The 65,879-nt window shown below is 32.3% G+C and overlaps 3 protein-coding genes and 1 long non-coding RNA gene across 5 annotated transcripts; 2 read left to right on the top strand and 2 right to left on the bottom strand.

The window, feature by feature from the left end:
• On the bottom strand, positions 5,031-7,770 carry LOC109331708 (probable inactive receptor kinase At1g48480). 2 transcript variants are annotated; one of them, XR_002105836.1, is made up of 3 exons: positions 6,304-7,770; positions 5,098-5,777; positions 5,034-5,053 (listed from the first exon to the last, which is right to left on the bottom strand). XR_002105836.1 is itself a non-coding variant. In XM_019566380.1 (2 exons), the coding sequence occupies exons 1-2, from the start codon at positions 7,670-7,672 to the stop codon at positions 5,161-5,163; spliced, it is 1,986 nt and encodes a 661-aa protein (XP_019421925.1). In that variant the 5' UTR covers positions 7,673-7,770; the 3' UTR covers positions 5,031-5,160. The 2 variants fall into 2 exon arrangements, 1 of the variants encoding a protein (XP_019421925.1); XM_019566380.1 differs by having other exon boundaries at positions 5,031-5,777.
• Positions 23,669-25,352, top strand: LOC109331006. Its single transcript, XR_002105724.1, has 3 exons — positions 23,669-24,159; positions 25,116-25,194; positions 25,310-25,352. It is a non-coding gene; the product is annotated as an uncharacterized LOC109331006 (long non-coding RNA).
• On the top strand, positions 47,272-48,662 carry LOC109330862. Its single transcript, XM_019565134.1, has 3 exons — positions 47,272-47,748; positions 47,874-48,389; positions 48,510-48,662. The coding sequence occupies exons 1-3, from the start codon at positions 47,272-47,274 to the stop codon at positions 48,660-48,662; spliced, it is 1,146 nt and encodes a 381-aa protein (XP_019420679.1).
• On the bottom strand, positions 59,838-61,434 carry LOC109330733 (RING-H2 finger protein ATL11-like). The gene has a single exon (XM_019565015.1). It carries the CDS (start codon positions 61,169-61,171, stop codon positions 60,011-60,013), a length of 1,161 nt encoding a protein of 386 aa, XP_019420560.1. The 5' UTR covers positions 61,172-61,434; the 3' UTR covers positions 59,838-60,010.

Below are 65,879 nucleotides of genomic sequence, written 5' to 3'. Positions count from 1 at the left end.
CCATTTCTCTCAAGAAACTAAACCAACATTTCAATTGATCGTGTAATTAGCTATGTGACTCTTGGAGATAATGGGAGAGTCTAATTTAAAATTAAGACCAATAGTGTGAAACCGAACGGAACATTAAATTGGAAGAGGTTCTGTATTAGTTTTAATTGATTTAAACAGTTAAGCCGTCAGGTTGGATCAATGATTTCATATATAATTTATCATTTTTATCTATAAATATATAGTTATATATAAATATACAAAATTTTATATAATTATATTAAAATTACATCTTTCCGTCTTTTTTTGGAACCGGAGTAAAACAAAACATTAGAGTAATGTTCTATTTTTTCTAAAATTTTAAGTGAACCGTCTATTTCACTTTCCGGGTTATTGCGGTTCAACCGGGTTTAACATGGTTGGACTAGAATTTCTCCGGTCAAAAGTGGTCCAACCCCTCACTCGGTTAAGACTACAAAGCACAGATGTTTTCAAGTTTGATCGGTAGTCAAACCGATCGGACCATCTAGTTCGGTCCAGTTTTCACAATACTGATTAAGACAATACAAATGTATAACCAGATAAACGTAAAGTGACAGATTCAACCGATTTTTTATATTTGTCTTTAAACACAGTGTTAATATAAAAGCGTTGATATAGTGATGTAAAGATTTGTAGAGTTGGTGATTTTCTTTTTTAGGATAAGAGGGCTTTATAGGAATTTTTTATAACCAAAAGGTGGTTCTACTTGGATAAAAGTTAATATCTCTTTAGCTTATTAGCCTATTCATAAATTTATCTAACGTCTATTTGTGAGACTTGGAAACACTTTTTTTCAATTCCTTTTTCTCTATAATTCAACTTATAGTCCAATCCTAAAAGAGATTAGTCAAAAGAAAATAAATCAAATGAGTACATGATTATATTGAACTATTGACTTCATCAATCTACTCTTACAAGGTTAGATTATTCAAGCTCATCCCTCTATATTTGATTCTTCTAAAGCGAAAATACACCTTACAAAGGTGAATGTAAGATTATTATCATTAATAAAGAAGCTTAAGAGAACTATATTGTATTAGCTCTAAAAAGTGAAGGTTGCTCTATATTTCTTTCCATGGGGAACTTTTATGATGGTAATTAGTGAATGACTATTGCTGTAAAGAGTGTTTATTGTGCTTTTATAGCTCAAAATCTAGGCAGCATGCACTGATTACAGGAAGAACAAGAATTACTACTGCTTCAATTTAGACTAATTTCAAAGCAAACATTCATTTAAGTCACTGAGGTGTTTGGTTATTTTATATTCAAAACAGTTTACAATCCAAAGTTTTGTGGAATATTACTTCAACAAATGATTGTTTTAAGATATGAATAAAAAACTGTTTCCAAACTTCTTATATTATAAAAGGAAGTTTTATATAAATCATACAAAATGTATTATTCAAGGATTATTGATTAGTCCGGAGCTTTTGGGCCTTTTTATATATTTAAGGATTATTGATTGCCCAAAGTTTATTTTAATGAATATCTGGTTCTCACAAAATGTAAGGCATCAGTGTTATTAATCTCCCACTCATACCAATAAGTCACTAGTATAATGGTATAAAATTTTACTTTGATTTATAGGTAAGTAAAATATTAAATGTTCGATTCCTGATAGTGATATGTGTTGAAAGGGACAACTACATATTTCGAAAGACTGCATTGCAAATTATCATGTTATTTTTTAACTAAATTCATGCAATATACATTATCACTCGTGTGAATACAGGAGTCTCCTACCGGTTACAACAACAAAAAAGACTAGCATGACCTTGATGCTCACAAATTGAGTAGGATCCTCTCCAATAATTGAGAGACAGATAGTAAAAAAAACAAAACAAAAATATAATATGACATTTATACTATTTTATATACATTAAAATTACAATTTTATCATTAAAAATAAAAGGAAAAAAGAAACTTCTGTTTAGTAATGGAGAGGATTTTATTTCTACAAAATATGGCATGAATCCAAGTAATATACCGATTTTGGTCCCACCATAAGTTTACAATTATAACCATCACCACAAAAATGCATCCCACGTACTTATGATATGAAGTCATCATTTGTACACACCTAAGACAAATATGTTTTTAAATTCCTGCCACTGGCAAGTGTATCCATGATTGATGTTTGAATTTCAAATCAACATTAAGAAATGATAAGAAAGCATGTAACTAACTCTTGCTTAGTCACTCATCACCAAAATTAGCTTGCGGGGACCAATGTAGCTGGCATTTGAAGTTGTATGCTGCATTATTATCCTAATGATAAATTTTTTATTATTAAATTTGCTAAAAGTAGAGAAAGATTGACAATAATTATAAGCAAAATTATTAAAAATAAGATTATATATCAATAATTTGTGCAATCAATCTCACCTAATAGTATAATGCTTCCCAATTATTAAATTGTTTAATACATTAAGCTTTAGTTCAAATCAAATCAAATTTAATGTTTTAGCTTATTTAATACACGCTAAAGGATAACATCTTTTGCCCATATGGCATACCTTTTCAACCTATATTCCGAATTAAGATTCTCCTCAAGGATGTGAGGAGAAATAGAGATTTAAAAGTTTTGTAATTACTGAAATTAAAAATAATAAAAATTTAGACCCTTAAAGATATTTCAGTGCAAAATGTCAGCATTTTTACTTATAGGAATTAAACTTCTATCTAGAACTGAACCCTTGAATAATAGAATGCGAGAAGAATGAGAAATTTATTAGTTTTGTAATTATTTAAACTAGTGTGTACAGGTACTTCGTGCCTGCCGATGAATATTTCATGATATTATATATTCAATTTTTATATATTTCATTTTTTAGAATTAGAATGTATTTGTTGTGTTCGGTGTACTTTATATTATATTTTTTGTGCGTTTATGATAATGTTTAATTTAATGTGAAACATGTGGTTAATTAATGTGTTGGTGGTGGTTGCTTAGAATTATATGGTTTTTTTTGTAAAAATTAATTAATGTTAAGGGCAATACAGGAAGTGAAAATTACACCATGATGGAAGTTATTTCAAGTTTTGGCTTTATATATAGTATAGATATAGATGAAAATAATAAAAAATCTGAAACCCTTAAAAAAATTGATGACATTTGTCAGCATCTCTACCATTCTTAACCACTTTGAGAATTCTTCACCCATATATTGTATAATTGTTTCCGCGTTAGTCTAATGGTGTAAGACCCATAGGATCCCAGAGATCAAAGATTCAATTTTTGTAAGTGACATTTATTGGCAGGGGACAACCATGAACCCGAAATGGATTCATTTCTTACCAAAAAATGTAAGAGATACCCTTACACTCTATTTGGTTCAGAAAAGAAAATGAAAGGAAAGAAAAAAGAAGGAAAGAAAGTTTAAGGAAGGAAAAGAAGTAGAAATTGGGGTGAAAAATTAGTTGTTTGGTTTAAAAGAAAAAGAAAGGAAAGAAAGTGATAATCTTGTTTGGTTGTGCAAAAGGTGAAAGGAAAAGAAAATATATATTTGTGAAATTATACCCTCATATAAAAAATGTCACATTTAAATTATTATTGTTACTACTTTGTTTTCAGCATGTACAAAACGTAGGAGGTGCATACATTATTTGACTAAACTAACTCCAAGAAATATAAATATCAAACAAACAATTTTACAAACAAATCATTATGTAGAAAAAGATCTAAATATACTGATTTGTGTATGACGTGAGTAATAAAAATATCGATCAAAGAAAAAACACTTCAAAAAAAGAATAATACAAATATATCAATCAACAAATCATAAGTTTTCAAAAAATAATTAAAAATGAAAATGAGTTAAAAAACATTTCTGCAAAAAATGACTTTCACATTGGAATAAATAAAAAAGAATAAAAAAATAAAAAATTAAATGAGGTTGCATGAATTAGAACAATTAATAAATGAAATATCTATTTGGTTTAGAATTAGAAAAGTAAAAGAGTAAATTAGATTATAAAAATTATACTTGTCTTTTTTGTTCTACTAACAAACTTGTTTGACGAGAAAGTGAATTTGAGGAGAGAAAAAATAAATAAGAAAATGAGTTTAAGGAGAGAATAAGAGAAAAGTGAGAGTTTAGAGATAAAATAAGGGTATTGTGGTCATTTCAACAAAAATCTTCTTTTCCATGAGTTTTCCTCTCTTATTTGGGAAGAAAATATTTTAGCATGGGACCCACATATTTTTTTCTTTCCCTCCTCTTTTCCCATGTCAACCAAACAAGGAAAAAGTCACTTTTCCTCCCTTTTTCTTCCATCCCTTTTCATTCCTCCTATTTTTTCTAGAACCAAACATAACCATAGTATACAAAAAAAACATTATTTGCTTCTCTTTCTTTCTAACCTTTTCCTATTGACAATAAATAAATCATTAACATATCATGAGAAAGATGAATTAATCAAAGTTGGTTCTAAGTATGAATCATCCATGTGGGAATCACGTTCACAACAAACCTTTTTTTTTTTGCAACAATTAAAGAAATGCTGACTAGACATGTCAACCAACTAGCAATAGTGTCTATAACATCTCAATTTCAAGTTTTTCAACATCATCATAATAAGGTCTCAACAAAAGTAAAAGCCATGTTAAAGCAAAAGAAATAATTACATCAACCAGAACTCACCAACAATAAATGGAATAGATTCATCCCCACCTCTCAAGGTATTAATTGGGAAGAAAAAGTGGAGATTTGAGAAGAAAAGGAGGAAGAGATTCAATGTATGGTGCCATAGAAACTTCAGCCTCAACCTACATAATATAATATAGAAGTAAATACTTATTTTCATCCCTTACAATTTTTCAGTGTACCAGTTTGGTCCATAAAAAATTAAAAACCCAAAATGGTCACAGAAAGATCAAATATGGTCAAATTAGTCATTCTTATCATTTTTGTAACCTCTGACAGGGACTACTTTGACCCACATTCGCTATATTTGAGTCCTAGTTTGAATTTTTTATTTTTTCGAGGATTCACTCTATAATATAATAACCACATGAATTTAGCAAGTAAAATATGGGCAGTGACTCACTGATAAAGCAAATTCCACCAAGTAAGAAATGGTGGCTAAATCCTGAGCAAAGATACATTGTCATAATCACCATTTGTAATTCTATATATCATTGATGAGATCATGATGTTGGATTTGGTCCTGATCATCTTTCAAGCTAGAACGATGTAACTCTTCAATACTTTGTGTTACTTCGGACATTGAAGGGCGTTTATCGGGGTACGATGCTGTACAATCAACTGCAAGCTGCAACAACTGAACCATCTCCTCTTCAACATTCTGATACCTAAGGAGTTCAAGATCGAAAACCTCGGAAGTCCACTCTTCTCTAACAACAGATTGCACCCATCTAGGGAGGTCTACTCCTTCTTCGTTTAGGAGAGCATGAGTCGGTGCTTTCCCGGTTAGAAGCTCCAAGAGAAATACACCAAAACTGTACACGTCTGCTTTTTGAGATACTTTGCGAGGATCGGTTACCTCAGGCGCGCGGTAGCCGGCAATGCGATTGGGGGTAGAAGAGGGGCCAACCAGGTGTGCAAGGCCAAAATCCGATACTCTTGCTTCATATGATTTGGTTAAGAGGATATTAGATGATTTTATATTTCCGTGAGAAACATTAGGCCCTTGTGAATGTAGGTACTCAATGCCGCGTGCAGCTCCAAGTGCAATGCCTGATCTGAGTTCCCAATTCAATGGTGTCCTACCTGCTCCTTTGTTTCCTGTAATGAAAATCAGAAATGCCATTAGACAATTGTTCAAGCATCATGCTAATAAATGTTCCATGTTCAATACAGTTACAATAAGATCAACAGGGTTTACAAGTTATAAATAACAAGGGCCAGAGTACAAATTAAGAAATAATAGAACTCAAACCTGAGTTATTCATGGAAATATACTTATCGAAATACGCTTAAGCATAATAGCGGACTAACAATTCAGACAAATAGCTATTTTTGTGGATCCAATATGACCTAAAAAGCGCGGTGTTAAATCACATTTGACAATACCCATATGAGTGCATCTCAAATTCTAATTCCTAAAACAAGCTACACTTTCATCCTTCCTAAATGTCATATGCAATGTAATCAACATCCATGACATATTAATGATGCATTCCACATTTCAATTTTAGTAATAATTCATTCTTAAAGAACCGATAATGTCTGAATTCATAACCACAACATGAATCTTAAAAAAGACAGAACAAAAGCATTAGCAGGTAAAAAAGAAATTGAAAAAACTCACCATGCAAAAGTGCAGACAAGCTTCCCATTGACATGTAATCATACACAAGAAGCTTCTCATCCCTGCTAAAATAGTAAGCCCTGAGAGGAACCAAACTCTCATGATCCATTGCTCCAACCACTTCAATCTTCTCCTTAAACTCCTTCTCAGAAATGGTCACATCCTTCAACCTTTTCACAGCCACAACCGGACCAACCTCCAAAACTGCCTTATACGCCGTCCCAAAAGTCCCCTTCCCCAAAACTTCAGCAGAAGCTCTCAACAAATCCTCCAAATCAAACCCTCTTACCGAATTCCCAAAAAACACCAACTTTTTCGCTCCACCAGCATTAACAACCTCACCACCCTTGTTCCCATTCCCTGTCAACGCTGCAGCCGCCACTGCAGCCACGGAATACCCATTTCCATTACCATTCCCATTCCCATGACCACCATTCTCCACATCATTAACCTTATTCTCACCACCATTGACCTCCAATTCGCGATCCTTAACGGTTGCTACATCAACAGAACTTGTTTTCTTGCTGCTACTCTTCTTCCTACACAAAAGAATCAAAACAAACACAACCAACAAAAGACCCACCACAGATCCAATTACAATTCCTGCAATAGCACCACCCAATAACTTCTTCGTCTTCTTCTTCTTCCCCCCATTGATCTCAATTTCACCCGGAACACTTCCACTCCCATTTCCATCATCACCAGCACACAAACCAAGTGGTTTCCCACAAAGTGAGTTACCCAAAAACGAATCTTCACTAAAAGTTCCCAACTTTAAAGGCACAGACCCATTCAACAAATTATTAGAAACATTAAACTGTTCAAGATTAACAACGTTGCTCAAATCAGGTATAGAACCTTGAAGCTGGTTATTCTCAAGAAACAAAGTCCTCAACCGAGTCAAGTTATTAAACCCGGTCGAGAACTGACCCGAGAAGTTATTAAACCCCAAATTAACCCGAACCAAATCGGTTAAACTGAACAGAAAATCAGGGATTGAACCAGAGAAAAGGTTTCTCTGCAAGTAAAGGTTCCTTAGGTTGGTGCATGAAGCAAGATCCGAAGGAATGTGACCGGTAAGGGCATTGAAACGGAGACTGAGGGTACGGAGGTGGGTTAAGTTGGAGAATATTCCGGTGGGTAGTTGGCCGGAAAGTGAAACTCCGGGGAGGTGGAGCTCGACAACATGGTCGTGGTCGCATTGGACACCGGCCCAGTTGCATGGGCTTTGGTTGGTGGCGTTCCAGAAAAGGGTTCTGCCGCCGACGGAGGAGCGGAGGTGGAGTAAGGCGGCGCGTTCTGAAGAAAGATCTGGTTTTGCTGAAGGGAGGAGAAGGAGGAAGAGGAAAAGGGCGAAGGGATTGTGCATTTTTTGGTGACAAGTTAAGAAAGTTTGTGTTTCTGTTTGGAGTTTGGAGAGAGGTTTGGGGGGAAGTAATAGAGGAGAAGAAGGTTCATGGTTTCACAAACTTGTTATTTTTATTTTAGGATATGGAATAAACTTTAGGGTAAAAATAAATTATTTTTGTATAATTAGATATTGTTTCAGGGTAAACTGCTCTAATGAATAGAATCTATCACATTTGATCTTTGAAGATCAAGTAAAACTTTATATCACTTCATAAACTTTAAGTGTATAATAATTTGAGATATCTAAAAAGAGAGATTTTACATCCCAAAATAATAATATTATAATGTCTCTAGCTAAACATTTTTCTTCCCATAATATAAAAATATTATTTGTGTTTTTAAAATTATCTTTTTATTAAATAAAACTTTTTCATTTGAACGAGATAAGAAATTGGGACAAAAACAATACAAATAATCTATGTCCCTAAAATTCATCTTGATTGACCAATTAGTTTTTAAGTAGGACTAAAATATTTCAAGATTTTAGAAATGGTTAATGTTATACTTATTTCAATTTTTGTGAATTAAATTCTGTCATTTTTAATGAACAAGTTAATATGTATAAAATATTTAATGAATCTAAATATGGTTTTACTCTTTATTTTATTTTGTGAAATATGGTTCATAGTTGGAGACTTGTTGTATTTATACTTGAGTTATAAAGATGAATGAATTGAATATAATTGAATTCCAATTAGTAAATGCTTTTTGGAAAAATGGTCGGAAGACATTTATTTTTGTACATTAACGAGTAAAAGTATACAAAAGTACTTAAAATCAATAACTAAAAAGGTGTTTCATGCATTACGGAATAAAAGCATTAAAATAAAGTACTCTTCAACCAAATAACTTATTTCATTTAACTAATAAAATTATGACATGTATTATTTTATTTTAAAATACTTTTATAAAAAATAATTAAATATAATACATATTATAATTTTAGTAGGTAAAAGAGATAATGTATCTCCTCATATCAAAAGATTTTTTATTCTCTAAATAGGGTACCAAAAGAGTATTTAATTGTGTATGCAATAATGTGAAAACTGAAAAAAAGTTAATTGTTTTTGCTCTGTTATCCTTTCTTAGTTAATTTTAATGTTTCTTTTAAAAAGGTTAATACTAAGAGTAAAATTGTATATAATTGAGAAGTTTTTACTTATTCAACGTCCATATTTAATTGTTATTGACTCTTAAATATAAATAATATAAATAAATCTCTAAAGATATATATTTTGCATAAGTATTACATTGTACTTATATTATAATCTTAAATGGTAAATGATATATTTATTGTATATAAATCCTATATTTACCATCATTCTAATTATAATAAGTTTTTGTGTGTACATCAATGTTGAAATTTGTTAGGTGATAATAAGTTTTCAATAGATGGAAATGGGTTTCATCTCTTGATGCGTGGTATCTTATATGTTATATCCCTTATTATGATGCATATGAATTTGTCAAACCATTCAACCCAAACTGATTCAATGAATTTAATTTAGATCATTCTATATAATGCATGAGAATATTATACATTAACTAGCGAATTTATATTAAAATCTAATCCAGATTTACTCATTCCAATAGAAGTTAGGGCAAAACTTTTTACGCGGCTTTAAATCTTTTCATGATATCTAGAGATAGATCTATTAAATATTGTTGGTAGGAAAATTTTAAACGTAACAAACAATTGATGTCACTATATGGAGATAGAAGAAGGACCCAACAATATGAATGAAAATGTGTAGTTTAAAAAGCAAATGACGAGTGAGACCATAAAAAAGGAAACCTATCTAACTTATAATACAATCCAAAATTCACGTATATGGAAGAAACTAGCACCAAAACAAAATATACAGAGTAATGTATAGGTGTAAAAAATTTCTATACACTTTCTTGTGGGTTTCATTCTTTGATATAGTTAGTGTGTCCATAACTCCAAGACACATGCAGCAGCAATAAAAAATGTTACCTGTTTTCAATGCTATCCGGTTGGAAAGTTAGTTTTATCTCATTTTCTATATCCACACATAGATCAACATAATTGGCTATAAATTTGTGTTTGGTCATCCATGTGAGGACCAGCTTAATTAGTCCAGACATACTTTTTCAAGTTCTTATACTTCTAGTTACAAGAATTTCCAGTTCTCAAGACTTACAAATTATTCAACTTCTTCTATCAGCTTTTGTTTAAAAATATTATAATTAAGTTCCTGATTTTTGGATGTGGAGCTATGATAAATCTAACATATATTCTATCATTCTTGATTCTGTAATCAATCAAGCATAGCAGCCTCGCTCTCACCTCAACCTTCTTTGGGAATCTGTTGGGAACAAGCGAACAATCAAATAGTAAAGAGTATAGAGACAAGAGAATAACACAAGAGATTTGGTAACGAGATTCGGCCAATTGTGCCTACGTCTCCGGGAGCGTTGAGCGGCTACCACTATATATTATTAGAGAATAAGGATTAGTGTTTTACTATTCTTCTCCTTTTACATTAGGTTTACATAACATCAATATATATAGCCCTCTACCCAACCCCTTTACATCATCCCAAACCCATAATTTGTATTGTTGTTATCTAGAGATATGAGTCATTGCACAACAAAATCCAAAGCTCCCCGAAAGGTTATCGTTTTTGCATGGCAAGTCTTTTAAAACAGGATCCCCATTTTGGAAGCTTTACTTTGAAGGAACTTTACCTCATCACATGGTGATGGTCTTCTTTGTAGTCTTTGTAATGAACTGCCCGAGTTTTATTATCATCTCAATTTTACTTGAAGGTTCACCTACTTAGTGTGGCAAAGAATTTATAGTTGGCTGAATTTTATCATTGCTCATTTCTCTTCCTTCCAACTCTATTAACCACTTCCTCATGCATATGAGCTTGCCATACTACATGAAAAGTTGGAAGATTTGGAGCACTATTTAACTAGCAACAAGGTGGTCTATTGGTTAGCATGGAAGGACACAGTCTTCAACTCAAATAGGTCGATTATACAACACACTATGGATTCAATAAATACGAAATCTTGGCTTTGGGTCAACAAAAAGAGTCTTGTGCATGCTTTACCTTATTCTACTTGGACTTCTAATCCTTGCTATTGTCTACCCTGTTGGGGAAATGAAGAATGGAATGAGTGTGCAAGAAGAAAGAGTGAATGATTAACAGAGGAGAAGAATGAATCAATGTATATAGAAATTGTATTGATTGTTAGAGAGTAATCAACTACATAGAGAGTGCATACTATTTATAGAAACAAGTTAGTAACAGAAAAAACTAACTTGCTGTTTATAGTAGGAATTAACAAAATGCTTAATACTCCCCCTTAATTCATATCTATTACAAGCACACAACATTCAACAATTTTCTCAACTCTCTAAACCTCTCTGTTTTCAAAGACTTAGTCATTATGTCTGCAATTTGCAATTCAGTTTTGCAATGCTTCAAGCCAATCTTCCCTTTTTCAACTTGATCCCTTAGAAAGTGATACTTCCTTTCAATGTGTTTGCTTCTTCCGTGTGCCACTGGATTTTTAGCAAGGTTTATGGCAGACTTGTTGTCTACCCTCAGCTCTATTGCTCCTTCGAAACCAATGCTCCATTCATCAAGCAGTGAAATTAGCCACAAGGCTTGGCACGCCGCATGACATGTTGATATATACTCTGCTTCACACGTTGATAGAGCCACGACTTCTTGCCTTTTGGAGCACCATGAGATTGGTGAGTTACCAAGTAGGAAAACATATCCCATAGTGCTCTTCCTTTCCAACAAATCTCCACACCAATCTGAATTAGAGTATGTCAATATCTATAAATTACCCTTCTGAGATTGGTTAGAGAGCAATACTCCAAAACTGCTTGTACCTTTCAGATACCTTAGTATTCGTTTAGCTGCAATTAAGTGAGACTTTCTAGGATTGCTCATGAACCTGCTTATCAAGCCAACACTGTAAGTAATTTCTGGCCTGGTGTTGCATATAAATCTAAGGCAGCCAACCATTTGCCTGAATAGAGTGCCATATACTTCTGGTTCATGTTCCATCTTATCCAGTTTCAGATTTACTTCTGTAGGTGAGTCTGCAGAATTGCAATCTACCATGTGAAACTTGCTTAGTACATCTTGAATGTACTTGTTTTGGTGCATTAATACTCCATCATCCACTTGTTGAAATTGTATGCGAAGAAAGTATGACAACTTCCCCATATCAGTCATCTCGAATTCGGATTTCAGGCTCAGCTTGACATCTTCAATTCCTTCTAGATTGTTGCCAGTGATGAGTAAATCATCTACATACAAACAGATGAGTAGGATATCATGGTTTTTTATGGTTTTAACATATACACCATGTTCTACATCACATTTCTTGAAACCTGTTTTGTGAAAGAAGGTATCAATTCTTTTATTCCAAGCCCTTGGTGCTTGTCTCAAACCATACAGAGCTTTTCTCAGTTTGTACACCTTGTCTTCACTTCCTTCTATGACAAACCCTGGAGGCTGATGAACATAGACCCTTTCTTGTAGTGGACCATTGAGAAATGCAGATTTGACATCCAATTGCCACATTTCCCACTAGTTTTTGCTTGCTAGTGCTACAATTAGTCTATCTGTTTCTAATCTTGCAACTGGTGCGAAGACTTCTGAAAACTCAACCCCTTCTTTTTGCATAAAGCCCTTTGCTACCAACCTAGCTTTATATTTTGCAGTAGTGCCATCAGGGTTCACTTTTGTCTTGAAAACCCATCTTACAACAACAGGTTTCTTATCGGTTGGTGGCTGCAACAAAGTCCCAAGTCTGATTTTTGTTGATTGATTTGAGTTCTTCTAGCATAGCTTTTTTCCATACTTTGCTATTCACTGCCTCATCAACTGTGATTGGATCTGCATCAGCAAATAGAGTAGTGAATTGAGCTAATTCTCCTTCATCATTGATGGTGTCATCAGGTGAGATTAAGCAGTCTCTCAATCTGGCAGGTAGATGTCTAGCTCTTGTAGGTCTTCCTGTGTGTGATTCAATATCTGTTGTATCAATGTGAGCCTCATTTTCATTCTCAACTTGTGACTTACTAAGGTCATGTTCACTCAAGTCAAGGGAAATTGTTTGTATAGCAGATTCTCTCCCTTGATTTCCCTCCTTCCAGGAACTTGACTCAATGAAATACACATCCGTGCTGTACATCACCTGATTTGTCTTTGGATTAAACAGTTTGTAGGAGCCAATTGGATGATAGCCAACAAAAACCATGGCTTCACTCCTGTCATCTAGCTTTTTTCTTCTTTGTTCAGGTATGTGTTTGTAGCAGAGTGACCCAAAGATCTTGAAGTGTCTGATTGAAGGCTTCCTTCCAGTCCATAATTCTTCAGGAACTTTTGGTGCTATCCTCTTTGTTGGGCAGTTATTGAGAACATAGGCTGCAGTTGTTGCAGCTTCACCCCAGAGACCTTGTGGTAAGTCTCTACTCCTTAGCATGTTCCTTACCATATTAAGGATAGTTCTATTTCTTCTCTCAGCAATCCCATTGTGTTGAGGGGTGTATGGAGCAGTTATTTATGGATGATGCCATTTTCTCTACAGAAGTCCTCAAATTCTTTGGATGTGAATTCTCCCCCTCCATCTATCCTTAGAATTCTGAGTGATTTCTCAGCTTGTTTTTCAGCCATGCACTTAAAGAACTTGAAAGTGACAAATGCATCACGCTTTGCTTTGATCAGGTATAGCCAGATTTTCCTGCTGAATTCATCCACAAATGTGATGAAGTACTTATTCCCTCCTAGTGATGGAACCTCAAGTGGGCCACATACATCAGAGTATACTACATGAAGCAAGTTGGTGGCTCTTGATGCGGTATAATTGTTGAACACTGATCTTGGTTGTTTGCTGATCAAGCAATAGTCACACACCTTTTTTTGCATTTGAATAGAGGGTAGGCCCGAGACCATTTCCTTTGACTTCATTAGACTCAGGTCCTTGAAGTTGAGGTGACCAAGTCTCATATGCCACAACCAAGAGTCATTAGATAACAATTCAACATTAAGGCATTGAGATTCAATTGCATTGAGAGTTACCTGAAAGGTTTTGTTCTGAGTTAGGGGAACTTTCATGACTTTACTTGCACTAGAGTCAAGGACCTCTAGATATCCACTCTGCATTTTGACTGAGAAGCCTTTCTCAATTAATTGTCCCAAGCTTATGAGGTTGTTCTTCATGTTAGGCACAAAAAGCACATCAGTTAGCATTGCCTTTTTTCCATCATTCCTTCTTATTACCACATCTCCTGTACCTTCTGCCTGGATTAGCCTGTTATCAACAAACCTAACCTTACTTCTCTTGTTTGGATTGAAGTTGACAAGCCAATCTCTATGGCCTGTCACATGGTTTAACACCCTGAATCAATATACCAGAATTCCTCACTAGTGTCCTTCTGGTATGTGATCATCATTAGCAGGACATGACTTTCATCTTCTTTTACCATGTGTGCCTCACTGTGATGTCTTCCCTGTAGAGTAGCTTGGCTTAGTGCTTGACATTCATTCGAAAAATGTCCAACCTTATTGCAGTTGAAGCATTTGATCTTCTTTCTGTCTATCTTCCTCTTCCCCCTTCTCCAACTGTTATTTCCTCCTCTTCTAGTGAAATTTATGGACTGACCAGAATCAAGTCTTTCTTGATCTTTGCTTGAGTTTCTTTCCCTTTGGTCTCTACCTTGGTTTCTATTGCCACCCCTGCCATAATAGCTTCCCTTCTTGGAAGTTTGGGCCTGCAAAGCTTGTTCAATTGGTTTCTCTGATGCTCTTTCTATGAGCCTATGCTCATGAGCCTCGAGGGAGCCTTGGAGTTCCTCAACCTTTAAGTCTTCAATTTTCTTGGACTCTTCAATAGCTACTACAATATGATCAAAATTTGGAGTTAAGGTCCTTAGGATCTTCTCTACTATTGTTTGATCAGAGATCACTTCACCATAAGCTTTCATTGCATTGGTGTGACTAATGATCCTATTGAAGAATTGTGCCACTTTTTCACTAGGTTCCATTTGTATTAATTCATATTGTCTGCAATCTAACTTTCTTCAACTGTTTTGCCCCTTTATTGCACTTTTCCAGAATTCTCCAAGCTTCTTGAGAAGATTTTGCTGCAGCAATCTTCTCAAAATGTGCCTCATCAACGCATTGATGGAGTAAGCACATAGCCTTGCAATCCTTCCTTCTGTTTTCTTTGTAGCTAAGCCTTTGTTGCTCATTTGCTTCTGCAGTGAGATCAGAGTATCCATCTTTAACTATCTCTGCTATTTCTTGGAACCCGAGGATGGCTCTCATCTGAATGTTCCATCGATTCCAATTTTTTCCATCAAGAATTGGAAGGTTTGTTTGAAAGTTTGAAGTAGATCCCATTTGATGGTGTAGAAGAAAAGGAAAGAAGAAGATGTGGTGTTGATGAGATGAGACAGAGGAACGAAGAGAAGAGAGAAGAATGAGTGAGTCCCTTGGATCTTGTTAGTGATCTTGATACCATTTTGTTGGGGAAATGAAGAATGGAATGAGTGTGCAAGAAGAAAGAGTGAATGATTAACAGAGGAGAAGAATGAATCAATGTATATAGAACTTGTATTGATTGTTAGAGAGTAATCAACTACATAGAGAGTACATACTATTTATAGAAACAAGTTAGTAACAGAAAAAACTAACTTGTTGTTTATAGTAGGAATTAACAAAATGCTTAACATACCCCATGTATCTTGATATCCCTTGTATCTTGTATTCTCCCTTTTGAACATTCTGTAATCATTATTCAAGTTTAATAAAATTTTGCTTTTTTGCCAATGAAAAAAACTATGGTTGTTGATCTTCCGCTAGCATTAACTTCCTGATCACTTCAAATATTTGCAAGTTTTTTCTAAGGTAATATTGGCAAAATTTTAGTTTAGTAATTTGTAAATGTTTGTAATATTACTCTAAATTATATTGTCAACAAAACTTAACACAATTGATAATAGGTAATGGATCCCTATTACTATTAAAACTGAATTACTTTCAACAATTAGGAGATACAAAACCTATTTTGATAATCTCTGATTCTAATAGTTTAACCTTTGGCTATATATCCAGCTTATGATCACCTATCGTGCATTAAAAAAAAATACAAATTGACACTTTCATATTGCCTCTTATATTTAGGAAGAATATGATAGAAACGATTGGAGTTTTAAGTTATATGCTATAACCACAATTGTCTTGACAAATTTGCTAATTTTGAAAGTCTTCATAATATTATAATTATGCATGTTATAGAAGGTAGAAGCATAAAATTGTAGTTATCTATGGCTTACTTGACTTTGAAATGAATGGGTATAATTTGAGCCCAATGAAGAGAAACAGCGATTGTAATTTGTAAGTCCAGTTCCGCTTGTCATGCTCTTTTCCCAAATTATGACTTCTCCATTTGGCAAGCAAATATTCTTATTAAGTATTGACTAAAACATCACTCCAACCATATGGCCATACTATAGAGTTGATTGAATACATGTTGAAGTTTTAAGTAAGCACTAAAAGCTCAATCAACAATATTTATAAGTTGAAATATATGTATATATCAATATGTCAGATATCATAATTAATAATGATTATTCAACAACATTTTCTTGAATGACGTTGTTAAAAATGAGGCGGAAGAATATCAACAACATACATTAAAGCAAATAGTGACAATTTGGGTAAGTGGATACAACTTTAAGAGCACATTCTTGAAAAAGCAATGTTAAACATCACTAATGTTAGCACTGATTTGAATGAGTTTTGTTTACCAACGTAATTTATAGGGAGCACTTTTAATGTACATCTATTCCATGACATATGATTAAAGAAGTGCTGTTGAAGATGACATAGTAATAACGTTTTCTTAAATGTGTGATGTTGCTTGTATACAATATTTTACATATCAAAAAAATTAATGGTGGAGTGCTTTATACGTCTCTTCGTTTCTATGCAAATTCTTTGTTTTCATAGAAAAATTAATTGGTTGCAGATCTGCCAATGATGACGATAACGATTCTCTTTTCATTTGAATCTATATATGTTGTGGTTCCCTCCATGTTTTTAATACGTGTTGTTCTATTTCAGAAAGTGTGTTTTTATAGATTATTTTTTGCTAATTTATATAACTTTTTTGTACTTGATTTGTCTAATTAGTCATTGTCTCCTTTTATAATTAGTCATGGCATCCAAAGAGAAGAAGATATGAGAAAGAAAAAACAAAGAAATTGAAAAGAGAGCAATACAAGGTGCAAAGATAAGGTGAAGTTTTGTTAAAAATATAGAAAAAGAGATATTCTTAAAAAAGAATGTGTATGTCAATTTTGCAATAATCTTCAATCTCTATGTTTAATTTCTTACAACAAATATTAAAATATAATTTTGCAATAGGAAACTCTAATTTTTTATTTTTGTTTTTTCAGCAATTCTTAACGGCTACAGGAGATGATCTATATTATGTGGAATATCTTAATTTTATTATGCACCTAGGGGGTGATTTCTTCGACTGATTAGAGATACTTTGAAGAAATTATTTTGTTAATTTATTTTTTTTCTTTTTTCCTTTTTTAATTTACCATGAAGATTGTACTTTTGTAGTTTTCTAGAGACAAATAATGTATTTTGGCAACAACGAACTTTGGCACTTTGAATGAAACTTTACCTTTTTTATTTGTTCGAATGATGATCAGGGGCATTTTAATTTGAGAAATAAACAATTATTTTGGATGTTAATTTCTATTTTAGTGTTATTTATTTGGATGATTGTACTTTGTCAGTTCCATATTAATAAACACAATAAACAAATTAATAACACTTAATGTATTGAAGATACTATCAGACTCTAAAAATTAAAATGTTCATGTATTCTCACACATTCAACAATCTCAATACTCATTTACTCAAAAACGAAACTCATTTACTCTCAAAATTGACATTGAAAATCATTCAACTTCATCATCATTTAACGCCAGAAATCAACCTCGAAAATTGTTCTCTCATCCAACACGAAAATCACTCAACACCGAATTAAAGTGAGTTTTCCTTATAAATATTTGCCTTTTAATAACATTATATTTAGCTTGTATTGAGTTATAAATATTTTCCTTATAAATGAGCGAAAGTGATTTCATTCTTTTAGCTTGTATTGAGTTAGGGTTTCTGACCCCTTTCACGTTATTACATTATGAGTTAGGGAATCCTCAATTTTAATTACATAATAATGTATTTGCTCTACTTGGTGAGCTTATCTCCAAGCTTTAGGGATTTATGCTTGTCGCGACCCGATTTTCGATTGGAAGACCGACTCTATGACTTAGGGAGAGTCGAACTCGATTTCTATCCCTCCCAAATGATTTGGAGTCGCCACTACGTTTTTTGCGGTTAAATCGTAGAAAACTTTCTTTATGCGTGATTTGGATAATTTTTGTCTTTAAACAAAGATTCTGAGCTCGGGAGTCGATTACAGATCGGGGAAGGTATTAGCACCTCGTCTGTCCGTATTAAAATGTTACCCTCGCTAATAACATGGACTTTTATACTCTTAAACAAATTCATTAAAAATCTAATTGTTAAAACAAAATATTTTATTTTTTATTTTTGTGTCTGACAAGAGTTTATCTTGCTCTTACGTATCCATAGGTGCAATAGGGAAATCAAGACTACATAGTTCTAGTTTGAAAATTGGTTGGTTAGTTTGGTTGATTGTTATTGATTTTGAAAATGTCGATTTGGTATTTGATAGATGTGGTGGATTTGATTTTGGTGGGTTTTAAAAGATTTAGTATATGATTGTTTTAATCCAATGGATCTAATAGTTTAGAGATGGTATTGGTCGTAGACCTTCTTCCCATTTTCGATGAAGTTAAAGACAACTCGAACCATAACCTTACTATAAAAATTCCAGATAAAATAGGTTTTGATTATATTTTTATATGGAATCTTTGGTAAATGATTTATGTCTGAGGCACATGAATGATTGAGATGTATGAATGACATGATGGTGTGATCTTTGATTCATGTAATATGCATGCATGTTATAATTTCCTTCTTTTTGAGTTCATATGAAGATGCATGACCTGATTTATTTATTCTTTTTCGGTATTTTGTGGTGGTGTATGCAATGCATGTACGCTGGTGCATGAAATACAACATTTAAATGATTTATTATGTTATTATGAATGTATGTAAATGAAGATGAATGTGTGACGATATATTCTTTTTTGTATGAATGATAGATGAATGTTTGATTTTTTTGCTTTTTTATTTTCTGAGTGTGTGTATAAATGAATGTGTGAATGATTTTTTTTACTTTTGACTTATTATATGAATGTATGAATGCTTGCATGATATAACTTTTGGAATGATGTATATTTTTTGTGAATGCATGTATAAATGGATGAATGATTTTTTTATTTTTTATGAATATTTTAATGATGTATATTTTGATGAATGTACGAGTGAATGTATGAGTGAATGACATGCATGAACTTGATATAGTGGTGTCAATTCATTTTGTATGCCCTTGGGGTGTGGTACCCTGTTTGGGGAAATATAGTCTTAGTTACAATATAATAAAATGTCATGTTAGATTTGACATCTATTATACTGTTAAGGCCAATTATTGAGTTAAATGGTAAACCTCTGAGCTTATTAACATGATAGGTAACTTATCCCTAGGGCGCTTAACCCATTGGAGGGAATAAAAAATTATCCCTAAGGCGCTTAACCAATTGGAGGGAATAAAAAAATTATCCCTAAGGCGCTTAGCCCATTGGAGGGAATGGAAAAAATGTCCCTAGGGCGTTTAGCTCATCGGAGGGAATGTAAATTATCCCTAGGGCGTTTAGCTCATCGAAGGGAATGGAAAAAATTATCTCTAGTGTGCTTAACCCATGATAGGGAAGGAATGGAAATTATCCCTACGACGCTTAGTCCATGGTAGGGTATGGAAATTATTTAGCCGTCCTTATGGCACAAGGATGTCAAAGTGCAATTGTATCCTCGTAACACTCAGACATGAAGACTTTTTAGGGACAAAAGTCTCAATTTATAAATGATGAAGGATAAAGTTTGCGTTATGCTTCCCGTGTCCTAAATAAGATACACTTATAAGGTTCTGGTTATTCTAAAGGTCACAACCCTATGGTGAGGGTACTTGGTCTTGATTAAAGTGGACTCAGTAAGAACTTTAGACGTCTAGGTTACCAGATCGCATCTGATCCCAAAGAAAAGGAAACCAAATATCGCGGGCTAGAAACGAGAAGGATCAAGCCCTCCAAGCTGCCAACTTGTGATACCGGGAATGATTTGGGTGGTCCATTCCGCAAATACCAGATATGACATGAAGTCATTTACCGGCAAAGTAGATGTCTCTTCTATCTCAAATCCTAATCACTAATACTCGGTAAGAGCATATATGTGTGCAAACTCAAGTGTACAACATTAGTGTGTGAGGAAGCATACAAACATTTTCTTAAAAATAAATTACCACCCCCAAAAACTACAAAATAATTAAATAGGGAGTTCACAAATAATAAATAAAATAAAAGTAAAGCATATAATAATTGTAAAAAATATGACAAACAAAAAATGGGTAATTAAGTCCATGAGTTAGTGGCTCTGGGCCTGACCCTCTTATGGGTATCCCCAGCAGAGTCGCCAGTTGTCACGACCCGATTTTTGGTTGGAAGACCGGCTCTATGACTTAGGGAGAGTCGAACTCGATTTCTATCCCTCCCAAATGATTTGGAGTCGCCATTACGTTTTTTGCGGTTAAAACATAGAAAACTCTCTTTAGGTGTGATTTGGATAATTTTAGTCTTTAAACAGAGATTCTCAACACGTGAAGAACCATAACAGATATATTCCATCTGAGCACATAGTCTAATACACATGTAACTCCAATTTGGAGTAGAGAATCTAAAAGAATCATTGATTTACACTATACCATGTACACGTTAATTCCTTTGCGTTCATCATCACACTCCACCAAAAACACCCAGAGGTATACACCCTTAGGGTAGATTTGAAACCCAAATTTTGAACAAAGAGATGTGGAGAAAGGTGGTGTATTGAGAGTGAGGCTTTCATCACTTTGTCTTTGACTAAGGTTATTACCTTTATAAGGGAACACATGCTTCAAAGAAGAATCATCAACAAGTAGTGATGCTCTATTCTCTCGCCATGTGGTAGAAACATAATCACCAACACTCAAGATTAGGTGATTATCACTAATTGTTTCTGAAATCTCTGATGTGAAATCTGGTTTATTAGTATTATGCTCTTGATGATAGCAAGTATTAAAATACTCATTCATGGTCTTGGAAGATGAAGGATAAAGGATGGACAAAGAATATGGATGTTGTCGCCAAGTCAATGATGGGTATTTTTTATCTCACGTGTCTAGCAATAGTTGTGGGTCTATGTGGTTGTTAGATGTTGAAAGTGAGCTTGCTGGGGATTTTGCAGCCATGAAACACATAACCTGGAGGCATTGTTCCATTGAAAGAAGGTAAGAATGAACATAAATAGAATACAACCATTTATTTCTCTTGAAGAATCTTTCCATAGAGGAGTCAATATCAAAGACCCTTTTGTTAAAAACATGTATGCCACTTTTAGGGTATGATTTGTCATTGATCAATTTTTCGAGTGGATATTTGATGTTGAATCATTGATAGTGGCTGAGATTATTTTTTGGTACAAGTGGCTGAGATTATTTGAGGATAAGTTTGTAATGGTAACAAAGGTGGTGAGAGTAATGGTAGCAATGTGGTTGAGATGATAAATTTTTATCAAAGAATATGATGAAGCCGGTGAGTATGTAAATGAAAATGAATGGGGTAAGATGATGCCATGTGAGAGATTGGAAAGGAAGGAGATAATACTCTCTCCCCCTCTCTTTTCAATAGAGTCCCCTTCCTTCTTATTAAGCCATCCTCCTCCTTTCCGTTTTTTTTATTCTTTCATTCCTCTCCTTTTAAAATGCCTCTACGATTTACCTAATAAATGATAGCGTTTTACTTTACTATCTATTTGCACAAGCTATTAATATTTTCAGGATGAAAACAACCACGTTACTCTTTGTGGAAATCAAAGGGCTAGATGTTTTTATCATAGTTATAAAAACCGTACCGTACTGGCCGGTTCAACCGGAAAACCGGTGAATCGGGGCCCTAACCGGTACGGTATAGGTGTTAAACCGGCCAAGTATCAAAACCGGTAAAAAACCGGTCAAAACCGGCCAAAACCGGTGAACCGGCCGGTATTTTACTAAACCGGTTGGTTTATATACATGTTTTTTTAAAAAATTACAATGTGACTGATCTTTCCAACCAACTCTTCTTCAACACTTCAAGGCACATGCACATGTTTCCAAAGCATACTTAGATTACACATTTTGGTTGCTAATATTCGTGTGTAATCTCAGTGACATTTGTGTAATCTTAGAGTACTGTCTGAAGATAGGATTTGGTAGAAAAATATAATATTCATATAAGATAACTTTGACTCCTTGATGTTAAATGTTAAAACTCTAAATTTATTTGTTTTATAGAGTGAGTTGTGAAGTTATGTCATTTATTTATATTTTGTGGTTGTTAAGTGATACTTTTGGATTGATATATGTTTTTTAATTTAGACTTTGAATTTGTTAAAGACTTAAAGTTGCTTATTTATGTGAATTTTGAGTAGATTATAAATATGGATTATAAATTTGAGTATCTACCTATTTGGAATTTTTTTGTTATAGGTTTATATATATAAATATAAGTAGGTATGTCCGGTTTAACCGGCATACGGTTTAATTACTGAACCACTGGTTGAACCACTGTACCACTATACCAGTACCCTGACCGGTTTGATAACCGGTACGGTTTTAACAACAACGGTTTTTATTTGTTAGTCTCTTTTATATCCAGAGTAATCGTTTAGGAAACGCCAATTTGGCTCATAAATGATGTGGGTGCTTTTGTTATGTCTTTTCCCTGACCTTATTCTTCTGTTCCCTTCTTTTTTATTCTTCATCACTTTTTTTTTAACAACAATATCACCATTGAAATTTTGTAACTGTAATCTTAATATAAATTAATAATAGAACCAACAACATACTCTTCTGAAACCAATAATTACTTTTGTAAGTTAAAATTTGAAACCACCAATTAATATCATTATGGAAACTAGTAATTAAAAAAATTCAAATGCAATCACCGCTAAATAATTTACTATTGATTAGATTTCAAAGATAAAATTGGTGTTGGGGCATTTAAAAAGATGATGTTTGTAACTTTTTTTTTGTTTTTCAAACCTTTATAATTTTTGTATTTTTGTAAATAAGTCGGACAAAATTGGGTGTTCACAATGCTCATTATATTTTTTTGTCAATTCTTTTATAGAAAATAGATATAAAAAATGGATGAGTGACAATTGATTGACGAAGGTGTATGATGAAAGAGTGAAATCATTTGTTAGGTTTGCAATTGAGAATGCGGAAAACTCTAATAGAATTGTATGTCATTGCTTAATATGTTATTACTCAAACCGAATTACTCTAAATGAGTTAAAAGTTCATTTAGTGTGCCATGATATTGATCAAAGTTACACATATTGGACAAGACATGATGAAAAGAGAGACGTTGTGGATTATGATGATGAGATCACTACAAGAAAAGTTCCTATTAGCCACACTTAATCAGCCACACTAAATAACTTGTATCAAAATTAATGTATAATATAAGCCCATAAATTTATTACTCTAATTGGGCCTCTGGCAAAAAAGGCAACAAAAAAGCTTTTTTTCTTTCTCCTCCCTCTTTTCTTCATACCTTTCTCCTTCCTCTTTTCTTCATACATTTCTCCTTCCTCTTTTCTTCATACCTTTCTCCTTCTTCTTCCATGGAAAATCAAGCCTTACATATTATCTGAAGTTGGAAGATATAGGTTATTATTTCTCTATATTATGTCCTGCATTCCCATATCTTTCCTAGAAGCATTTTTAACCTTTTGTTTCCTTTATTTGTCTATGATGCTTTAAGAGTAAGGTATGGGCGAGTCATGTTGCTTAATACATGATAGTAGATCAATAAGACTAATGCATGCTTTGGCTTTTATGATTGAGCATAATTAATGTAGGGAGCAATTTATGAGACTCTTGAGTAGATTTAGGATATTAAATTACCAGATCAGTTGTTTTCTTTATCCTTGACTTTGAGTTATGTGATATTTTTGTTTGTAAAGTAATTATTTGGGTTTCATATTTTGATCTTTAGATTAATCGACTTCTTTTGGAAGATGACTCTGCTTCGGATAGTAGCAATTCAGAGTACCAATCAATTATTAAAGAGTTTCGTGCTTTTCTCAGCGACAGCAAGGATGAATTGGATGAAGCAACTACAATGAAACTTCTAGAAAGGTAGGAGTTGATACTTGATATGGCTGCTGCATGTTGGTTTGGCTGGGACATTCATTTTTTTGTGCATACTTGTTCTCTTCAATTTTATTTGTGCAGTTCCGTTAGTTTATTTACTAAAATATCTCAACCACAATCATGTCATTCACAATTCTATTCAATATAGAGACAGGAAAGATAAAGGGCGTGCTTCTGGGCACACTAGGGAGCAGTTACATGTTAGTTTGTAGCTTTGTTAAGTTTAAACTTTAACTAAAATGTGGCCACCCTTTTTGTCCACAAAGGATGAAGCTGACTACTTTAAGTATTAATATGGGGATTATTAGTTATCTAGTTGCAATGGGGTGACTCCAGCCTTCTGCGTTGAGCTGGTGCTGCAGTTTTTTAATTTTATGTCCATAATACTGTTGTGTTAGTGAGATTCTTCTGTGAAGCTAAATACTTCTGACCATGAAAAAATGAAGAAGCACTTACAAGATAAATCATAGCAAGGAAGTAGTACTAAATAGTAAAGGTGCCATTTTGTAGAAAGCGTTACATTTAGTGAAAAGTTAAAGGTGCTATTTATTTTATTGGGTTAGGTTCTGTCGTCACTGGTGTATAATAGGATGAATTTCTAACAATATTCACCATTGCATTGAAAGTTTGTCTCATGCTCATTGTTCTCATAATTTTTTTCATTAGTCCGAGATATGTTTTACTAGATCAATATATAAGTTGCCAAATGTTATTTAACTGTAGGTAGCATGTCTTTCAATAACATTGGATTTTATTGCTTCACATGATTCCTATTCAATCCACTGTTTAAGTTTATTTCCTTGTCATTTTAAAGTTTGGCACAGTTATATACATTATGGAAGGGTTAAAAGTTTGTCACTTTTGCAAGTCAGTTTATTCGCTTATTTCCTTTTCAATAATGCTTACGTTTATTCACATTATGCTTTTGCAATATTTAACAGTTATGGAAGGGTTGAAGAATTAGTATATTTTGCTAGCTTAAAAGGGCAGTATGAGATTGTAGTTCACCATTATATTCAGGTGCTCTGATTCCATGTGTTATTGAAGACTTCCATTTTTATCTGTTATTTTGTTGAAATATAATATCTGATACTGGTTTTATCTCTTCTTTCTGTACCCGTGGGCTTGGATTCAGCAAGGAGAGGCAAAAAAAGCACTGGAAGTGCTTCAGAAACCTTTATGTTTCATTGGTTGTGTTAGGAGCTAAAATTGCAAAGACCTGTATGTCGTGGTGAGGTTGTTTTGTCAACTTTATTGAAGAAGGATGGAAGCTATGTAAGCGAAGAAGGAAAAACTCTAGCTGTAAGTAATTTAAAGTCTTTTCATACATGATGTGTTACATATGTCCTAAAAAGTGTATCATTTTTAGAACCATTTCCTAAGTTGTGAAATGGATAATGGTATGCAGTTAGTTAGGTAGGCAAACGCATAATATCATTTTGTCCTTTCTGATTCTATTGATGCAATTTTCCATTATAGGTTACTGCCATGCAATTTGCATTTTGCCACTATATAAATTATTAATTTCTTGTTATTTAATAGGATAAAATATCAGAGCATTTACCTCAAGATCAAGAAAATGTCACTACTTCAGGTGTTTCATCAAAGGTATTTGCTCATCCTAATGATGCAATTGGAAAAGCATATGGAGCTGAACATTCAGGTCGAGTGCATGGTTTGGGCACTGGTATTTGTCCCTCCAGTGTTTTTGGAACGTCTAGACATTTTACTGGTTTTTTGAATTCTAGTGGCTCTAGTCAACATGTTGAAGACTTGAAGAAATATGTACAAACTTTAGAAGTAAAACTATCAGGGTATGAAGAGACCAAGGAGCAACTTGCACATACTCAGAATCGTTTGGCTACTCTTGAGAAGTTTCTAGTCGAAAAATTTGGTAGTGAGTTAACCACTTTCGCTCGTGATGTTCCACCATCTTAGATATGGTTTCTTAAAATTCATGAACTTATATGATCATAACATTTTGCATTTTGTGTTTATTAGCATTTTTGAATGTTAAAGATTTGGTAATTGTATAAGATTCAATTTTATTATTATTAGCTAGCAAATATTTAATTTTATTATAAATTTACCATTATATTATTGAAAATAAAGATTGTGAGACAATGATACATTGGGATCATGAGAGGAGTATGTACGAAAGTAACTTTAAATAAATTTAATTAGCCACGGATGTATTGTGGAAAAATAAGCAACTTAGCCACGGTTGTGGTGTGGCAAAATCAGAAACTTAGCCACGGTTCGACTGTAGCTGAATTAAACAGACTGTGGCTAAATAGATGTTACCACATTTCACAGAAGTGTAGCGAAATAACATAATGACCGTGGCTAATTTTTAGCAACACCATTCCTTGCCACAACGACATTAAGTGTGGCCACTCAATCTAGCTACGGTTTTTCCCACTTTAGCCACGGTTTCAACCGTGGCTAAAAGGAAGTTTTATTGTAGTGGATGTATATGAAAGATAACTACACAAATGTATATGAAAGATGATCTTCAGGATTGTCCTCAGATGTTTCACTGGTTGATAAGTGATGTTGAGAAATCAACCATTATATGATGGTTGTACTAAATTCACAGCATTGTCAATGTTGTATAAGTTGAAACATGTTAATGGATAGACTGATAAGAGTTTCATAGACTTGTTTGCACTTCTGAATGATATGTTGCTGGAAGATAATGTGCTCCCTTCTTGAACCTATGATTCAAAACAATTGTTACGCTCCATTAGTATGAACTACACTAGGATACATGCTTGTAAAAATGATTGCCCCTTATTTTTTAATGAGTATGTTTCATTAAAGTTTTGTCTTAAATGTAATACATCACGATATAAGAAGGAAGACTCAATTCCCAAAAATGTTGTAAGGTATTTTTCCATTAAAGCAAGATTCAAGCATATGTTTAGCAATACGAAAGATGCAAAGAAGTTGACATGACATGATGAAAAAAATTGTAAAGATGACAAGCTTTGGCATCATGTAGATTCTATGCCTTGCATTATCAACAGATGAAATTAACTCACATACTTTTCAAAGTTGCTCCCACAGTACATGGCCAATGATGTTGGTGATATACAACCTGCCTCCTTCTTTATGTATGAAACGCAAATATATGATGTTATTTGTGTTAATTTCTGTACCTAAACAATCAAGAAATGACATAGACATATATTTGGCTTCATTAATTGAAGACTTGAAGGAAATGTGAGAGACAGGCACACACACACACATATATATATATATATATATATATGATGCACATAGGGAAGAAAGATTCAATTTGAGAGCTTTGTTGTTCGGCATAATCATTGATTTCCCTGCCTATTGTAATCTGTCCGAATATAGTATAAAATAATATTTTGCAATGTTAAACGACATTGACTCTCAAACAAAAGTAATACAAATCAATTATGGATAATATATTGTTAGTGTAAAAAACTTACACTAACGGTGCATAGATTTTAAACTTATTATAAAAACAATACAAGCTAAAATGCATGAAACTTTACGATAAAATACAAAATGCAATTATATTTATGATGTATTCTATTTAATATATTTTATAAACTAGTTAAATTAATTCTACACAACCACCAAAACTTTGGTCTACTAATTTCTAGATATATGACAAATTTATTGAATTTCTAGATAGACTAAAATATCAATCTTTTGACTACTGAGAGCAATATTTTTTTGGATGAGCAATCACATGCTTCATAAGAGATTAGTTCCTAACCCACTAGGTGATGAGATACATTATACTAAAATATTAAATCTACACTTATTAAGCAAATTAGTTAAAATAAAAAATTATTTAAAATAAATAATTGATTTAATTTAATAAAAACACGTAACTAACTATAATTACTATTGAATATGTGATATATGACAAATTATTTTAATTAAGAATGATATCGAAATTAAACTCTAAATGTAATTAAATTTGATTATATTAGAGACCACAAAATAATGATGTTTTTTTCTTATAAAGGAAGTACTAGAGTGGCACACAGCATAAAAATCCATTGATAAATTTTTATTCATATAAGTTTATACACATCATAATTAATTCATGTAATTGTAAATCATATAAGTCATAAACATAAACACTTAATGAAATACTAACCCATAAAAATAGATTAGATCTTACATTCTTTAAATTAAACATAATTTTGTACATACTTTGTTATGTTTTTAGCTAGGATTCTTTCACAATAATGAGACTTCAATGTGGTACTAAAAGATCATGTCTTCCTCAATTTAGTAGCTCATAAATAAAGAAATCTCTAGTCTAACCAATCTATTCATAAGATGAAGATATATATATATATATGTCTAGTAATTACGTTTGTGAATTGAGTTTTAATGTAACATCTCGTCAATATAATAGTCATGTTAGTGGCTTATTAATATAATTTTTTGTCTAGTAACTACATTAATAAAATGAAAATTTTATGAACCATTAAAACACATCTATATCTAGCACATATATTAACAAATTTGGAAGTTATTTAGTGTTCATAGGAGACCATGTCTATCAACCATGTCAACATCCGCACAAATATGATAAATTTTTATAAAACTATGTCTAGCAAGTATACCAATAAAATGAGCTATTATAATCAGAATTTCGAATGGAATTTCTTCTTACATTCACAATAACAAAATCATACAAAAAGGGTGTCAATCTTAAAATAAGCATTAAGCACTTAAACAACTCATAAGAATAAAAAATAAAATGAATAAGCATAAATTTGAATCAAAGTGTATACATCAAATTAATATTACATCCAAATCCTAACAATGGAGAGGCTTAGCTACACATTTTCATAACTAAACAAAAAGATACAAAGAGATAAATAAAGCTCAATGGAGAAGAAATTACCTCCTCAATAAGCATAAGTTAACTCCTCTAACATTTCATCTTGCTTCTACACCTCAATTCCAACTAAACTATCCTAGAAACTAAGAGAAATCGAACACACAGTATTCTACCTGAATGTCTCTCCAAAATGACAAACTTAACCCCCAAAGAATTTGAGCACTATCTATGTCACCCCATATAAGGAATTCGCCGGGCGCAATGCTATGTCTGGCTAAACCTTGACTTTTCAACTAGCCAAACTGCACTAGGAGCATTTGACTTGCTTCGCTGGGCACAATGTTTTTTCTGGTTGAACCTTAACCTTTTAGCCAACTAAACTACATTAGGAGTTGTTGCCTTGCTTTGTTGGGCATAATTACTTTTTACCAATTCATACTCTATTTTTCCTTTTCAAACTTGGAATGACATAAAAAATTGCAATAGGAATTTTGCAATTATTTTAGTCAATATATATAGTATAAATGATATTTATTTAAATTTTTAGAGTCACTCAATTATCATTACTATTACTATATAAGATAATTTTTGCACTTAATAGTTTATGATTAAAATTTGTGTCTTTTTTTCAGTTTTAACCCGTTTCAAATTTTTGGAAGTGGAGTTTTGTATTCCTAACTCAATTTCATAAATTGTTCAGATGATCTTTGATGTGGAGTAGCGTCTAACCATATGTAAAATTGAATACCGATCATTTTCACTTGAGATAGAATCCTGAATTACTCCCACCTAGTCAAAGTAGTTAAAGAAGTGAGAAGTAAATACTCTCACTTAATGTATAAAAAATTAAAATATTTTCACTTATTTCACTGTGTTTCTTTCTAAAATTTCCCTACTTGCTTCAGCTAATAAACCCAACGAAACACCACAACTCAAAGCTCGTAACATCTTCGTATTAAACGACAAAAAAAATACTTGTTTGGGGTTATTTTATTTGAATAAAATGGTAAGAGAAAGGCGTGTAAGTGGGCCTAATAAATGAACAACTTTGTACAATCCATATATTCATTGGACAACCAGCAATAAGTCCAATAGGGTAGAGTTAGTGAAAAGTAAAATTCAAGTTAATAGACGAGTACATATAAAGGACAATTTTATTCAGAAAAATACATATTAGCATATGCAATCTTAAGATATTTAAGATGATGGCATATATTTGTTGACGATCTAGTAGTCCAACTGTAAGTAGAATAACAAACTCAATGTAATAATTAAGTTATGAGACTCTTCCACCTAATAGACTAGTCTTTTGAGTTGGGCTTTCCTCATGTACTTAAGTCCTAACATTTAGTGTTTTCATTGAGAGTTGTGTCACGGAAAGAGATACTTATAGGTTAAATTAAGGTATATTAATGAATACTAATAGGTGAGTGAAGCCCACAATGTGTCATGGAAAGGGCTACCTATAAGCTGAAAGGTACATTATCGAATACTCATAGGTGAGAGAAGCTGTCAAAATAGAAAGGACTATCATTAGTTCAATATCAATAGAGTAAAAGCTAACATGGACGTCGACCCTCAAAGGGGGCACAACAGTGTTAAGAGTCTCAGCTTGAGTAGAATAACAAACTCAATGTGGTATTTAAGACATGAGTAGAGTCTAACACAAAAGACTAGTCTATTAGGTGGGAGAGTCTCATGACTTAAGTATCAGATTGAGATTGTTATTCTACTCAAGGTCGGACTCCTAACATTGTTACCCTCTTTGAGGACTGACGTCCATGGTGACTTTCACTCTATCAACATGGATCCAATAATGCCCTAGCCTTTTTCTCATTTGGCGGCTTCACTCGCCTATCATTATTCGGTAATGTATCTTAATTCAACCAATAGGTAGTCCTTTCTGTGACACAACTCTCAATGAAAATACTAATTGTTAGGACTTAAACATATGAGCATATAACTCAACCCAAAAGACTAGTCCATTAGGTGGAAGAGCATCATGACTTCAATATCACATTGAGTTTGTTATTCTACTCAATGTGTGACTCCTAAAATATGTTTAAAGAGTATAATATTTATATATTGTCAGTGTAAAGATTTATACACAGCTAGTACATTATACATCGTTCATTTGTAATACTTATATTTAAAAATAAATGATGATTAAGAATAGATGGTAAATGATATAATGATAGTATAAAAAACTTTTATACTGTCAATACATACATCTTTTTCTCATGTTTGAAATAGAGAATATATGTATGTAGGAAATATATATAGACATGCAAAAATGTATGTATAAACTTTTGTATCTTTTTAGTGTAAGTTGAATGTGATAAAAGAAAATCTTTTTCATTTTATGAGTAAGAAACCAATCATTTTTTAGGTATATTGTTTTATCTCTTAATAAATATTACTTTTGAGAATCAAATTTTTTATCTTTTAATTTACTTAGGATTCAGTGAACCTTTAAATCATTACAGTATAGCCTTGTTGGTTGTTAAATCAATGTTGATCACATTTTCAGTTTGTAGTAAATGGATAAAAAATATTTTAGAAAGAGATTGAATGTGTTAATTTAAATGAGTACATCCCTTTAAAAATTAAAACTCGGTTTAATTCTTCCACGTGTAATTTTGTTGGAATGATGTGATTGAAGCTTGACTTGAAAGTTTATAATAGGGAAATAGAACAAGTTCATATACTTTTGTAGTTGACATTTTGTCTTATTTGAGAGAGAAAAATAAAAAAAAATGGTGCAAAATGTCATTAGATTTATAGAGGAAGATATATCACATTTGATAACATGAAAACTATTGAAAGAAGCTGATGAATATCTTTTGGTGGAAAAAAGATTTATTGTTTTAAATGATGTCCCAAATTATATTCTTAACCAATGAAAACATGTTATACCAATTAAAAATTATATATTTATAATTTATGTTATTCTTGTTTCAATATTATAGGTTTATGATATAATTTAGAACATCATTTAAAAACAGTTGTTTCTTACCCTATTCTAGTAATCTAATAATAAGAATTGGACCGACAAAAAGATAAGTTGTGGGCAGCACTTAATCCTCCACAATTCTTTATTCCATTTAAAACTAATATATATTTATCAGTATAATATATATGTATTAATAATGTAATGACTTAAAATAATTGATATATCATTTAAATTACTTTAATTAAAAAGTCAATTGTAACTAAAAATGAATGATATTATATAGTGAGAGTGTAAAAACTCTTACAAAATCAGTATATACATTTTTCCTTATATTTATAGAGAGACAAAGAAATAATTAATTAATCTAAAAAAATCTGTCACCAACTCCCACTTGTGCTAAAAAAAATGGCAAGTGATGGTTTTAATAATAACTTAAGCTAACAAAGTCATGTCATCAAACACTACACTATTATAGCAAACCAATGTCGCTTAAAATTATCATTTAACAATGTTTTTAAGCATTGTTTATGTAAACACAGTAGTATATATGATTAGTTGTACAATTTAAACATTTAACTGCGTTCACCGAAGCGAACAATGTTAAATGTTTAGTTTGTAAATAAGGAAAATCTCTTGCAGACATTATATCAAACACATAACAAACATGCTCAATTTCACTACATTTATGGGAGATCTGACAATAGAAGTATTATTCTTCCAATTGATCATAAACCATTGCGTGAACTTGTCTCCTTAGTTTAAATCCATTAACCTGAAAGATTATATGTAGTAATGAAAGGACAACAGTGAGGAAGATGTAGAAGACAAATCCATGAATTTCTTCTCTCCCTTAACTGAAGAAATAAAAGGACAAAAGGACATGGTTTAGATTCAATATAATAAGAATCAAATCAAAATTTACATAGAAAATATGGATGAAAAAATAATAGTCAAATTAAAGAAATACATACAGAGATTTCAAGTTTGGTAAATCACCAACAGCTCCACCTAGATTCAACATTGACATTTCTTATATTATAAAATAAGTCGCTAACGTAGACATAAATGCAAGCAACAAGAATGAATCAAACAGAAATAAATGAGGTAAAATAAGATAATATTCATCTTATGCTCGAAGAAAGAAACCAAAAGTTAATAACTTGTTTGAAGAAAGAAACTAAGAGAAAAAGAAGAGTAAGATAAATAGAATACTGAATTATATGTGTATTACTGTGTGTGAGGTTTTGTTTTTAAATGTACACAGATTTGCGCTCACTAAAACAAACGCATTGTTTGAATGCATTTTTAACAACATTCACTAAGGCAAACATTATTAAATGTGTGACTTTTAACGACGCTCGTTGTAATAAGCATTGTTGATGTATCACATTTAACAACACTCATTTAAGTAAATGATTTTGTTGAATAGATTCAAATGAACAACATTTGCTTAAAAGGGTGTTGTTGAAATCAAAATTCTTTAAAATTATTTATTGTGTTCAACTTTTGAGAATGTAATAGCAAATAACATAATTTACTTATCAAATATGAGTTTTTTTGTGCCAAATTACTCACCTTAATATTCTATTTTAATAATATTGGTTGGTGATTTAAATTTTTTGAAGTAATAACTAATTGTCTTTTTCGTATATAAATGACCAAGTTGTGTTATATATGAAAAATTGAGCATATGAGTTTCTGTTAACAATTTGGATAAATTTCGTGTAATATTTACTCAAGTTACATCTTTCAAAATAAAATTAAATAATTTCATAAATACATATTATGTAATAACTAAACAAACTTTTTTGAATGTAGGATTTTTAACAATGCCCATTAAAGTAAGCGTTGTTAAGTGTCTGACTTTTAACAAAACTCATTATAATGAGCATTGTTGATATGTCACCTTTAACAACACTCATATAAGCAAGTGTTGTTGAATAAACTCAAATCAATTGCGTTTCTTAAAAGAGTATTGTTGAATATCTTGGACACACATATAACAACGTTCATTGAAGCAATCGTTGTTAAAACTATATTTGCCTATCAAATTTAACAGTGATTACTTAAAAGAGCATGATTGAATATCTTTCATCATGTATTTAATAATATTGTGCTAAGAAATGTTATTAATAACCGTTATTAAATATGTGTAAAGTGACTCATCTAAATTCTAAGTTGTGAAAAGGAAAATAATATACTACAATTGTACTTAGTACGTAGAACCATGCCATGCCTTTATTTTGACATCTTTATATTTTGCCATCTAAGCCCTCCACACACAACCATCAATCAATCGCAAAAGGAAGAGATGATAGCTATAAATAGGGGTGTTCAAATCCAGACCGGTCCAATAATAAAACCGAAAATCGATTCAAAATAGACCGAAATCGCAAAAACCGAATGCATTTGGACCGCGTTGGACTTATTTTTTAAAGACCGATTGGTCTTGTCTGGATTTTGGTTTCACCTCTTGGATCCAGACCGGACCGAAATTGTATGTAAAATTTAAGTGTGTAATACTTTTAAGTGTCTTCCAAACTTAATCTTAAGTCTCAACTCCAAAATTGTACCTATATTTTATTTGTTATATGTTATATTCTATAACACACTTATATATATATGTTGCTATGTTTTAAATCATATTAATTATATTTGATACATTTTTTTAGAACTTAAACCAATCTCATAACCGAATAAAGAGGATTCAAGTATTATTGTTGTGAAAATATTATTGTTATTAATCATCGGTGGAATATTATAACTGTTAAAATTACGTTACCGATGCTCATATTATTATTATTGATATCTTGTTGTCTTGTTATTATTGATATCTTGTTGTTGTTGTTACTATTTTATACTTTTATTATTATTATCTTATTGTTTATTACTACTTTATGATGTTGTTTACTTATATTATTGTTGTACACATTTTAATGTCGTTGAACACTATTTTTATTGTTGTTTTATGCTTAATATTTAGTCATTTTTATGAGTTTTGAATATAAGTGCAATTTTAATATTTTATAAAAAAAAAACCGATCCAAACCGAACCGAAACCGCATACTATATTTGGATCGGATTGGATCGGACATCTTAATATAAACAGACCAGACCGATCCAGACCGCATGTTAATTACGTGTTTGGATCGGATCATTTTTGCCTAAAAACCGATCCAAATGGACTGCGAACACTCCTAGCTATAAACAAGCAGATTTACGGTGTTTTTAATGTATTTATTTTTAGTTTTCATTTATAAATTATAATATATTAGATTATAATTTATTTATCTTTTGCTATATTAGCTAAAATTGAATATAAATCAAATTGTTTTGTTTGATTAAGGTCGAAAAATTATTTCTTTAAAGAGTATGAACCAATTATTTATGCTAAGATTATTTTATTTGTTTTTATACTATCTTTAAAGTATAATTTTTTAATATTTAACATATATATTTTAATTTTTTTATTATCTCATGATAAACGCTAAAAATATTAAAATAAAAGATAATATGAAAACCAATAATAATATTTAAAAACAATATAACATAAATACATAAAAGTTGCAAAATTTGAATTATACAATCCAAAAAATAAATTATGCATAAAATGATATAATAAGCAACCCAACAAAATGTTAATCCAAAAAAGATAAAAGTGCTTTTGGAATTTTAAGGATAAAACCTCACACTAAAGAGAATTGGTTGAAAAAACCTCACACTAAAGAGATGTCATTTTTAGCTACTCTCTTTATAAATAAAAGTTGAAATTATAATTTATCTCAATAATCAAACAAACAAGAGCTACAACTTTAAGTTTATTTTAAAAAAAACTTTAATATAAAAGTTGTAGCAAAGAAAGGCTTAACATTGAATTTCACATGCATAAAGTTGGGAAGAGGCACTTGAAACTCTAAAGCCCTAAACCAAACATTTTCCAAAAAATATTTTTATTACCAATACCAATTTTTTTTAGAGGCAGAACCAATCCCAATATATCTCAGACTTGTCACTGTAAAAGAGATGTTTGCTCCCAATGTGATAATAGGAAGGAAAATATTGCACTATTCTATTATCTTCATTTGTAATATAACTTTGAATAAGGTATAGTCCTATCATATTCCCTTACTTATCAACTATATTACCCAGAAGACAAATTATAATATCTTATCTATCAGAGGTGCCCTACTTTTTGCATAAGCTCTACACATTATATATAGAGAAGCTTTAACAAAGTTTAATAATTCTATACACTATTAATAAATGACTAGAAAATTTATAAACATTACAATTAAGTTCATAATTATATCAATAAATATTAAATAAGTAGAATGTTTTAAATGTTCAACCTTAATTTATACATTTAAACAAATCTGTTAAAAAAATGTCAAATTCTTAAGGATTTATTAGCTCTAAAGTGCATCTCTCCACATCGTTTAATTCATTTAAAAAGGTTAAGGTTCACTTGCTTGCCAAATATATGAAGTTTAAGTTAACGGAAAATGAATAGCACTCCTTTAATGTAAGTTTAATATGCTTATAAAATATATAAAAGTCAACCTACTAAGATTGCTTATTTAGACCATATGAACTCTGATCTCTAGACACTTCTAAGAGAAGTTTGTTCATCAACAAGACGTTAGTCTAATGATAGAAAACTCCGTTAGATCTTTAGAAAGACTAAAACATTAAGTATTCGATTTTTGTGAGCAACACTTATTGGGAGGAATAGTCATACATCCAAAAAATGTTAGTTCTTTATCCAAGATATGGATAATAGACTTTGTAGTATAAAAAAGTCAATTTTGTTCCAAATATCATTTTCCTAAAAAACCAACTTAAATCATAGGGCACCTAATAAGTACTGAGTAGTGAGCTCGAACCTATTGCAAATCTCTAAAAAGAGTGGAAAGTTATAAAGTCTTCCATCCTTACACCACATTTTGTTTGTCAAATACTTTTAAATAACACAATTATTGGAGTATATTTTTTATCCTAAAAATATGCAATTTAAAATTTCAACTTAAATACATTTTTCAACAAATAATAAATAGTAATATATAGAATAACTCACTTTTTTTTGGATAGTAAATATATTCATCTACTAAGTGAGGCTCAGATACTACCCTAACATACTTGGTCATTTTCCTTGATGAATAACATTTTCTATGTAGCATATATGGTCAACCTTTCCCCACTAAGCATAACAACGTTAAAAATATGTCTTTTATATTATATAATAGGTTGAGATTTTTGTATATTTATTATTTTCTATGTCTGACAAAGATAATAAAATATATCATCTAAAATTCAAATTAAAATTAACAATTAATAAAAAGTATGATAATCACGTATTATGTTACGTGATTAAGATACAAAAATACACTAAATTAATAATAGAACATTATTAGAAAAAATATTAAAATATATTCAATTATTTGTTTTTTATTTTTAAAAAATTAATACTTTGTGCGATTGACTGGTACATGATGCAGAAGAATAATAAGTTAATAACCTGATTTTTTGCCGTGGCGTTTGACCATTACACGTGTCCTTCCCCGTAACGACGACCAAGCCTTCCTTCCTTTGCTCCACGTTAACGTGCCCACCGTCACAACAGTGACGTTTCACATCTCATCATCATTCTCAATTTACTGAAATACCCTTTAATTTTTTATTCCCCTCGTGAAACAAGGTTCCAAATTCCAAATATGAGGTCATGGTCTTTTGGTCAGAGTTGCCGGAGAAATAAATAAAATTTTGAATAACATGGAACCTTTTGTTCTTGACTCACCCTCGAAATTTGCTTCTATTTTAAAAAAATAAAAGGAAATACTCCCATAAAGTATGCAAGTGTATGATTTTTAAATATTATTATTATATTATTCACTTTTTAAAAAAATAATATAAATAAATGATATATTAATTATATATAGATATTTCCAACATGGTTAGTAGCATATTATTTGATTATAAAATCTGTAAGTTCTAGACGGTCTAGCCACACAAATTTGTCAACCGCCATTCATAAATATGATTTTTAAGTATACATTACGTTCTTGTTAATTATATCTCACATTATAATCATGTCAATCAAATATTTACTTCATTAGGTGGAATTGACTATTAAATCAAACCTCATTATAACTTTCTATCATATTTTTGCCACCACATTATAACACAAGTATTTAAATACTCATTTCATTATATATCTTTTAATCTGTACTGGTCGGTTCGACACCAGTGAACCGGACCCCCAGATATTGAACTGACCAAGTATTAAAATCGGTCAAAACCAGTCAAAAACTGGTCAAAATTGGTGAACCGGCCGGTATTTGACTAAATCGGCTTATACACATATTTTTTATTAAAAATCTTAAAAACTCATTACAAAGTGACTCATCTTTCCAACTTTTCTTCAATAGTTCAAGACACATGCTTCCATGACATACTTAGATTACACATTTTGGTTCTTAACATTCGTGTGTAATTTCAGTGACATTTATGTAATGTTGGAGTATTGTCTGAAGATATGATTTGGTGCAAAAATATAATTTCGATACGAGATAACTTTGACTCCTTGGTGTTAAATGTTAAAACTCCAAATTTATTTGTTTTGTAGAGTGAGTTGTGAACACAAGTTTAGATTGATATATATTTTGTAATTTATACTTTGAAATTGTTAAAGGCTTAAAGTTGTTTGTTTATGTGAATTTTGAGTAGGTTATGAATATGGATTATAAATTTGAGTATCTATCTATTTGATTTTTTTTGTTATAGGTTTATATATATATAAATATAAGGAGATATTTCGATTTAACCAACATGCAGTTTAATTACTGAACCACCGGTTCAACCACTGTACAACTATATTAGTACCCTGACCGGTTTGATAACCAGTACGGTTTTAACAACACTGATTTTAATATTTTATAGTAAATTATAAAATGATGCAAAAACTTTTTAATCAGAATAAGTTGTTTTATGTCTATTTCAAACTAAATTAAAAAGAAATGAAGAAATATATGGTAAAAAAGGTAACCAATTAATAAGAACATAATTAGATAGTAAAATATAAATATAATTTAATTTCTAAAACATCGTATGATATTAAATAACATTAAAAAGTTAAAACATGAAAAGATGTTAAATGGAGAGAATATACATTGTATTAGCTACATGATAATTATTATATTTTTCTTTAGATATACTCTTTTTTGTTATTACCTTTTTTTTAGTGATTATGCACATTAATAAAATACTAAATAAGAGTAAACATGTATTCTTTTAGTAAACAAGTTTGGTCGGATTGGAGGTTTGGATAGCGCTTCTTTGGTATCCTAACTGCAACTCTTTAGTAATATGGGCAGAGTTGACTTGGACCCGTCAGTGGAGGTACCTGAAAGGGTTATCTGACGATCAAGTCAGTAAGACTGCAAATGTAATGTTTGAGAGCAATAAATGAGACACAAAAATAGAGATAACAAGTATGAATGATAATCAACGTAATATTTCCCGATGGGGAGACCCCTATTTATAATGAATGACATGGCTCTGGAGAATACAGTTGGCATGACCGACCATTCTGACGTGTTGGGGGTTGCTTTTCTCATGTCAGACGGCTTTGGTGGGGTTGTACTCTGTACATACTTGACTTGTAGGCTGTGACATGCTTAGTAGTCATATTGCAGTATGTTCTCGTCGTGTTGGCAGGAAATAGGTGGAATTTAAGGTGACATAACAATGCTTGTTGATAGCTATAACACTTTGATTTTGTGTGCGCATTTTATTAATTATTTAATTGACAAACGATTAATTTTAGAAATTAATCAGTATTGATTTAGGCTAAACCTCAGTTGAGTTTTAGTCTTGTATGACAATTTCCTAATTTATGATAAATTTTCGTAATTTTATGCGATGGAAAGTCTTCGGGCCTCTTTCGGGCCTAAATTCACCGCAAATTCGGCCCAAAAGGTGATTTTTAAGTTCCGTAACCCGGAATCGAATTCCGATTTCGCCATTGACCTCAAAATCTTATTTCAAGTCAAAATAGACACAAAGTTTGTCCATAACGCATCTCTAGATATTTTCACTCTGAAATCCAAGTTTTGACGTTCTAAACGTAACCCTAAATCGGGAGATTTTTAATGTCCGGCCGAGTTTTAGCCGACAAGACTTGGGCATAGTTTTAATCATGATATTTTATCATATTATTCATATCATTATCCATGAGTCAAGATTGCTTATGGAAGAAGCAAAAGTACAACTTTTTTTGCAAAATTCCTAAAATCACTTATCAACCCTTACATCACCAAGATTTTGGAGATCCCCTTCCTCCCCAAAAATCTGATTTCTTCTCTCTTTAAAAGGCAACCCTTGGCCTTGAGGGAGAACATTTTGCTACTCATCTTCTCACTTATATCTTAGGCATTTCAAAGAGATTTCAAGGTAAACTCTCATTGTTTTCTCATTCTCTTTCACATACATTAGTAGATAGTTATCATTTTGTTATGTTGTTGATGGGTAAATTTTATTTTAATGTTTGGAATCAAGTATTTTGTTATTGTTAAACCATGTAAAGCATGAATTTTTCCACTTGTTTTGGCTTGAAAAACCATAGTCTTGGACAAATTTATAATAGTATATTTTCGGTTTTAATGCTAAATGTTGGTGTTTAAATGTGTCTAAAGGTGATGATTTGTACATCAAAGGAACCTTTAACGTGTTTAATAATAAGCTGGAAAATCAAAACTTTCCTTGCATTAGGTCTAAAAATCGTGGCCTATATATGTATTTAGAAAAAAAATTAGTTTCTATCTTTGAAATCTAAAATGTTTATGAGTTTAGTGTTTTTGAAAGTGTAAAGTAATATTGTTAGTAATGCATAATGGATGTGTTATCAACACTAAAGAACCATATTAAGGAAAAAGATGAGTTTTGTTGAAAAAGTGTTGTTGTAATGTGTTAAGATTTTGATTAGTAAATGATATCCTTTGACTCTCAAGATCAAGTAATGATTTGGGATAAAATATGACTTATAAAAGTCTTGACTTTACAAACTTAAAGTGTTATGAAGTCTTCATGAAAATAATAAATGGTGTTAAAGTTAAAAGTACAAGCTTTGTTAAAGTCTTGGTTTAAAAATGATTGTTTTCTTAAACAAGACTTTCGATGATAAAGGATGGTTCAAGAATAGGTAATTTTGAATCAGATGGATGAAAGTCATTGAGTTCATAAGATTTATAAGATGTCTTTACTTTAGGGTTATCATGCAAAAAGTTAATTCACAAACCACTAATTTGTTTTTGTGTTTATTTCTGAACCTTCCGAAGTTGGACAACCTACTCGTTCACACTAAAAGGGTTTCATTCGCTCGACAACCTAAGGTGAGGGAAAATACATCGTGACATAGTGGTGTTAAAATATGACATCCGGACCTCCTGAACTACCTCAAAAGTTTAGAGTTGTTTTGGGTATTAAGAAATCATGTACTTAATCAATTGTATGTTTTTTTGGATTAAGTACGTCTGGTTTCTTAAGCCATATCGTTTAAGTTAGGTCTTCGTGTGGAGTGATGTTGTGGTTATCCATGGAGAAACATTACTCGAATAATTGTAACTATGATAATCGATTAACGCTTAGGTATAATCGATTATTAGAGCCCTCGCTTGAGCGTCATGCTCTTGCTTGGGCGAGAAACCACCAGCGAGTTGGGCGTGTTTTGTCACTTGAGCGACAGCTCTCGCTTGGGTGAGAGATCCTAGTAGTTTTTGACTTGTTTTCGTCGCTTGAGCGCCATTCTCTCACTTGGACGAGAGGTCCTAGAAATTTTATCTTGTAAATGTGATAATCGTTTAAAGCTTAGGTATAATCGATTAACAGAACCCTCACTTGAGTGACAACTCTCACTTGGGCGAGAGGTCTCCAGGAAGGTTGGACAATTTTTATCATTTGAGTGCGAACTCTCACTTTGGAGAGAGTCTAATGATAACCTTTCTACCAAGATTTCATTTTCTTCAATTTCTAGATTCTCAAACCCCTTCTTCTTCAATAACACCTATAAAACTCCTTCATTGGGGATATCGTACCTCAAGGATGTAAACTTCGTAAGAAAGAACAATTATAGTAGATTCTTGAGATTTTTTACAAGAAATTCATTATAACCAAAATAATAAGTGCTAACAATTACATTGTTAAGGGTGAGGCCCGAAATGTTATGTATTTCTCATGCAGCGAGATCATCTAACCATAAGGGGCTTGGCCATTGGGCCGTCTAGGGTGATTTAATGATGGTTCATAGTGGAGATGAGGTTTTCCTCTGTTGATGGTAAGATCGGGTCCCACTAGAAGCATTCCTGGTGGAAGATGTCTTAGGATGGGCCGATCGATATAAAAGAGTGATTAAAAGATTTAATATGCTAACCTTGGCTAGTGTGCATACTCTTTGTGAATAATGAAGTAGTGGAGAGGAAAATTATGGGAAATGAAGGAGCCTCGAGATGTTGAGAGGGTCAGTGATGGCAATGATGCGTCAACAAAGCCTTGAGGGAGAGTCTAGGTGAGATGAGTCCCCTATATTCGTGGATGAGGTATTTTGTTGGATCGGACAACTCTCACAGCGCAAATTAGATGATATTTGACAACCCCTCATTGCAATCAGGATCGATGAGAGGATGCCTAGAAAGTGTTTAATACGACACTATCCGGAAATGGATAGTTCTTTTGGAATAGATCGATTATATATCATTGTGAGGAATAAGTTGATGCGTTCAAATCGGCTTGTTATGAGACCTGTACTCTCGGTTATTTCTGAATAGTTTATAGAGAGGATATTGGTGTAAGGATGGATGAAATAAGCATAGCATTCATACATTGAACTTGTGGATTTTGATCCTCATGGTCTGAGTTACAACACCATTCATCATTTGCATTTATGTATGTGATAATATAGAATGTATATTATGTGTGTTTTGTCTAAATGTGATATTTTGTATAATTTCATGCCGTCGATGAAAAATATTCATTAGATATCTTAATCCCTTTCATTCTGCTTGTTTTGGTACACATTCTCATCCAGATGGACTATTCAGCAAGGATTCGGAGCTACCGATTCTCGATGTCCCAAGAGAGGGCATGGAGGATTGACGAAAATCGCTACACCTACATAGGTCCTTGCGCCTTGGAGTTGGAGATGGCGTGTGATGGCACCACGATGTGTTTCTCACCCATCATGTGGACTTAGAGACTTCCTTCACTCTGCCAGACTGGAGGCCTACCCTTACCGTATCAACTACCTAGTCTGTGACTCCTTGCGGACCAACTACTACCAGGCCATTTACGAGACGAAGGAGTTGGAACAATGTGATCTGTTCCCTACCATCTAGGAGAGTCACTCAGCGGACCATGTGAGAATTGTAGGCAGATGTAGGAACATGGATTAGGTCGAATAATTCTGCCTATGACACGATGGATGAGATGGAAGCTGAGGAGGAGTTGGAAGCTAAGGAGGAGGATTGTGTGGAGTTGATCTGCATAGAGGACTCCATCTAGGTGGTAGATCTATCCTCTAACTCCGAGATGGAGGAGGATCCGAGCGAGGGTTCTAGTTCCCTCGTTGATACTAAAGCTAGACGTTAGGAGCCATTTCCTTTTCCGTTTTGCTTTTTTGGGTTAGGGTATCTGTGTAGGATACTTTTGTAGTGCTGAATAACTCAACCTATTTTGTATAGTTTCAGTTTAGGCGATGATTAGATTTTGCCTTGTATTTTGCACTAGCATTTTACTTGCCCAAGCAACACCTCGTTAAACGTGTTGTAGGGTCAAGTCTAATTATTAACGAAGAAGTATTCAGAAAAGTGTTGTGCCATTTTCAATAATCATTAGGTATCAGTTATTTACTTTCTGCAGTTTATAAAAATGTGACATCTTGAAAAGGGAATGGATTTAAGGAAAATAATTTGTGGTTTATATGTTACATAAAAGAAAAAAAAAAGTTTACTCATTTTTCCAATAGATTATTTATACTATTTTATGAAGTAATTTTTGGGGTGTTACAGTAGCATATCAGATGGGGACTGGTCCTAGACTCGACCTGGGATATCCGGTCATGAAAAGGGGTGACTTTCAAACAAGCTCTTCGACTGATTATACTCGACCTTTGCTTGGTCGAGTATGCAAACATCTCGGCCAATTAGGACACTCGGGACGGAACAACATGAAAAATAATAACTAATGTATTTTAAATTTTTAAACGAGATAAAGAAATAGGAAAAAATTTCTTAAATACAAATAAATAGGAAATTTTTCTTAAATACAAATAAATAGAAACAAAAATATTAGTACTAGCAAATGCATACAATAATCAAACCCACTCAACTACTTTGATAACTCCACTCACTCACATGCTACTAATGACAGAGATAGGATTAAGCACGTGGATAAGCCACGAACTCAACTTAATGATAAAGGCAAGTTTCAGCGAATTCTGGTCTGAATTAAGAGGAACTTGCTATCTGATAGATAATATTTCAATCTTTATTTCAATCGTGGGATCATCAGTCTATTGTTTTCGATGTGGACATGGCTGCCTAGTATGATCCTAGCCCTTCTACAAGAGATATGGTTATGTTTATGGAACAAGGAGAGCAATCAGGTCTGGACTCCACTAAGAGAGTTGTGTGTAATGCACAGGTGAAGACTTTGACTCTTAATGCCAACAATAATTTTTAAATGTCGAGGAGGTCAATGTTTATTTTTGTTCTAATGATTGAGTTCATGGATGTTAATATCCTCTCTTGGAATATAAGGGGAGCCATTAGTGTTAAATGTCGTCGCCTTGCACAGTCTATGATTCATAAGGTTAATCCTGCAATTGTGTTTGTCATGGAGACTCATTGTCAATTTCAGAGAGGGGAAAAGTTTTGGGAGTCTATGCATTACAAAGTTGTTGCTATTGAAGAAGCTTCTGGGCATTGTGGCGGGCTTTGGGTTTTTCCTAAGATGGATATTGATTTTTCAATTTTAGTGGTTTCTTCTTTCCATCAAGCTATCACATTTCGTTTGGCTAAAAACAATATGGAGTGGTGATGCTCGACTATCTATGTTAGTCCAGTTCCAGCTACTAGGGAGACTTTGTGGAGGCATCTTGAGGTCACGAGACTCCCCATTACTGTTCCTTGGCTTCTAACTAGGGATTTTAATGAGATCTTGAAACCACCGGAGGTGTGAGGTGGGAATTTTCATGCAACAAGAACAACTAGGTTTTCCTATCTTATGTCTCAATGCAACTTGATGGACTTGGGTTTCATTGGCAATAAGTTTACTTGGTTCAGAAGGCATCATGGTTTGGTTGGTATTTCAAAACATCTTGATAGAGCCGTCACAGATTGTTCTTGGCGAATTGCCTTTCCAGAAGCCTTTGTATAAACTTTCCCTCGTTTCCATTCAGATAATTCTCCTATTCTTATTAGGTGTGGTGGCTTTCCTGTTGACAAGAGAAACAGACCCTTTCACTTTCTAGCTTCTTGGTTATATCATTCTAGTTTTGATGATGTGGTGCTTCTTGCATGGATGAAGGGTAATCATTCTATTATTTGCTCTCTTAGTCATGTTCGAGTTGATGCTCTTACTTTCAATAAGGAAAGCTATAGGAACATCTTTCAGCGGAAAAAAACACATTGAAGCTAGACTTCATGGGGTGGAGAGGAGCCTAGACATTATGTAAACTAACCAACTCATCAACCTTGAAAGAGATCATGATAGAATGTATGGTCAAGTCCTTAAAGAGGAGTAGTTGCTTTGGTATCAGAAATCTAGAGAAAATTGAGTGCGTTTTGGGGATAGAAACACAACATTTTTTCACACCCATATAATAGTTAGAAGGAAGAGAAATCAGATTCAAGGCCTCTACCTTCATAATGGGGATTGATTCACTGATCAGGATGTCCTTAGAATGGATACGCATAATTAGTTCACAAATCTTTTTAGTAATTAAAGGCTTTCAATGGGGCACAACATTGAGATTAATAATATGTCTTGTTTGTTTGAGAGTGGGAAGCATGTGTTGTTGGAGCCGGTGAGTAAAGAGGAGGTTAGGGCTGATGTTTTCCACATGAAATCCTTTACAACACCTGGTCCTAATGGATTTTGAATTGTTCTTTTATAAAAAGTATTGAGATATCATTGGTAACAATCTCTAGAAGTTGGTGAGAGATGCTTTCCACACTAGACAACTTGATCCAACCTTAGTGGAGACTCTTGTTGTGCTAATTCCAAAAAATGATTCTTCGAAGTCGTTTAAAGAGTTTCATCCTATCAGTCTTTGCAATATCACTTATAAGGTTATCACTAAAGTTCTTATCAATAGACTTCGTCCTTTTTTGACTGACCTTATTGGGCCTCTCCGGGGGAGCTTCATCCCAAGAAGGGGCTCAACAGATAATGTCATTCTTGCACAGGAAATCATGCATTACTTCCATCATACAAGGGTGGGGAAAGGTGTGGCTGCCTTTAAACTAGATCTTAAAAAAACTTATGACAGAGTTTGTTAGAATTTCCTCAAACAAACTCTTCAAGATTTTGGTTTCCCCCTGAATGTGGCTCTTATTATCTACTTTATCTATTCTTTGGAATAGATCCAGGTTGGACAGTTTTACTCCTACTCATGGTCTTAGACAAGGAGACCTAATGTCCCATTATCTCTTTGTGTTATGCATGGAGAAGCTTGCTCTTCTTATTAATGAACATTTTATGTAGGGATCTTAGAATCCTATTCACATATTTCGAGGAGGGCCTGCAATCTTTCATGTTTTCTTTGCATATGACATTCTACTGTTCAACAAAGTTAGTAACACCCAGATTAATTTGATGACTGATATTCTGGCCAGTTTCTGCTCAGCTTCAAGGCTTAGTATCAATTTCCACAAATCTAAAGCCATATGCTCTAGGAATGTGACATCCAGGCGAAAGCATGCTTTTGCTAGAATCAGTGGAATTCCCTTTGTGGCCAATTTAGGAAAGTACTTTGGTATTCCTTTGCTACGGGGTAGAGTGAAAGGGGAGGTTTTTGAACCTATCTTAGAGAAAATTCAAAATCGTTTATCCTATTGAAAGTCTAACCTCCTCAACAAAGAGGAGAATGTATGCCTTGCTAAATCTATAATCTTATCCATTCCAATTTACACTATGCAGTGCTTGTGACTCCCAAGTGGAGTCTATGAAAGAATTGACAAAATTACTAAGGATTTATTTGGAACAAAAATGCCTCCTCTATAGAGGTTTACATCTTGTGGAGTGAGAGACTATGACTAATCCTATGAGGCATGATGGCATGAGGATTCAGGAATCCATACTATCAAATACTACCCTTCTTGGAAAGTTAGTGTGGAATCTCATGTATAATGGAGACAAACTTTGGGTTAAGGTTCTGCATCAAAAGTACTTACAAGATGCTTTTGTCATGGATGCTACTACTAGCACTCACTGTTCTTATACATGGAAAGGCATTGTTAAGGCAAAGAATGAGCTCAAAAGAGGGTTTCTTTGGAGGCTGGGTTCGAGGACGATTTCTCTATGGTCTGATCACTGGATGGAGGAGGGTAACCTTTGCAGCCTCGTGGACTATGTCCACATTATTGACACTCAGCTTAGAGTCAAAGATGTTTGGAGCAATGGCATTTGGGATTTATCCATTTACTATACTCCTATGCTAGAGGCTCTAAGACAACTTATTTGTGCTCAACTTAATTGGGGAGTATACTGCTTCTTCGGGCTTCCGATGGTTGGGTGAGAATTATAGGAATTGGGAGATGAATGATAACTATGATTGGATTTGGAAATCTGTCTCAGCGAAAGGTTCAACATTTGTGCTAGTTGATATGCCATAATGTTCTCCCCACCAACCAGCTTCGGGCTCTCTATGGTTTGACTCAATCTCCTGCTTGTGGTAGGTGCTTAGCTATTTGTGAGGACATTTTGCACTACATTCGGGATTATCCTCATTCCCTGAAAGTCTGTTATCGACTTGGCTTTCGACACAAATATCTCTTTAATGTCGAGGATCACATGGTGTGGTTGAAAACTTTTACTTGGGGACATGATGCATATCTGTTTCTGGCAGGGCTATGGTGGATTTGGCAGTGGCGCCATTCTATGGTGTTGGGTGATGATGTTTGGAATATTGACATTATCACTCATAAAATTCGTGTGGAAACTATCCCATCCTCCCTTGATAGTGCTAATGTTGATGAGGCTACCACCACCAAATCAATCCATTACGTTTCATGGGCTCCTCCTCCTTCTGGTTTCATTAAACTAAATGTAGATGGGAGTTGCATGGGTGAAGGACATCTTATCAGCTTTAAAGGGGTGCTTAGAGATACTACAGGTGTTTGGCTTTTGGGCTTCTCAGCATCATACATGGTTTGAGCCTGGCTTGGGAAAAAGGATTTCGTAATATTATCTGTCATTCGGACTCCCTTATGGCAGTTGAGTTGGTGAAGCAGTCTACTATTCCCTAGAGTCATAAATATAGTTGTCCAGCTTGATCACACTTTTAGGGAAGCTAATGGAGTTGCAGATTTCCTAGCCAAGAAAGGAGCTAATGGGTTCTCTGAATCATGGACCACACCACCTGCAGTGTGTGTCCCTTTAGTTGCTGCTGATTCTTCTGGTTGTGTTCACGAGTGCAAGTAGTTGTTTGGCTGCTTTCCTTGTTTGTTCTTTTATTTCCTCTGTAACAAAAAAAGATACGTACACGATATATTTCCGGTTATTTTCCACCTACCATTAAATTTCTTTATTGAATGATGGATAGATCTAGAAAGGGAAGAGTGTAATATTTTTTTATCTATCTTGACCAACAAAGAATAGTTTTTAAACAATTTCAAAGCAAATCCTTACTTCCGTTTGACGCCATCAGATTAGTTTTTACCGTTTTAAGGCGTTTGACATTTGAGGAAAAACAATTGAATGATCACATTAATGGTTTATTATTAACAAAGTATTTGTCTAACAAGGTAAAACCAATTCTCAAATAGATAAAAATATTAAATCCTTACTTTTTTGGAGCTATACTTGATACTTGTTGAGAGTCATATACTCCGAAAATTATTGTTTCTTGCTCATAAATAAGAAAATATCCTTCCAAGATAAAAATATATTAATGGTTCACTATATATATCCGGTTATTTCCTTTTTAAAGGAGAGTATATTGAGTTAAATTTATATGAGTTTACTCCTTTTAATAATTATATTTATATATGAATTTATTTCAAATCATGTCTTTTGACTTATTGGAGATGTGACATATAAACAAACACGGATCAAGTTTTAATCTTTATTGTGAAGATATTTTGAATATTTTATCCTCAAGGAAAAAATCTTATTTAAAATTTATTATCTTTAAAATGGGAAAATTATATATCATGAAATTTAGTAAGTTGAACCGAATCAAATTAATGATGACCCCATTTTTTATTTTAAAAAATCATCTCATTTTAAATGAGATTGATTCTACATGTAATTGTCTATGCATGCATGTATTTACTCATTCTAATTTCATACCCTAAAGATTCACCTTCAACACAATATTCATTGCTCAATCACTCATGTATATCCATCTAGGTTGTTATTATTGAGTTAGACTTATCTTTATTAACTGTCATATAAGTTATGACAAAATATACTAAAAACTTAGAAAATAATAACATTTATGACCTTCAATTTTCATTGAACTTATAATTTTAACATTAAAATACACTACAAAATAGGAGACTTACTCGTTATTATTCAACATGAGAATTTCACAAGAAAACATCAAAACCGACTATACGATATTTATATACTTTATTACCAGTTATATGTTCAAATGCAATATGATATACTTCAGAATATATGACATAATCAAGAGAAATAAAATACTAAGAGTTGGAAACTTATTGGAAAACATAATTACTTTCTCCTGCCACTTGAATCGCCAATCGAGGAAATCCAACGGTAGAAAAAACTACAAAACACCTGCTTTATTTTGGTCATTATCTTGCTTCTGTTATTATAACCAATAAGAGATATGTTCTCCAAATTCCATTTTATCTGTTATCTCAAGCTAATAAAATTATGTTATTTCAATTAAACAATTTAAGTATTTATTGTCATCGTTATTTTTACTTATTATGGACCAAAAACATAGCATGTTATATTATAACAACCTTATGCAAAAGGTAAGACATTTCCTACCAAATTTCTTTTTTCCCTTCTCTCTTACGTTTCAATCATGAACTCCCTCCAATATTTTTGTACCTCCTATTTTATACACGTGTGTATATATACAACACATTCGTATACAAACACAAACGTGTCTATCTAGTATATATATGCACTAGTTGCTGTTTTGTTCTGTTCTATCTCTTGTAGGTTCGCGTGTCTTGAAACTTGTTGAGTCATAACATAATGGAGAACATGAAGATAGAGTACGGCAAAGACAAAGAGAACGTGAAAGGTGAAAACTTTGAGCAAAAGGGTGTCCCAATTCATAGCCAAGTTCAGAAAATCAAGCAAGAATCATCTGAGAAAATCGTGGACCGCTCGCCGTGGCAGCCCGAGATCCGACCGGTTTTCCGAGATCTAAACCGCCAGGTTTCACGGTCACGTTTGGGGATTTCCGGCAGACCAATTTCGGTCGGTGACTCATAGTTTGCAGTTTTGTTTACTGTCAGTTTGCGAGTTGGTTTTTGTAGTGTAATCGAGAAAGACTCCGGAACATACTGGCCCGGAATTATTTCATTTCCATCTTCCCATCCAAAACCTAAGTCCAGTATATATATGTGCAGATTGTAGAGAGAGGTCTTGTGCGCTTCCCCTGCTCTGTGTTTTCTTCTGTTTTTTTCCTCAGAATATTTAGCTATATTCTCCCCTTTCTTGTAAATATAGTATATTTAAGGTTTTCTAGCTTTGGGTTTTAATCTTTTGCTCCAATTTTGTTCCATGAACTTCATGCATTTCTCAGTTTTTGAGTAATTCAGACTTCAGTTTCAGTCAGTTGTTTGCATAATTAGATCCTCAATTGAAGTATTACATGGCCTATTGATATGGACATGAAGGTTTTTGAAATCTATACTCTACTCATAAAAGATAAAAAGTGAAAACAAAGCAGAAATGAAATGAATGCTTTTATTTTCAAATTGATCAAATACTATCCACTTGTGGTTCTAAATTTGGTATTCCACGGGAGAAACTTTTTCTTAGTTGAATATTTCAAAGTCAATAAAAGTTTACCAGGAATCTAGAATGGCGTTTTTATTCATGCATATTTTCATTTGCATTCAAATTAAAGGTGTGGTTTGAATTTGATATCACGTTCAAACAAATAATTCTGTATTCGTGAATAGGTACCAGAAAACATTAACAACAATAATAATGGCGAAAAGGGGAACTTTATTCTAACACCATTGGTAATGTTTTTGCGTACCCTCCACCCAATAACGATTCTATATTGTCCATGATAGAACGGTAACTTTATTCTAACACCAATTGTTAAATGAATCTAATATCTATATGATCTTAGCATAAAGATTTATGCATACTTATTATATAATGCATTATTCATTTCAATACATAAAAGTAAACAAAAGAAGTACGAATTTTTAAGATGGAAACTAGATATAAAGTAAACTTCAATATATATTTCAGAACAAAAGATTAACCTGTAATCATGGTGACTTTAGTTTATAGAAAATTGACTTTTTCTGGATAAAGAATCTAGAATATTAGAATTCGCTTGGCTGATACCTTATATAACTTACTCTAATGCGTTTCTTATAGTCAAAATGTTTTGATGAGAGGAGGGAAATTGTATAGGTGGCAGTGTTATAAAACTCGGCTCGAACCGACTGGTCGGGCCGGTTCAATCATGAACTGGATATCTAACCGGTTTGAACATCTCATTTTACCGGTTTTGTATCCAATCGGGTTGACTTAGTCAGTTTAAGCCTAAAACTAGTGACTCGGGTGGTTGGACTGGCCGAGTCAACTAAAAAAATATTTTTTTAAACACAACCAAATTGATATAGTTTTCCATTGAAAAACAAATATTTTTAACTTATTTGTAGTTATGTTTGTCATTTGTTAGTTTACATTATAACAAAATCTTCATTGTTTAATTAAATTTTAAACTTATTGTATGTTTTTGTTGCAGTTAAAACATAGTTCATATGTTGTTTGATAATGTTATCAACTTACTTGTGTCATTTTATAGTAGTGAAATATTCTTTTTTGTTGCTAAATTAGGCATGATAATGTTTTTAAATTTTGAGTATACCATTATTAAATATTGTTACGCAATATTATAAAAAACTTAGAATTTTTAATGCAAACTGAGTTAACCGATCTAACCATTGACCCATTGGTTACGTTGAACCAGTGATTCATTGACTCAATACTCTGATCGAGTTATTGACCGATCCGAGTTTAATAACACTAAAGAGTTCCGAATTTAATAACACTAAAGAGTGATATTAAACTCGGACCGATCAATGACTCGATCGGGATACTGGGTCAATGAGTCACTGGTTCAAACAGTGTGTCAATGGTTGGATCGGTTAACTTGGTTTGCATTAAATTTTTAAAATATTCATAATATTACATAACAATATTTAATATATGCTCAAAATTTAAAAACATTATCATGCCTAATTAAACAATAAAAAAAGAACATTTTACTACTATAAAATGACACAAGTAAGTTGATAACATCATCAAACAACATTTGAACTATGTTTTAACTACAACAAAAATATACAATAAGTTTAATTAAACAATGAAGATTTTGTTAAAATGTAAACTAACAAATGACCAACATAACTACAAATAAGTTAAAAATATTTGTTTTTCCACTAAAAAAACGACATCAATTTGGTTGTTTTTTAAAAAAATATTTTTTTGATTGACTCGGCCAGTTCGACCACCTGAATCACTAGTTTTATATTTAAACTGACCAAGTCAAACTGATTGGATGCAAAACCAGTTATATGAGAGACTGAGGACAATTATATGTATGGTTCACGATTGAACCGGTCAGACCAGCCAGTTCGAGCCGAGTTTTATAACATTGTGTACAACTTCTTAAATTTTAAGTTAATATTTTGATATATCATATCTCATAACTCTGCCAATTAAAAACTTCTATCCGGTGGAACAAAATAAATTCATTTTTTGATATATCATATCTCATAAATCCTTTAAAATAAAAAATAAATTAAAAACTTCTATACGGTGGAACAAAATATCTCTCATCCCTTCGAGTATAATTTTGTTACTAAGAACTTTCCTAAAAAATACACAATGTTCAATTTCTAAACCCAAATTGTTGCACTACAAAAACACAAAATTATTTGCTACTGTTTTTTAATATATCAGCAGTTTAACTGCCACAAGTCAAATTTGTGACTGTTCCATCCAATGTTATTAAAACCAATTTGTTATTAAGTGTTGTGCTGGCTAAGCATCAAAACCGGTGTAAAATGGAGAAAAACCAGTGAACCGTGTCAAAACCGGTAAACCGGCCGGAATTTGATTGAACCGACCGGTTCATACATGTAATTTTAAAGAACCTCACATAGGCACATACCACATACAATTAGAAGATGAAGATGATGCACAACTAATAACTACAACCCTCATCTGATGACATTGGTATGTTTTTTATTGCATTGTCAGTTTTGGTTCTAATAACTAATTTATTTTATTGTTAAATTGTATGAAAATTGATGTATGAAAAAATGATATTGTTGTAGATCTATTAAATTTAGAAGATGATGATGATGCACAACTCAACCCTGTGGAAAATGTGAACATAGTTGAAGACAACTTTAGTCAAGCTTTGGACTTAAATGGTGAATAAATGGAACCTCAACATTAGTCAAGCTTTGGACTTAAATGGTGAAGAAATGGAACCTCAATATGAAACAACTTTGACTCTTTGGTGTTAAAGTTTTAAATATATAATATGTTTTATAAACTGAGTTATGAACTTGCGTCATATGTTTCGAGTTTGTTAAGTAAGACAAGTACTTGTGGATTACTATTTGTATTTGTAATTTAGACTTTAGATTTATTAAAGTTATTTGTTTATGAGAATTCTTACTTTGACTATAAATATGGATTATAAATTTGAGTATCTACATATTAGATAATTTTTGTTACAGGTTTACACATATATATAAGCATGTATGTCTGGTTTAACCTGTTTAATCCCATGCGGTTTAATTACTGAACCACTGGTTGAACCACTAAACCAGTACCCTCACCGGTTTGATGATCGGTCCGGTTTTAATAACATTTGTTCCATCCTGGCCATAAAACCAGTGTTGTTAAAACCATACCGGTTATCAAACCGGTCAGGGTACTGGTATAGTGATACAGTGATTCAACTGGTGGTTCAGTAATTAAACCGCATGCCGGTTAAACTGGACATACCTACTTATATTTATATATATAAAGACATATAACAAAAAAATTCCAAATAGGTAGATACTCAAATTTATAATCCATATTTATAATCTACTCAAAATTGACATAAACAAACAACTTTAAGTCTTTAACAAATTCAAAGTCTAAATTACAAAACATATATTAATCCAAAAGTATCACTTAACAACCGCAAAATATAAATAAATAACACAAGATCACAACTCACCCTACAAAACAAATAAATTTGGAGTTTTAATATTTAACATCAAGGAGTCAAAGTTGTCTTATCGATATTATATTTTTCCATCAAATCCTATTTTCAGACACTACTCCAAGATTACAGAAATGTCATTGAGATTACGCAAGAATCTTAGGAACCAAAAAATGTTATCTATATATGCCTCGGAAATATGTGCCTTGAAGTGTTGAAGGAGGGTTGGAAAGATGAGTCACCTTGTAATGAGTTTTTAAGTTTTTTTATAAAAAAAATATATGTGTATAAATTGGCCAGTTTAGTAAAATACCGGCCAATTTTGACCGGTTTTTGACCTGTTTTGACCGATTTTGATACTTAACCGGTTCAACACCTGTACCGTACCAGTTAGGGATCCGGTTCACCAGTTTTCCAGTTGAACCAGCCGGTATGAAATGGTTTTTACAACATTGCATAAAACTCATAACTTTTTGGAAGTTGTGATGCAAACTCATGTATGACTATCTCCAATAAAAGTTGTTCTGTGTTAGGAAGCCTATCCATCTTCCTGTCAAATCATGTGTTTCATGTGTGAAAGGCACCCAAATTCCTTCATTAATACTTTTTTGTATAGTGAAAAATATCTCTTACTATATAATAAAGAATTAATATATTTCGGATACACCAATGTTTCCACCTTACTTCTAAAAATTGAATATTTAATCTAATATAATATATGATGATCTAAATAAATTTTATATCATTAAACCAACATTTCATTATTATTGCTCCACAAGATATATTATATGGCATGATAAGAATGTAAGAAAACTAAGGGAAGTGTAGGGATGGCAACGGGCACGGGCGGACACGAGTAGTAGTTACCCGCTACCCGTTTTAAAATAGGAGAATATTACCCATACCTGTCCATACCCATACGGGTACCCGTGTGCGGGTATTTACGTGTATTTTTGGGTACCCGTGGGTACAATGGGTATCCGTCGGTTTCCTATATTATAAATGAATTTTTAATTTTTTTACTTCTATTATGTTTGAAATGAGATAAAACTTAATTATTTTTGTACCTTTTGATTGAATGTGTCTATTTGTGTGATTTTTTGTTATCATTTCCTTAACAAAAAGTATATATTTTCTTTATAAAACATGTGTGTTTCTACACATGTAATAATATTTGTAAGGTGTTTCACCACCAAACTCAATAAAATATGTAAACAAAGTAAAAGGAAAAAATATACATAGTGTAATGAATGTAGAATAATGTACTTTTTATTTTAATTAAATGTAATATATTAATCATACAAATAACGGGTACCCGCGGGCACGGGTACCATAATACTCGTACCCGCTCGTTTGTACTACAAGTATTTTTAAAAATCCATTTGTAATACCTGCGGGTACCCGTTTGTGACCCGTATCCATACGAGTTTTACCTGCAGGTACTCACGGGTACGTTTTTTTTTGCCGTCGATAATAAATGAAGCAGTGACTACAACTCTCATGTTTTTACTGGACTTTTCACATCTATTGGAAAAATTTTCAACTCCAAGAGATGAAGTTTATAGGTCACTCCCTTTTGACGAAATCTAAAATCTTCTCAAATACAAACCTCCAATATGAATTATCAAGGGTTTCTTGTTGGAGAAATTCCTTCTCCATCCGAAATCCATAGAGTGAATGCGGAAGTCCTTATGACCATGGCTTTGTTCCCACAACCGAATGTGTATGCCCATACATACACCCAAATGGAACATCCATGGTCCAGACCGAAGAAACCCCAAATGAGTTCATGGTGAAGAAGAAGAACATACCTTGTTGAGCCATTTCCGGGATCTCGAAGGTATGAGGGTGCGATGATCTTCCAGATGATAGAGCGCCTTACGGTTTTCCTTTAGTTCTCTCTAGAGGGGAATGAGAGAATACCTTAGTTTCTGAAAAGTGTTCCTTAGGGAGAGAATGCCTTAGCTCTTTTTGGTTATGAGGAGAAACCTCACCCTTATACCTAATGAGCCTTATGGATGGGTGGATAGTGTTATCCTATCCTGGATAACACTATTCTCATCCTACCTTATTCTCCTTAACCTTAACACCTGAAAACCTGTTGCTCTACAAATGGGGACCATAACCCATAAAAGTAACCCCGTAGTGGTTACTACTTTAGTTGCAATAATTCTGATTCAGTCCCTTCATCAAATCAGAAATTGCCTGAAGGTATCTACACTTATTATTATTTCATGACACATATGCCCTTAGCCACCAAATTAATTACTTAAGATCATTTTATATTTTGGCTAATTACATAATGGCCATAACACAATTATAGAATTATATTTGTGACCCATAAATTGTCAGAAATTCCAACAATAGAAAGCCAAGATGCATGAAAAGGGAAAGACAAACATGATCAGGTACTTTTGCAAAAAAATTAACATCAACATGACACAATTTTTTTTAAGGCATGGGACAATATTTTTAATGACAAAGGTAGATGCTATAGATTTATTTAGGGCTGTAAGAAATAGAGTACAACATTATTTGAAAACAATTTATTTATTGATAAGCATACTCATGCAGAAAAGCTTGAGTGCTCACATCTTTGTCTACACGTGTTTGAGACTATTGTTAAAATAGTTATTTTTTTTGTTAAGTGAAAATTTTATTAAAAAGAACAAAAATTACAAATAGGAAAAAATAAATATACAATTCTCGAAAATGAGATGATAAAAATATTACATGGTTCAAAAGAGATCCACTAAAATCCAATCTAACAAAACAACAATAATAATAGCACTCCAAGTATAAAATTGAATTAGAGATCTACTAAAACCAAAATATAATTGCACCTTTATATTTACCTTTAATCCAAAATGATGATTTTTGTTTACCTTTGTGTTAACTTATGTGAAGGGTATGGAGTTAAACTAAGGCGATTTGCAAATTCGTTAATTAATTGTAATGATATCATTCATCATATCATACTTAGTGACTTAAATCTATGAAAACAATCAACACGTATTTATACATGTTAATCTCTGAGGCAAGTGTACATTAGAAAAATAAGATAATTAGTTCTCCAATCCATAATTTTCCACTACAATTTACTCTTTTAAATTCATTATTGTCATGTTAGGATAAAGTATTAACCCCTACAAGAATTTAAAGTGAGATTAACTATTGTCTAGTAAAAACACACCATTTGTGCAAGAGTGGGCCAATCATAAGATCGCTAAAACAATGGCTTTAGATCTCAAATATGGTCCGTTCGTAAATAATAGACTTCAAACTATTTGTATTAATAATGTTATTGTTTTAAGACTAGTTGACTACATATTTTTCTTATAACATAATAATTATAAGACTATTTAAGTAGGGTAAATAGATTTTTTGTAATCTAAGACTTTATTATCTCATGAATCCTATTTTTTCCTATAAAAAATACAATGGAGAAACTTTAATAATTATTGATGAATTGATTGTAATTAAAATTGGTGATTCGCTTTGTCTAAATGCATGACATCTTCAAAAGGGCGGTTTACTGTATTATACTATAGTGAAATTTGAGAATAGTATATATATATGTAGCCCCATCTTTATAAGGGAATAGGTTATTTCTATGACATTAAGTATTTGGATGTGTCTTAATGTAATAATAAAGTTGTTTGTCTTATAATTTACAAGTAAAAAATTCTATGAATAAATTCTTCAGTTACAAGGATATGATAGTATGTACTTATCATCCTCAAAACCTATTAAATAGAAATCCCATACATTAGGCTATCAAATTTATTAAATAAAACTAATTAAAATAATTTAATTAATAAATTTTGACACAAAAAGGAGAATATAAAATTCTAAGTAATAAACAAATTTTAAATTTCTTTTTGTATTATGTACATATACCGAAGGTTCATCCTATTAGGAAGTAAGTACAGCTGGCTCACCTCATTCTTTTAATTAGTTTTGAAATGATACATTAATATTATATCAGAATGAAATAATAACTTATTTTATGTTGTTATTGACTAAAATATATCACTTCGTCATCGATCAAATGTAAGTCTTTCGCCTCATATAATATATTTTTATAAATGAGACATGTTGGAAGTAATTCTCACATCTCCTCCCTCATTTTACTAGGCACTATTCAAATAGTTATTGGATTATTTCCTTTATTGCTTATTGATTTTGAAATATCCCATTAATACATCGACCAAAACCTTCCCAATTTATCTCTCTCTTCAAAATTGACTTTATTTTACCATGTTCACAAGAGGGAGGTCGATCAATTATGTTCCATCAACTTGTGAATCTCTTGTAGTAGCCACAAGTTTCAATGAATGTTATACTCACTTTTAGAAATCTCCATTTTCCAAGTGAATCCATCATAACAAGTCCTTTAGACTTCAGATGTTGTTATTATTGAGTTGAGAACCCAACTCAAAGGGTAGTACTATCTAAGGGGCAACTCCAATGCCCTTATCATGAGGCTCAATTAAAAGCCGAACATGTGGGATATGAGCTTAAAGATTGTCTTAGGGTGACTTCGGGTCATCTAATTTGGGATTTTGCTTAAACTTGAAGAACAAGATAGCACCATGATACTCCCTACACTCGAGTTGTTAGATAATGAACTCTCATATAAATAGGGTGCAGCAGACACATGATTTGGGAGGACTCTAGTAATGGTTTTGATGAAGAGTTAGATGATGTATATGCCTTGTCTCGTCTTATGAAGACTCTTTCTGCATCTAGTATAGGTAAAACATACTCATTTCCGTTAGACCTAATTAACTCATGGAAATTATACAAGCCATGACACTAAAACACTAGAAAACCTTCATGTCATTGACACACAAAGTAAATACATCATTACGTATGGAGATCACTTGTCTTCAATTGTATCCCATTTTATGTCACAAGTCAATCATATATTAACACGTGGATAAAATAAAAATTTAAAAGCAAAAGGTAATAAGATGAAGCAATCTTATTGTTTTAAGACATGAAATGAAATATTATTTGAGACATGTGATATGTTTGGACTTGTGATCTCCATCTCCCTCTCTGCAACACTTGGCAACCAAAATTCTTCTAAAACTGCAAATGGATATCTTAAAAAGAATTAAAAAGGGATTTTAAAAAAGAATTAAAAAGGAAAAATACACAACTGTATGAAACCTTTTATCGTAAAAATAACAATACCCTGTGTGAAATGAAAGCAAAACAATTATCTCGCCATATTTTTATACTATCCACTCATTCACTGATTAACTAAAACATAATCTAATAAATTGTACAAAATAAGAATAAAATGTATAAAAGCAATTATCTCACCACCTCTATCCACCTAACTTAAAAGCCAAGTTCACATATCATTTTCCTTTCCAGAAAATAGCCGGTCCGATGATCGTTCTCCCACGTCATCTTTATTAAACTCAGTAACCTTCTTTGATATGTTGGAACCCGCTCTACTCATCCAACGAAACATTCTCCGATCCGACTGGTCCAACCGCTCGAGATTGTTCCTCCCACAGCCACTGCCAACACTTCGTGTCCTATAACCCCTCCTCTCACTACTCTCGGGTGTGAAAGCTACGCCTAAACTCTTCGTGCGGCTAAGCGTTGACGTCACCAATTGATTCCTCACCTCCTCCGGCAACCTCAACGTGAACCTCTCCAAATTCTCACCGCGTTGAACCAGCGAGTGAGAGCGTGGAAGCAAATTCGTGAATCTAAACCCAGTTGACCTTGATCTACGTGGACGGTTCTGATTAACCGAATTGTTATTACTCAACTTCGGAGACTCCTTCATCACTGTACCTTGTCTTCCACTGAATTCATCAACGTGGACCGGGTCCGGTTCCGGGTCGGTTTGATCCGGAAGTTGAATCGTCATAAAGGGAACAACTTCGCTTGGTGTGGAAACAAGGTTGGCGCGACAAACAGGGCATGTGGAGTGATTAACTAACCAAGCATCGATGCATTCAGCGTGAAACACGTGGTTACAAACTGGGATCAAACGCAGTTTTTCATCGTCTTGAAACTCGTTTAAGCACACGGCGCATTCTAGCGTGGCCATTCCTATCTTGAGGCTCTTCACGGTGGAGTATATGAAGGTTGGGAAGGTTTCAATTATCTCCCGGTCTAGGCCACGTGGCCGGTGGTTACTTCCGATAATTGGGATCGAAAGGTCGTGTCTTCCTCTCATTCTTCGCTCTGTGCACTGGCGAGTGTAGACAGAAACGAAACCCAATAGTACGAACACAACGACCAGGATCACGAGGGCCATGACCATAGATTTATTGAACTGGACATTGGAAATAGTATTGTCAGGTGGAGGAGGTGTCAGTGTGTTTGGTAACTGTGCGGTTGCCGGCGGTGGAAACTGTATAAGAATAAAAAGTAGTAATAGTAGAGGAAGAACATGATGAAGATTGAAGTGGAGGTTGAGTGGTAGTGTGGTAATGGAAGGAATGGGAGAAGAGTCTGTGTGAGTGGACATAGCTGAAGATTTGAATTGGATCATATCAGAGTTCAGGTGGGTTTGTTTGCTGTGTAAACAAGCAAAGAATTTTGGTGGTTCTATCGTTGATGATTAAGAGTAGGTGGCCACTGATTGCTCTCATGTTCTTTTTTCATAATATTAATGATGATTTGGTTGTTAAGTGAAGCAAGGTATGAGCAAAAGATATGCACAAACAATTACATAAGGCACCACACTTCGGCGCTTTTTTTTAATGGGGTGGCCGTGGGGACAACTTGTGAATTAAGAGAGAGAAAAACGGTGACAGATGGAGTTCTTAAATTCTTATTCACTTGTTTGAATAGGTTTATAACTTTATATGATTTTTTCTCCTCTTTAGATCTAAATAAGTAAATATCATATATTTATTTAGATTAATAATAATCTATATATAAAATAGTGAATCATATTCTTACTCATATTTTCTTATATAACTAACAAGATGTCGTTTTAGTGGTATAAGACTTCACTAAATTTCAATATAATAATGATTTAATTTATTTAAGTGACATTTATTTGAATGAGCAACCACGAACTTCGAAATAAATAGTTCATTGCATATAAATTGGAGATACACTACGAAAAAAAATATTCACATTTAAAAATATGTATAGATATCCAAAACATTCTCTTAGTTTTCACTTAATATATAAATCACTAATGTATTTAACAATTGTATTTAACTTTTCAATAGTTTGTCATTGAAATATTTACTAAAAAAAGAATGATTGAATTTGGGATAAAAATGTTTGATACTTATGGTATAGAATTTTCACACTGTTCTAAAACCATTTGTTATTTATCTATATTGTTTTTATTAGAGTCAATAAATATTAATATAAATAATAGATGATATAAGATATTATAAAAAATTTGAAAAAACTTTTATATTATTAGTAAAAATTTAAGAGATTGTAACTTTGCCAACAGCACAAGGCAACTTGTTTCCTTTTTAAGATGAAAAAGGAATAGATTGTAACTTTAAGTAAATATCATTTTGTTTATATTTTTCTTTTTTATTTAACTTAATGAAAATAAAATATTTTTAAATGAAAGAGATGTCATAATATAATTTTCAATTACATATACACAAAAATAAAAAATATTTCATTTCTAATTTTAATTAACTTTGCAATTAATAATCTAACACATCCACTTTTCACATTTTCTATTTGTTAAAGTATTGTTACTTATTAGTTAATACTTCCTTATGATAATTTTTTTATAGTGATACCTCTGAGTTTTATTGAAATTACACAAATTACCCTTTACTTTTTTATACATACACAACTTCTCCTAATTTTTATATTTTCAGTACACTAATCACCATTGTATGTTAAATAAGAGTAATCTTTTAAACAGAAATGTGATAAACGCAATTTAGTTAAACAAAACATGATATATTATGGAGACAAATCCAAATAATATATGAGTCAATATCTCTTTATTATTTTTTGTTTTTTACGATATAGTATAAGAGCAATTTAAACAATATCTCTTTGGAATTGTTGATGCATTTTATAACAAAAAATAATAAAGATACATTAGTTTGTATATTATTTGGATTTGTCTTCATAATATATCATATTTTGTTTAACTTAATTGCATTTATCACATAAAGATACATTTATTTTTCTTTAGTTGCAATAATTTTGATTCAGTCCCTTCATCAAATCAGAAATTGCCTGAAGGTATCTACACTTATTATTATTTCATGACACATATGCCCTTAGCCACCAAATTAATTACTTAAGATCATTTTATATTTTGGCTAATTACATAATGGCCATAACACAATTATAGAATTATATTTGTGACCCATAAATTGTCATAAATTCCAACATTTCTCCGGTTCACCCTTGCTAAAAGATATTCCTCTAGCTCTAGTACAGAGAAATATGTAAATATTCCTCTAAGATATAGAGGAAATAAATAACTCCAACATGAATGATCTCTATTTATGTCCTCTGTATATTAGAGTTAGAGGAATGTATAGATATTTCTATACTAGAGATAATGACTTGTAAATATATTAGCAATTTTTCATGTGGATTATCTTTATTTATGTCCTCTATGCTAATTTTGCTTGAAACCCTAAAGCAATGTCCGGATATTTAAGAGTATGCAATTTTTAATGCAAATTAACCAATAATATATTTCATTATTTTAAATTATAATATATTTAACCTTCACCATAAATATTACTCATCATAACAACCTAAATATTTTGCATATATAACATTAAATGTCTTGAACCCTAGTCCATAATTAAAAGTTTGCACACATTATATCAGTTGGAGGTGCATGTCCCTTACTCATCGTCGAGAGTTCATAGAAGTGTCTTGCCCCATTTATAAAAATAAACACTGAAAATTCATTTGCATGTGCTCATGCCAATTAATGTTCCATATATTCCCTCAATAATCAGCATAACACGCTCACATATCCCAACAATAATCAATATAGTTGGGCCATAGATTGCATCAACAACCAGTCCTCAATATAATTGAATAATAGTTTCCTCAATAATCAACCATCAACATAATTAGATGATAGATCCAATCAATATAATTGGGTTATAAATTTCACCAACAATCAATATAATTATAATATATATTTATGAATTGTTAGTGTAAAGATTTCTACATAATAAGTACATTATTTACTATTCATTTGTATTACTTATATTTAAGAATATATAATGATTAATATAAAAAAAGAATGTGAAGATCAACTAAACAAAAATAATACACATTATAAAGTCTACAATTATATAATTGTTGTTCATGGTTATGGTAATAATACATTATTATGAGAGGAAGTATGGTGGGGTGCTCAATCATTTAAGGATCTTTTTCATTTTGTTTATTTTATATCTATGGATAAGTATAAATTATTACATGATTATGGGTCTTGATTAAATTATTGTTGGATTTGGAATTTGACTTGACGTAGGGAGCTCTTCAATTGGAAAAAAGATTCAATGCATGAGTTTTCTATTATGTTGTGTGATAAAGTTCTTAAGGAAGGAATGGTGGATGCTTGGAGGTGGAGGGTGGAGGGTTGTGGAATGTTCTCAGCAAAGTCTTCATCTTCTTGGTAAAGTTTATTCTTTGCAGGTTAATAATGGATGGACTACTATTTTCAAGTATTTGTGGAAGATTAAAACACCAACAAAGTTATTGGCTTTTAATTTGTAGCTTCTTTTGAATATATTACTTACAAAAGATTATCTTATAAAAATAGGTGTTCAAGCCAATTTGATGTAATCCTTTTATGGCCTTGTACTTGAAAATATTGGCCATGTTTTTTTGTTGTTGTAGTCAACCAATGATTATTTGGAATTCAATGGGTAGATGGATGAGTGTCCAATTCATAAATATAATGTCTCATGCTGAAAACTTCATGTATTTCAGGTGTCTATTTTAAAATAAAAAGCAACGCAAGTTTGGGATGATGATATGACTTTCACTAAAGGTTTGGAGTGCTTCTATTTTTAGGAATGAAAATTTAAGTGTATTGCATGTATTGGATTTAATTAAAGTTACCACTGGACATTGGTTCAATAATATAGATGAGTTTCATATTTTATTTTCAAACTGATGTATGAATTCATCTACTTATATTGTGTGTGTATGTCGACTCTTTTATATATGGGTTGAGTATCTTGGCTTATAAAAAATAATATAATTATTGATCATAATATATTATTTGTAACTTTGTGACGATTTTGATAGCCCCATCATTCAAGACTAAAAACAAGATTTTAATAAAAAGACGAGTGAATGTCTTCTATAGCATTATTTTTCTATCTTATTATATCAAATCAATAAAATTATACCAACTAATAAAATTATGTTGATAAACTCTTTTATTATTTATCAAAAAATAATAACTGCTAGTAGTTAATATTATTTTATTGGCTTGATATAAAGATAAATAAAAAGACCTATAAAGTATACAATTTTTTTCGTGTTTTGACAAAGCAATTTGTGGGACATGTTAATTTTGAGTCTAATTACAAACATGATACAAAAAAACTAATTTTGGAAAAACCTGTCATGCCGACGCACCATAAGTTTTACTTACTCTTAAGCAAAATTGTCTTAGCCCTTAAGGGCAAACCACCTCCTCTGGTCAATGATTTTGCAGAAGATGAAGAACCAACCTTCAACCTTAGACCAGAAAAAAATTCAAAAGGCTACGGGCGGTTAGAAATAAAATGAAATGAAATTTGCATAGAATAATATACTATAATATGATAGAATAACAAATGAGAACAAAATATTTCTCTAATTAACTTATCTCCTTAATTATACTTTTTTGTTTTGTTTCTCATATGTATTTTCACACTAGAAGCGATCCTGTCTCAGCCAGGAATATTGTAACACCGCGAATTTTACGAGTTTGAATTATAAGATTTTACTAATATTTTCATTAATTATATATTCGAAAATGAATTTCTGGGAATTTTTGGTATGGAATTAGACAAAACTCTAGTTGGGTTTTATTCTTGAAATATTATTTCCGATTTTGTGGTAAATTTTGGTAATTTTTGGAGACAGTCGGTTCTGGACCACTGTCGGGGCCGAATACGCCCGGTACGGCTCAAAAAGTGTCGTTTTGAGTTCTGTAACTCGGAATCGAATTCCGATCGCGCCGTTGGATTCGTAATTTAATTTCGAGTCAAAATAGACCCTGAGTATATCCA

This window comes from Lupinus angustifolius, chromosome LG17, assembly GCF_001865875.1.
Source record: "Lupinus angustifolius cultivar Tanjil chromosome LG17, LupAngTanjil_v1.0, whole genome shotgun sequence".
Classification (NCBI taxonomy): Eukaryota; Viridiplantae; Streptophyta; class Magnoliopsida; order Fabales; family Fabaceae; genus Lupinus; species Lupinus angustifolius.
The sequence above is the reverse complement of the archived record's forward strand: the minus strand, read 5'-3'. Positions and strand labels throughout refer to the sequence as shown.

Bases quoted from the DNA above. Each gene is read 5' to 3' on its own strand.
- LOC109331708 (XM_019566380.1), bottom strand. From the start codon at position 7,672: ATGCACAATCCCTTCGCCCTTTTCCTCTTCCTCCTTCTCCTCCCTTCA. The intron at 5,778-6,303 runs GTGAGTTTTTTC...TTTTCATTACAG, and splicing joins CTTGTCTGCACTTTTGCATG to GAAACAAAGGAGCAGGTAGG.
- LOC109330733 (XM_019565015.1), bottom strand. From the start codon at position 61,171: ATGATCCAATTCAAATCTTCAGCTATGTCCACTCACACAGACTCTTCT.
- LOC109330862 (XM_019565134.1), top strand. From the start codon at position 47,272: ATGACTAATCCTATGAGGCATGATGGCATGAGGATTCAGGAATCCATA. The intron at 47,749-47,873 runs GTTGGGTGAGAA...CCCACCAACCAG, and splicing joins GCTTCTTCGGGCTTCCGATG to CTTCGGGCTCTCTATGGTTT. The intron at 48,390-48,509 runs GTTTGAGCCTGG...ATAGTTGTCCAG, and splicing joins GCTTCTCAGCATCATACATG to CTTGATCACACTTTTAGGGA.